Source organism: Triticum aestivum, chromosome 2D (genome assembly GCF_018294505.1).
Source record: "Triticum aestivum cultivar Chinese Spring chromosome 2D, IWGSC CS RefSeq v2.1, whole genome shotgun sequence".
NCBI classification, from domain to species: Eukaryota; Viridiplantae; Streptophyta; class Magnoliopsida; order Poales; family Poaceae; genus Triticum; species Triticum aestivum.
Window position 1 is genome coordinate 211,629,651 of NC_057799.1, and position 72,089 is coordinate 211,701,739.

The 72,089-nt window shown below is 45.5% G+C and overlaps 2 protein-coding genes across 2 annotated transcripts; one reads left to right on the forward strand and one right to left on the reverse strand.

Annotated features, from left to right (window-relative positions):
• The first annotated feature begins 21,552 nt into the window (after positions 1-21,552).
• LOC123052602 (LRR receptor-like serine/threonine-protein kinase GSO1) lies at positions 21,553-26,147 on the forward strand. The gene is made up of 2 exons (XM_044475851.1): positions 21,553-25,421; positions 25,548-26,147. The coding sequence occupies exons 1-2, from the start codon at positions 21,980-21,982 to the stop codon at positions 25,901-25,903; spliced, it is 3,798 nt and encodes a 1,265-aa protein (XP_044331786.1). The 5' UTR covers positions 21,553-21,979; the 3' UTR covers positions 25,904-26,147.
• A 142-nt stretch (positions 26,148-26,289) lies between these two features.
• On the reverse strand, positions 26,290-29,601 carry LOC123052603 (uncharacterized). Its single transcript, XM_044475852.1, has 3 exons — positions 29,339-29,601; positions 28,721-28,858; positions 26,290-26,481 (listed from the first exon to the last, which is right to left on the reverse strand). The coding sequence occupies exons 1-3, from the start codon at positions 29,427-29,429 to the stop codon at positions 26,465-26,467; spliced, it is 246 nt and encodes an 81-aa protein (XP_044331787.1). The 5' UTR covers positions 29,430-29,601; the 3' UTR covers positions 26,290-26,464.
• Positions 29,602-72,089: the final 42,488 nt, after the last annotated feature.

The following is a 72,089-nucleotide window of genomic DNA, read 5'->3' on the forward strand; positions in this document are numbered from 1 at the left end:
TTAGACCAAAACATTACGAAGGGAAACAGAGAGTTTGCAATCCCATCTCGGTGAGACCGAGATCCCTATCAGTGAGACCGAACTGATTTGGGTTTCTGGCTATGGCTATGTCAAATGAACTCAGTGGCGCCGGATAGAACAAATCAGTGGGGCGGAGTTTGACTTTAGGTTTAGGACATATGTGGAAATGAGAAAGTGGTTGAGGGCTTTTGGAGCATATCACTAAGCATTTTGAGAAAGCAAGCCATTAAGCAACACCTCATCCCCTTTTAATAGTATTGGCTTTTCCTATGGACTCAATGTGATCTTGGATCACTAAAATGAAAATGTAGAGTCTTGAGCTTTTGCCAATATGTGTCCTTAGCATTTTGAGGGGTCCACATCTCTAGTCCATGCCATGCTAATCATTGAAATTTCTGAAATGATCATTTTGAAAGAGTATTAGTTCAATGAGCTATATGTTGTTAAGAATTACCAAAACCACACAGGGATTAGTTGCACTTTCACCCTTGCGCTTCACGTCCTTGACCTTGGCCTTCTTATCTTCTAGATCTGTCCCCGGGAGCTCCAGGAGGGAGAGGCGACCCTCCTCAGCTCTCGCGCACTTGGTTGCCATGTTGAACATATCCAGAGCCATGCATAGGTCCTTGTGTATGGCGAGCTCTTCCTTCGTCTTGACGTCACGGACGTCATCAGAAAACGCTGAGATGATGGCCTCGTTTGAAACCTTGGGGATCTTGAGGCGAACACTATTAAAGCGTTGGATGTACTTCTGCAAGGTTTCCCCTGGCTGCTGCTTGATGCGTCGCAGGTCACTCGCAGCCGGTGGGCGGTCGCGACTTCCCTAGAAGTTGGCGACGAAACACTCGCGTATCTCGCCCCCCAGGAAGAGATCGATCCCACGGGCAGGTTCAGGAGACACGAGCGCGCGCCATCTTTGAGGGCCATGGGAAACCAGTTTGCCATGACCTTCTCGCCGCCGTTGGCCGCCTTGATGCTCAACTTGTAGAGCTGTAGGAACTTAGCAGGGTCGGGGGTGCCGTCGTAGCGTGGAGGCAGGTCAGGCTTGAACTACCCCGGCCAGACGACGTTGTGAAGCTCCAGAGTGAAGGCTCAGCAGCCCACGGTAGTCACGGGAGCCCGCCGTGGAGGTGGAGCCTGATCTTGGCGCTCACGCGCCACAACCACAGGCGGTGCGCGGTCTTGACGTGGTGGTGCAGGGAGCGTAGGAGCATCTTCTTGTGGCCGCTGTACCTCCTGATAGCTTTCTTCTTCACGCGTGGGCGCCCTGCGCGGCAGGTCACGCCGCAGGGCCGCGCGCCTTGGTCCGAGGGCGACATCTTGACGGGGAGGTGGAGGAGGTGCTCTGTGAGCTACGTCGCCCACTGCAGACGGCGGGCGAGGCAGCAAGAGAGACACTGCAGGAGAGCCCCCAGCGGCGCCGACAAGCTCGGCGATGAGGTCCAGCCAGTCTTCGTAGAAGTCGTCGACGGGGCGGTAGTGCAAGAGCTCGCGCGCCATGAGCAGCGCAGCCTGCGCGTCCGCCAGCCCGCGGCGAGGGTGAGATGACGAACCAGCCGGAGTCGGCGATGGGGTGGCCGTGCGTCCATCACGCCGCACGGTGGGGTGCAGCGACGAAGCTTGCTGCTCGTGCCCCGCTGGGCCGGTGGCAGCGTTGGCGGCAGGCGATGGAGAACGATAGGGAGGCCCACCCACAGGCGCCGTATGGGCGACGCGAGCGGCGAGGGCGGCCCGACACTCAGCATGGGCTCGACGGGCGTCAGCCATGGAAGCGGTGGAGCGGTGGCGGGTCGACCGGCGGAAGAGAGGCTCCAACGCACCCCTAACTGGCGTGCCAAATGTCGGATTTCGGGTTCTGCGGACCCTTGAGAGGTTCGAACTCTGGGGTGCGTGTGAAGAACTCGTCCTCCCTATTCTGCCCGCTCGCTAATCCCACGGCCTAGCTCGACGAACCGAATGGACAAGGGATACAGCAGTTTACCCAGGTTCGGGCCACCTTGCGGTGTAAAACCCTACTCCTGCTTTGTGGTGGATTGGCCTCGAGGGGCTGAGGATGAACTAGTACAGTGGAGAACAGGCTCAGGAGGAGAGGTGTTCTTGAGCTCGACGAGCTGGTGGGTGTGTGGATGATCTAAATGATCTGTCCCCCGCTATGGTGGTGGCTAAGTCCTATTTATAGTGGCATTGGTCCTCTTCCCAAATGTAAGGCGGGAAGGGATCCCACAACGGCCAAATTTGAAGGGAGACAACTAGTACATGCTATCCAGACAAAAGTAGTCTTCGCCTGCCAAAAGCTTCTGGTTGTGACGCCGTGGTGGGCTCGATGATGACCTCCGCTCTGCCGTCCTGGCGGTCTTGGTCTTGTTGCACCGGAATGGAAACCTTTGCTTGATTCCTCGGGACTCCGCGCCTGTGCTTGCCTCCTTAGGGCCAAAGAGGAAACTGGTACACTGCGCCCACTGGCGCTCGCCTGGCTTTGGTCGTCACGGCTCACGTCATCTGAACCTCGCGAGGTGCACCTTGCATAGATATCTCCGCTCCTCGGGGGCCAGCCTAGGGAGGCCGCCCTTCGAGGAGGTCTTGGTGTCGTCCGCCTCGCGAGGCTTGGCCCCTCGCGAGGGTCTTGAGCTGTTGATGTTGAAGCTGGGCTGTACCAGGCCGTTGATGGAGCCACGCCATGGGCCGCAGGCAGGCAATTCTGGGTACCCCCAGTCCCAGGACACCGGCACAACCCAACAAACACCTTCGGAGATACTTGTAGAGCATCTTTATAATCACCCAGTTGAGTTGTGACATTTGATAGCACACAAGGTATTCCTCCGGTATTCCGGAGTTGCAAAATCTCATAGTCACAGGAATATGTATATGACATGAAGAAAGCAATAGCAATAAAATTTATCGATCATCATGCTAAGCTAACGGATGGGTCTAGTCCATCACATCATTCTCCTAATGATGTGATCCCATTCATCAAATGACAACATATGTCTATGGTTAGGAAACTTAACCATCTTTGATCAACGAGCTAGTCTAGTAGAGGCTTACTAGGGACACTGTGTTTTGTCTATGTATCCACACATGTATCAGGTTTCCGGTTAATACAATTCTAGCATGAATAATAAACATTTATCATGATATAAGGAAATATAAATAACAACTTTATTATTGCCTCTAGGGCATATTTCCTTCAGTAACAAGTGTAGAAAAGGTGCAGCAAGGTGGCCTAATCCTTTTTATAGCAAAGGATAAGCTTGGACGAAGTCTTGTATAAAGCAAAGCGCTCCCAAGGACACATGGGAATTACTCTCAAGTTAGTTTTCATCATGCTCATATGATTCGCGTTCGTTACTTTGATAATTTGATATGTGGGTGGACAAGTGCTTGTGTGATGTCCTTACTTGGACAAACCTCCCACTTATGATTAACTCCTCTCGCAAGCATCCACAACTACGAAAGAAGAATTAAGATAAATCTAACCATAGCATGAAACATGTGGATCCAAATCATCCCCTTACGAAGCAACGCATAAACTAGGGTTTAAGCTTCTTTCACTCTAGCAACATATCATCTACTTATTACTTCCCAATGCCTTCCCCTAGGCCCAAATCATGGTGCAGTGTCATGTAGTCGATGTTCACACAACACCACTAGAGGAAAGACAACATACATCTCATCAAAATATCGAGCGAATACCAAATTCACATAATTACTTATAACAAGACTTCTGCCATGTCCTCAGGAACAAACGTAACTACTCACAAAGCATGTTCATGTTCAAGATCAGAGGGGTATTGAATATCATTAAGGATGTGGACATATGATCTTCCACCAAATAAACCAACTAGCATCAACTATGAGGAGTAATCAACACTACTAGCAACCCACAGGTACCAATCTGAGGTTCTGAGGCAAAGATTGAATACAAGAGATGAACTAGGGTTTGAGAGGAGATGGTGCTGGTGAAGATGTTGATGAAGATTGACCCTCCCTCGATGAGAGGATCGTTGGTGATGACGATGGCTTCGATTTCCCCCTCCCAGAGGGAAGTTTCCCCGGCAGAACAGCTTCACCGGAGCCTTAGATTGCTTCTGCCCAGGTTCCGCCTCGAGACGGCGGCGCTTCGTCCCAAAATCTTCCTTATGATTTTTTTCTAGGTCAAAACTTTTCATATAGCAGGAGATGGGCACGAGACGATGGTCAGGGGGCCCAAAAGCCCTAGGGGCGCACCCTGTAGGCCACGCCCCCCAGGCTTGTGGACACCTGGTGGGTCCCCTTCTTTAAGTTCTTCGCCCAATATTTTTTATATATTCCAAAATAATTCTCCGTAAAGTTTCAGGAAATTTGGAGTTGTGCATAATAGGTATCTCAGATTTGCTCCTTTCTGGTCCAGAATCCAGCTGCCGGCATTCTCCCTCTTCATGTAAATCTTGTAAAATAAGAGAGAAAAGGCATAAGTATTGTACCATAATGTGAAATAACAATCCATAATGCAATAAATATCAACATAAAAGCATGATGCAAAATGGACATATCAAGGGGGTAGCTAGAAGGAGATGGTTAAGTGTGAGTGTGTGTTTTAAAGAAACCCATCCAGATGGAGGTCATGTGCACACAAGAGGAGAAAGATTCGATGTGGGGTGAGGGTTGAAGGTAATTAACTACATATGGAGACATATGAGACCTTTGAACGTGCATGTGCGAGAGATATACATACATGGGGTGTGTGTGTGTGCATGCATGATAGAGATAACAGAAAGGAGACATAAGTCATAAGATCAACGGGATGGGAGATATGGATCGGTATGAGTATGACAATATGCATTCATGTGAGAGTGGAGGGAAGAAGGCCCGGTGATTGAGCATGTGTTTTTTCTTTAAGAGAGAGTGTCGTGGGCTAGAGCATGCATCTATGGCGAGGAGAGAGAGCGAAACACAACGTGTGTGCAAAACAGATTGACATATAGATGCATGTATAGAGAAACACATATAGTGTGCGTGATAGGAAGCAAGAGTGCGTGCGAGAAAGAAAGGTTGACAGAGAAACATATAGATAGAGAGATAGAGATGCTAGCTAGAGGGATATCGGCTAGTTTGTGTGTTAGAGATAACAGTCGAGTGGTTCAAAGGGGTGAGTTATGTGTGTGAGAGAGAAAGATAAAAAGAGGGTGCATGAATGCATGTAGAGAGAAACAGATATAGTGTGTGTGATAGGAAGCAAGAGTGCGGGCGAGAAAGAAGGTTCGTGGAGAAACAGATAAATAGAAAGATAGAGATGCTAGCTAGAGGGAGATCGGATAGTGTGTGTGTAACGCCCCGGATTCGATGCACCAGGTGTCTTCCAGTTATTCCCCATCGTTGCCATGTTGTGTGCTTGCGTGTTGCATTTTGCCATGTCATCATCTGCATTGCATCCTCAAGTTTTCGAAACTTGCATCCGGTCCTTTTCCCCGTTGTCCGTTTCGCGATCCGACACCCCCACACGCGCCTGTCGCCCCTCTCCGACCTTGTTTCGTGAGCGGGAGAAAAACGTTCTCGGAATGGGCCGAGATTTTCCGAGTGGCCTTGGTATAGAACCGACAGACCGCCCGTCAAATTTCGTTCCATTTGGAGGTCGTTTGATGCCCCAACGGTTAACCGGGTAACCGTAAAACCCCTCTCTTTGCAGCCCAGCTCCCCTCCACCATAGCCCATGAGCCCATACAAACCCCCTCCATGCTCTCGGCGTTCGATCATGATCATGTGGCCGAAAACCGCACCTCATTTGGACACTCCTAGCTCCCTCTACCTATAAATATGCCATTCTCCCCCGAAATTGCGGATGAAACCCTAGCCCATCTTCTCCAATCGCGCCGGACATGTCCGCCGCCCACCGGACACATCGCCGCCGCCGCCCGCAACCAACGGGGGCTTGCCACGTGGCACGCCCGCCGCCCCCGCGCCGCCGGCCTGCCAGGCCCGGTGCGGGCCCCCGAAGCCCGCAGCGCCCCACGCCACCCATCGCCTCCCCCGCCGCCCGTAACCGCCGCGGCGCCTCGCCGCCGGTCGCCGCCTTGCCTCTCCGCCGGACCTCGCCGCCGCCCCGAGCCAGCGCGCCTCGTCGCCGCTGCGGCCCCGCCGCCGGCCGGCGCGCCTCCAGCGCCAACCCCGCCGCCTCGGACCTCGCCACCCTTCGTCGGCCCCGCCCCCGACCTCCGCCGTCGCCACCGCCCACCGGAGCCTCGCCGCCCCTGCCCTAGCTCGCCGGCCCGATCTGGATCCAGATCCAGATCCGCAGGTCGCCCCCCCCCCCCCGAATTTTCCCCAAGTCCTTTTTTTAACCTTCTGGTGCATTATTCATCATGCTATAACTCCATGTGTGCTGCTTCTTTTCATGCATATAATATGTAAAAATATTCATCATGAGATACTCTTCATTTTGTTCCATTGTGTCATGTTCATTTGAGTCCATCTTGATGCCCAAATCATCATTGCAAGAGTGCTATATGATGTTATCTACTGCCTGTTAACAGAACTTGATGATTTGTCTTTTTCATTGCATTTTGTGTGTGCATCCTATGAGCATGAGCTCTACATGTGTTTTGTACGACATCATGTCATCTTTACAGAGGTTCTTATCTTGTATTTTTGTGATCTATATGGTGACTAGCACAAGCATGCAAAGTAGCCTCCATGATGTTGTTGTTTTCTGTGACTAGGTAATTTCTGCTAAGTCTGTCTGTTATATTTTGTTGTCATGTAAACCTGCTGCTACCATGCGTTCTATGCATAATATGGAGATGTTCACTAAGGTTGTTTTGTTATAATTGTTATGATATATCCATCCATGCCTTGGTTTGCATTTATAGCCTGCTGTAGCTTGTTGTTATCATGCTCTAAACTTGCTAAATAATGTTGCTGTCAGCCTGTTAACATGAAGTTCAGTATTGCCATGTCTTTTGCTAGTGATACATGCACCCTATAACTATGCTATTGCCATTCTTAGCTTCATATTTATTCCATCTTACTGTTGGTCACCTTGTCATTCCTTGTATTTCTCTGTGGTGGGTGGTTTAAGCTCACTTACATGCCTACTTATCGTTGTTTCTGCCATGTACTGTTATTTTCACTGTCTGAATCTGTCATATTACTTGCCATGGTTGCATGGATGCTACCATATTTTCTGTTGATCTTTAGAATTATATCAGTAAGTGAGTTTTGTTATCTGTCTGTAGTACTAGCATGCCATGCTTAAGTTTGCCATGATAGCTTGCTGTAACATGTTGTTTGATAGCTCTAAACATTGCAACCTGATGTTATTTCTGTCATGTCCAGACATTTTCTGCCAAGTCTGTGAACTGTTATTATTTGTAAGCTTGCCATGTCCTTTTGAGCATGTTCTAGTGATTTCTGGAGATAGCTCAGTGTTCATGTTTTGTCATGCTTTACCTGTACCTCATGTCCATGCCTTTTGTTATCATGTTGGGGTGTTGTAGCATATTGTTTTGATGCTTTCAAGATGCCTAGTTGCTGTTTTGGACAGATTGTTGTTATGTCTTGTTTGGAGTGTATGTGTTGCACCGTTGCACCGTTTTGAGCATGCTATATATGGAACTTGCTTAGAATTGCATGCAGCTTCCTATTATCATGTTGCATCCTTGCTTTGAGGTGTTTGCTTGATGTTTGGATGCATTTTGCATCAATGCCATGTTTAACTTGTTTTGCTCATATCTTCTAGGCCGTAGCTCCGAACTAAATGAGCTTTATATGTAACTTGACTAGAATTTCGTGTAGATCATCTTGGTGCAACTTAACTTGCTGTTTAACAACTTGAACATAAGGTTTATTCAGATCTGAACCAAATTCTAAATTTGCATATGGGGTCTTTCCGGATTTGTTATATGTTGTTTCCGGCCTCATTTAAACTTGCTTTGATGTGTTGCTCTTGTATGCATCATCTCTTGCCATGAGTAGCTTCATGTAGCCTTGTCATGCATCATACTTGGTTGAGCATCATTCCTTGTTCATGTGTGGTGTGTTTACCATGTGGTGTGATTCTTCTCGATAGTTCCCGTTTCGTTGCGATCGTGAGGATTCGTTCGTCTACGCTTGGTTCGTCTTCGTGGCTTCATCTTCTTCATGTACTCGTTCTTCTTCCTAGCGGGATTTCAGGCAAGATGACCGTCACCTTGGATCTCATTACTATCATTGCTATGCTAGTTGCTTCGTTCTATCGCTATGAAGCGTTACCTATCACTTGCTTATCAAGCCTCCCAAATTGCCATGTCAACCTCTAACCTTTTCACCCTTCCTAGCAAACCGTTGTTTGGCTATGTTACCGCTTTGCTTAGCCCCTCTTATAGCGTTGCTAGTTGCAGGTGAAGATGAAGTTTGTTCCATGTTGGAACATGGATATCATGAACTTTGTTGGGATATCACAATATCTCTTATTTAATTAATGCATCTATATACTTGGTAAAGGGTGGATGGCTCGGCCTTATGCCTGGTGTTTTGTTCCACTCTTGCCGCCCTAGTTTCCATCATACCGGTGTTATGTTCCTTGATTTTGCGTCTCTTACGCGGTTGGGTGATTTATGGGACCCCCTTGACAGTTCGCTTTGAATAAAAAATTTCCAGCAAGGCCCAACCTTGGTTTTACATTTGCCTCACCTAGCCTTTTTTCCCTTGAGAGTCGCGCATCCCGAGGGTCATCTTTATTTTAACCCCCCCCCCCCGGGGCCAGCGCTTCTCTAAGTGTTGGCCCGAACCGGGCAGCCTGCGGGGCCACCTCGGGGCAACTTGAGGGCTGGTTTTACTCGTAGCTTGACCTATTCGGTGTTGCCCTGAGAACGAGATATGTGCAGCTCCTATCGGGATTGTCGGCGCATCGGGCGGCTTTGCTGGTCTTGTTTTACAATTGTCGAAATGTCTTGTAAACCGGGATTCCGAGACTGATCGGGTCTTCCCGGGAGAAGGAATATCCTTCGTTGACCGTGAGAGCTTATAATGGGCTAAGTTGGGACACCCCTGTAGGGTATTATCTTTCGAAAGTCGTGCCCGCGGTTATGTGGCAGATGGGAATTTGTTAATGTCCGGTTGTAGAGAACTTGACACTTGACTTAATTAAAACGCATCAACCGCGTGTGTAACCGTGATGGTCTCTTTTCGGCGGAGTCCGGGAAGTGAACACGGTTTGTGGGTTATGTTTGACGTAAGTAGAAGTTCAGGATCACTTCTTGATCATTACTAGTTGACGACCGTTCCGTTGCTTCTCTTCTCACTCTTATTTGCGTATGTTAGCCACCATACATGCTTAGTCGCTGCTGCAACCTCACCACTTTGCCCCTTCCTTACCCATTAAGCTTTGCTAGTCTTGATACCCATGATAATGGGATTGCTGAGTCCTCGTGGCTTACAGATTACTACAACAACAGTTGCAGGTACAGGTTATGCGATGATCATGACGCGAGAGCGATTTTGCTTGTTTTGGAGTTCTTCTTTTGCTTCTTCTTCGATCAGGGGATAGGTTCCAGGTCGGCAGCCTGGGCTAGCAGGGTGGATGTCGTTTGAGCTTCTGTTTGTGTTCCATCCGTAGTCGGATGTTGATCTTATGTATGAAGTATTGATGTATTCTTGCGGCATTTGTATGCCTTATGTATGTATCCCCATCTATTATGTAATGTTGATGTAATGATATCCACCTTGCAAAAGCGTTTCAATATGCGGGTCTTTCCTTGGTGGGACCTTCGAGTTCCTCTCGGATAGGGTCGCATATTGGGCGTGACAGTGTGTGTTAGAGATAAGAGTCGAGTGGATCAGAAGGCTGAGTTATGTGTGTGGGTGTGAGAGAGACAGAGAGAGGGTGCATGTGAGTGACATACAAACGAATATTAGAGAGAAATGAGATCCCGAGAGACGGGGTTTGTGTTTGCGAGAGAAAGATATTTAAGAGGGAGAGTTGTAGCTACTGAGACATAGGTGGCGGAGACATCTATGTGTGAGAGGGTGTGTGTGAGCGGCATACATGGGAATAGTAGAGTGAAATGAGACCCGGGAGACAAAGTTTGTGTTTGTGTGAGAGAAAGAGATTTCACAAGGAGAATCATAGTTAGAGACACATAGCAGTGAGCGAGATATACTTCAAGAGAGATATAGTGAAGGTCGAGGGAGAGAGTACGGTCAGTGTGTTACGAAGATAAAAGACTGTTGTCGACATACAAGTAGCACGAGAGATACCCGAGAGATGGTGAAGGTGTATAGGTCTAGAAAGATATATAAGCATGAGTGATAGCTATATGAGACGAATATCTGGATTAAAGGGGATTCAAATATTTAAACTAGAGATCAGGACATCGATAATATCATAACGAAAATTGGTCTATCAAGCATGCATATTCATTTGAGTTTGGGGACACATGTAATGTTATTTAGTTTATCAATATTAGTGATTCATAGATTTTTTTAATTAGAGGCAATTGCATGGTTTATAAGCAATTAATGTCTAAACGGGATCACACTATATGTTGCGTGTGTCAAACACATTATATGTGTTTGAGAAGTAAAAAAACCGCATGAAACACACATTAATTGGAGACAGTTAGCGAGGATTTCAACATAAAGTGGTTTCAAATATTTGAAAAGTCAAATTAAGATGGATTCGGCCTTATGAATCTGAGATCATGCCATTTGTAAATCATATTTATGTATAAAAGGTGTTGTGCTTTTGAAAGTATACATAAAAAATGATGTATATAGATTTGTATTCGAATACAAAATGGATCCTGCCCGGAAAACAAAAGAATACACAATGGATTCGAATTGAGTAGGACAGTAAATGTGCAATCTTTTTCTGCAAAAATTTGAACGAAGCGGGGAAACTCGTAGTAACCGCCCGAAACAAAAATCCGCGAGATGGAAATTACTACCTATCCCTAACATGCAAAGCCTGTCGGCTCGATTTCTAGAGGTTTCAAAAGGGGTAGGCTTGTAATTTCACTCAAACATGACATAACCGCCTCTGCCTCTCACCTCCCCGGATTCATACACGGTGGGCGTCAAAACACAGTTTCTCCTCGGCCGAAATCACCTCTCACCCCGATTCATACACGGTGGGCGCCAAAATAAACTCTCCTCGGCCGAATCTCCATCGGCAAATATTCGGTGTATGCGAGATTACCGTCCTATCCCCAACCGACTAATATTGCTGTGATGTAGGAAATTTTAAAAGGGGGGCTAAATTTGTAAATTTCCTCGCATTTGAGACAAGCGCGTCCTCAAGACATGGTTCCCCTACCTCTCTTCCTCTGTTTCCCCATTCGTACTCTATGGGCGCCAAAACACCCCCTCCAACCTAGTCTCCTCCGTCTGCCACCCCATCCACCACCGTCCTCCTCCACCATGCCGGAGCTGATACCCCGACGCCGTCGTCCATTACAAGAGATCGACCTCTCTCATCCACGGCTTCAGACCAGGATCCTTGCATCACGTCTTCTTGCTTCATCTGCGCCGTCGTCCACCTTGCCGAAGCCGCTCCTACGAACATCTCGTCCACCGCGCCGGGATATTTCCCTCGCTGCCACCATCTGCCCTCCTAGATCTGCTTCCACGCCACCGATGGCCATCTTTACCGCGGCACCCTCAACGTCTCAGCAGATGCTTACACGGCGCCACACCAGAGGCGGTACTCTTTCGTGTCTGCTCAAGTTACTTATCTCAGCAAGAAATTAGATCGTCGCTGCTTTACTGTGATTTCTTGTCCATCACTTAGAATCTTACTTGTTAGTTGAAACCAAACATTGGTTGCGAAGTTGTCTTTGTCCGGTTTGCACCTTCAGATCCGCCATGGCACGCTCACCACTATGCTCGCAATGCTTATGGTTTTCCCCTTTTATATTCCGCATTAGCTTAAATGACAGTTGGCTGAATTTCAATTTGGGTTAGTCCATTTTTGGGAGTTCGCCGGAGGGAAGGAAGGGGCTCGCCAGAGGGCTGCCCCGTTATCTATCTTAGCGTTTCGGGTGGGGACAGTGGTTGTGGGGGGCGGTCGTCGGGCTATGGTGGGGCCTCGCCGGAGGCAAAACTCGACGCGGGTGGGCGGGTAGGGGTGGGGTTGGCTAGAGGGATGGCCGAGGGTGCCGGAAGACCGGAGGTGGTGGGCGGTTCAGCAGAGGGCGGGGGTCGGTGGTTCCGCCGGCGGCCCGTACGGTGGTCTGTAGGGGAAGAATAAGAGGCGAGGAAGAAGAAGTATTAGGAGAGATAGGATCTTCATCCCACCGCCTGAAATGGTCGACTGACCAAAATGACGAAAGTCAGGCGACTTGCATGTAGCCATTCCCATATATTCAGTACCATCATCGTAGGTGCTTCAAGATGTGCAAGCAGTGCTCCTCAACCCATCAAGCTAAACAATATGCCACTCATAATTCCAAACTTAGTTGCTCAAATACGAATCTGATGTGGTCCTGACATGTACTAAAACAGAGAATGTTTAATTGGTCAGCTAATGTTCCTACTTTACTTCCAAAAAGCATGTGCGCCACATATCGAGGGACAACAGGGAGTAGCATTCTTTATGCACTCTGGTTCATCATGTGTGGGCAACGAGCATTTCATTATCCAAATCTGCTTGCTCTTCTTTAGCATGCTCCTCTTCTGCTCTTCTTTAATAAGTACTCTCTCCATTCCTAAATATAAGTCTTTGTAGAGATTCCTCCATGGACTACATACGGAGCAAAATGAGTGAATCTACTCTCTAAAATGCATCTATATACATCCGTATGTGATCCATAGTGGAATCTCTACAAAGACTTGTATTTAGGAGTATAACAGTAGTATAGTATGTTCCTTGTAGTGAGAGGAGCAGGGACATTTGAAGTGTATAGGTATATTCGGTCGCTTGTCATGGACGCTTTCAACTCTTCGTGTTGGTCTGCCGTAATATCCAGTAAATGCTGGTAGTTGCATCGCCTTTGAGAGTTAGACTGATAGTAACAGTAATGTGCCTTCAGTTGTAGAGCGCTGGTATCCGAAGCCTTTTTCTAGCCGTTCTGCCAATACTAGCACATATTTTCGAGCAAGTTACACTTTCCTGATTTTACTCGTGATGCTTAGGGTTTTCCCATTATATATACACTATGATCTGTGTAGGTGCTTTGTGTCGTACTAGAAGCAGTCCACTCTTGAAGCTAAACAACACACCAATCATACGCCCAAAGCATACTTCTTCAAATATGAATGTGATATGATACTGACATTAGTTAACAGACACACATTTAATTGGTCAGCTAATGCTCTCACTTGAGTTTCCAAATGCATGTGGCCACATATAGAGAGACATCATGGAATGGCATTTATTTGGGCGCTCTAATTCATCATGGGTGAGCAACCAACATCGTAGAGAAAGAAGCGGAATCTCAATAATATACTTCCCCTTCTATTTGTTAACATGTTCCTCTTCTGTTCTTCTTTAGTAAGTACAATATGTTCTTTGTGAAGAAGGGGAGCAGGGACATCTGCAGTCGACAGCTCTATTGGGCCGCTTGTGCTACATGATTTCAGCACTTCTAGTTGGTCTGCCATAATATCTAGGAAATGGTGGGAGATGTGCAGTCTTTGATAGACTAGACTGATAGTAACAGCAGTGCGCCTTCAGATGAATAGAGCTGGCATGTAGGTGATCGATAGGCTTTATATTAGTAGCGGTAATACAACCCCGTATTTTCCAGCCAGTTCTGCTTTCCTGATTTATTTATGATTGTTATGGTGTACCCCTTTTATCTACACTCCAATCTGCATAGTGGCTGTGCGCACTCGTTATCATGGTTTGGCAATAAACTTTCTATACAGTATATTACGAACCTATCATCTTCCAACTATCCTTACATCTTCAGCTCCCAACAGGGAGCCTATTTTTTGTGTAGTTGTGCCAGATTATATTAATCTACGCACCATATTACAACACACATGGGCTATCTCATCAGAATCCAGTGATAGCACAAAGGGTTTACAGGGAGCCCCTGTTATATTAGAATATCCTATGCATTACAAAGATAATCTCACTACTATTTATGTTTTCATGCTTCTCAGATATTGTATGTAATCACAATGAATATAAGAATGTGCACATCAGAAGAATATTGCAGACCAGTTCAATGGCTAACAAACTTGGCATCAAAGGTTTGAGGTCCAATCTGGATGCAATGAAACCCACATGCTCCCGACCTAAGGATTTGTATTCAGCATATGATCCTAATGACTATTCTGATCTCAAGGAGTCAAAGGCATATGGCATATCATGTTCACCCAATAAGGTGCATGTTCTAATCTGGCAAGGTTTTATTGGTTGCACGTATCTTGCATAAGGTGTTTTACATTTCTTCTATTTTATTGCACCGCCATCTGCTTGGTTTACTCATGATATATGTGAAGATGCCATGTCCATCCATTATGAATACCTATTCCATTTGTCATCATAATTTTTTCATTCAAATGTTGTTCTTGTGTTTCAGACATCCAAAGGAAGAGGGTGATTGCAAAACCTAAGGGAGTACAAGAAAAGTCCTTGAAAATGGTGGTGGTATCGGAGAAATCAGATAGCACCCCACTTATGGTGATAGAACCAGCGTCGCAAAACCTAGGATATCGCAACTATGTTGCTCGCTGCTTTGCTCTTGTTAGTACATGTTGTCCTATCGTTGTACTTACATTCATACCTGGTGGATTATGTGACATCATTGTGCATTATAGCTTGCTTATCCGCTGTTCGCTCCAAATTATCAGATCTATATTAATGCTTACATTAATGTAGAATAAACCCAATGCTTATGAAGAAGTTTGGCTCTGCATTGTTCTTGTAAGTATCTTTTTTCCTTCATCACTATACTTATATTGTCAGCTAGTTGCTCGTGTACACTTTGCAGCTTATTCCCTTGCCCTCCATTTTCTACACATCACATCTATATTTACTATTGCCAAAATATTGAATAAAACCAATGCTACTGAAGAAGTTTAGCTCTGCATTGCTCTTGTTAGTGCCTTTTGCATGTATGTTGTACTTACATTTATAGTCCGCATCTTAGCTTTAATAATCGCCATTTGTTCCTATATTATCACATCTATATTTACTCTTACCAAAATGTAGAATAAAGGCAATGCTCTTGAAGAAGAGTATGTGGTAAAGTTCTTAAATTGCCCCCCCCCCATCAATATGGACAAGGGCTTTATAGAGCCGATCTTCACTATTAACGTAAGTTTGTCCTCCTCGAGCCTTCAAACTTTGTTGTGTATAATTTGATAGCTATGACTATGAATACTGTTTATTTTTGTCATATGCATCAAATTGCATGTTCAAAGTTTATTACGAAGAAGTACATAAACATAAGTTTGTCCTTCTCAATTTCAGTTTTTAGTTGCACAACCTAGTTCATTATTCATACCATGTAAATTAAACTAAACATAGCAAGTTATCTTCTTTAGCACTACAAGTATGCTTGTGTTCTTGACTGTAAGCTAGTGGTGTGGTGGAACTACCAACTCTAGCACAATGTCATATCCCGCTATGTCTTAACTATGAACAATGCCATATTATGTTAATGTTATTTAAATCATGTCTCTTTATTTACCAATCTGAAATGGTATAAATTGATAGTACACTCACCATTCATGCTTATACGTTGTTTAGCACTACATGTATGCCTGCGTTCTTGATCTGTAATCCAGTGGTGTGGTGAAGCTGGCCGCTCATGCACAATGTCATTTTCTGCCGTCTTAACTATGAACAATGCCTATTATGTTAATGCTATTTTAAACCGTGTCTCTTTATTTCTAACTAACAAATGAGATGAATTGACAGCACTGATGCTTATACATGCAAAACATGTTATCTACCTAGTTGTTTCTCTTTCAGGGTGACATCACTGGTGCTAGGAAGAATTGCACAATGATAGCTTGTCCCTCCAACATATATTCCAGAGAAGAAGGCAACACATCTTGAGGATAGCGATACAACCCCAAAGTCATGTCTTGATGTAGTGTCGAACTTACTCGCTAATAGCAGCGACACAAGGTCGATGAAGTCGCCACCTGAATCTGTTCGACTTCTTCAATCTGAAATTCAAGCAGAAAGACATGCTTCCGCTCAAATCCGACTGGAACTCCAATCTCTATGCAAGATTAACCATAAGTATATGACGTCTATTGATGTTATGCAGCTTGAGTTGGTGGATATAAGCATCAAACAAGGGCAGTCTCAACAGGTTGCTAAGCTAATTGCGCTGCAGCTCCTGAGTAGGGCTAACCTTTCTTGACTGTGTTGCAGTGTTATCAGTTATGTCTATTATTTTGTCGATGTGTTTACTTCCACTGGTGGCAACCCGCCCAGTGTATGGAATATGCTGTCTTGTTGCCTTTTATTATCACTGGCGGCGAACTTTGATGCCCAGGGGATGTAATATGCTGTAATTTCTTTGTTGTATAGTCTAGGTTTATTCTCCGTCACGATGTTGTAATTTATTTGTTGTATATGTTGTCTTCACTCTGAGAAAAAGGCGTAATCTTTGAACGAAGCTCAATTAGCCAATACGTTAGGTTTATATAAAAAATTGGTACTAAAACTAGCCGGCCGCCAATCGCTATGAATGGGCCGAACCGTTGGCCTACAATCATCTTGGGCCTTTAGTTGGCCTAGACTTAATCTGGCCCATTATTAATTTTGGGCTTTAAAATGTCGAGTAAACCGCTTGCCTTAATTGGGCCAGAAAATAAAATGGGCTTTTAACAGGCTGAGATGTAGATTGAGCATGAATTGTGTTGAACAAATCACGGGCCGACAACAGGCTGGAATATACATCGGCCCATTATTGGCCCAGTGATATGACGGGCCATTAACAGGCCAAAATGTTGTTTGGCCTTGGTGGGGCCAATTTCAAGATGGGTTGGAACCAGGCCGAATGCATAGCGGGCTGAAATTAGGCCCAACACTATCAAGGGCCTTTAACGGGCCGACAGTCAGTTTGGGCTAAAATGTATCCATGAAGGCTACGGGCCATTCAGAGGCCGAAAGTCACTACGGACCAGAATTAGGCCCAGATGCAGCTCGGGCCTTTAAATTGTCGAAAGTGAAACCGGGCCGAAAGAGTTCCATATGTACACAGGGCCGCTGACAGGCCGAAACTAATATTGGGCCAAACTGTTAAACGGGCCATTAAGAGGTCGAAGAGCAAAGCAACCCCCCAACGGGCCCAAAGGCAGAGTAGCTGTTAAAGGGGCGTATCTGTTATGGGCCATAATTTGGCCCAAGATATGGAAGTTAGTTAACAGATCAAATCAAATACGGGTCGTAATTTGTCCCAAACTATTGCAGGTTGTTAACGGGCCGGACCTGATATGGACTGTAAACTGGCCCAGAATATTGCAGGCTTTTAATGGGCTGCATCTGATGTGGGCCATAATTTGGTCCAGAAAATGAATGGGCCGGCTCATTAGATTTGACAAAATCTTGTGGGCCTTTTCCTGGACCGGCTTTTAAACCTATATGGGCCTCTATTGGGTCGTCCCATGTGTCAACGTTTCATTGTCGACTCCTGTCCAGAGGACGGTTGACATCTGTCACAACGAGGAGCTGACATGTGGATCCTCCGGTGAATGAGAATTTTACACATGGAAAATCCCCATTGGTCAGGGCTGTTAACGGGTTATCGAATCCAAACTGGAACCCGATAGCTTAAGGGAGACCCGCTATAGTGGATGCCACCTGTCGGTTATCCTTCACGAAAACACTTCCATGACGCGCAATTTATCGTCATGGAAGTGGACACTTCTACCACAACGCAGGTATAACTATCTTAATTCTGTCATAAAATCGTCATGGATGTACATGCATGACAGAAAATGTGACCTACTATGACAAACACGTATCATCACGGAAGTGTTTTTTGTAGTGTTATTTGTGTGCAGGTACTGTTTACATAGTATTGCTTGGTTCTCCTACTGGATTGATAACCATGGTTTCATAACTGAGGAAAATACTTACCGTTGTTGTGCTGCATCATCCTCTCCTCTTTGAGGAAATACCAACGCAGATACAAGCAATCAACTATTTCTTTATGTTAAGATTTATGGATGCATTTATGTTTGGTGTATAGATGCACATTTGTCTCTAGTTGCTTGTTTACTTTTGGTCACTTTAGATCAGTAGCTAGTAGAGGGAAGGTGTGTGTTAGTCCTATTCAATATTACAGGTAAATTAGCACAGTGAAAGAAAGTGAAAAAAATGCAATGTATTGTTGCCATTAAGTATTAATGTTTATAGGAGGAATAAAATGAGTCATATAGACAATAGTATGCCATCATGATCAATGAAATTATCTGTGTTTAAACTCCATGTCTGGACAGAGAAAATCTTGACCTACAAATGGATTATTAGCCATAAGATGCAGAGGGTATCTCGGTCTATTGAATTTGTACATACTACCTATAAAGACAAAAACACATCTCATATGTTTGGCATGAGCATGAAATATTCCATTGTGCACTTTTTCACATGACTTTGTTACTTACCGCACTTCCATGTACTGGAGAGTTACACTTGGTGAAACTATGAACCCTAGTCTAGTTTTTAGCATAAGAATGACCTTATAGCAACTTTTACACACACTTTTATTTTTAGTTTGTTTTATTCCTAGAATACAAAAATATACCACTTTATCTTTCAATTATCTTGTGCAACTAGCAACACTTGCAGGGTTAACACACTTGTCAGAACTATTGGGAATACAGGTGAAGTTTTATTTATGTTGTAGACGTTACCAGTATTGCAGGGTACATCAGCACCACGGATTGATAACTTAGTTTCTCACTGAGAGAAAAACTGGTTGCTTGCTACAAACTCTTACACTGGGGAGAGACCCAGAAGCTTTTTCTGTAGGCTCTAGGCGCCCCCTTGGGAGCCCTGGGCCTTGGGGTGCCCCAAGGGGTTCCTAGTGCCCATTGGCACCTCCAGGATAACTGCATGACACACCTATTCAACAGATGATATGCAGTACCTCTTGATAGTAAGATATAAGTGAAGACCACAAAATAAGTAGAGACACTGACTAGGAATAAACTCCAATTAGGATACTCCGAAGCTTCTCTATGCAACTTTCCTTTGAATTGTTTTTATCATTTTTTGATAGTTTTTCATGATACCTATCGCCTTAACTTCAAACTAAAAAATAATCACTCAAGTTTGTGTTCGGATGAGGGGTAAATAATCTCGGTCTGAAAAACTATGAAGAACGGTGTTCTAGAACTTCGAAGGTCAAAATATCCCACTTAGAGGACGATTTTAAGGGTCCAGATTTGTTTCAACACTTGCTTTACTATTTTTAGATGTGGCTCATCGATAGCTTTGAATTTAGTGGTTGAACAACCAAAACATACTTCACATGAAGAAGTTAAAAAATGTAAACTCGTTGATGGGTTCTAGTCTAGTCGAATCCAAAAAAATATGCTTATTTTCCTTTTTCGAATCAAAACCATTCAAAATCGGATGGGTTGAGGGAAGATGCAAGCAACTTCAAATATCATAATTATAGAGGGAGGTGGTGGCGATGCGGTGGAAATTGATGGATGTTGGTTGTCGACAGCGGATTGGATGATGGTGCAGAGATGTAGCGTGAACAGAACTCAGAACTCTAAAGGATTATACTCTAGAACCATCAATTCGACATGATGATGCAGACGTAAAGTCAACGGTGCAATGCACCACAAAGAAAAATTGCGATGATTTAGACTGGCTTGGACAGGATGATCTATTCCTATTTGTTTTGGCTTTTTCGTGGACTATATGTTTGAAGAACAGATGCAATCAATACTAGGGAAACTGAAAAAATTATCAAGGAACCGGGAACCTTATACCACGTGATAGGTACAGGTGGCATGGTGTTTTGATGAGTTAATATCAATTTTTAAGAAACTTTGATGATCCGACTACATCAGACACTCGACGACGCGCTAAAAGAACTCAAATATGGTTATTGACGGTGTTCGAAACACGGTCAACCTTATCATGAAGATCTACTCCTACATGCAACTGAAGAACATGCAAGAATTTAAGATATGCAATCTGAGTTCCAGATATAAGATGAAATATTTGATTAACACAGTGAGGTTTCAATCACACATGGTACATGACTTGTGACGTGTCACCAACTCGTGTCTACAACAAAAAGTAGCAAACGCTAAAATTGAATGAAAAAACACAAGCCCTAATTCCGCCGGTATTTATTGACGGACGAAGAGTAATTCCGCCGGCCTTGGGAGGGGATCATAAATCAATCATAAGTTTGATTCCTCTGCTAATACAGGCTCTAAAAACTACCTATTGACTTGTATTTCAAAAAATACATGGGTCGGGACAAAAGTGAGGTGGTGCAACAACTATAGATGGTCATGGACGAAATTGTGAAGTGTTATCTTGTATATTTGGTCCATGCCTTCATGCGTCATTATGGCAGCCTAACTCCGATTGAAACACCATCTTTGTTCCATGTATGATTGTTGCCATCTCCATGCTTGCTTGTGCATGTCCCTCTTATCCATGCTAGGTCATTCACTCCTCATAATACAAATATATTTGATTTAGGCACCATCATATTCTCATAAATATTAAAGCAAGATCATAAAACCGAGTTACCTGTTTTTTTAGTTGATGTGCACGAACTCTGGTGATTGTTCCTTATCTTTCTGTTATTTGAACATGTGTGGCTCTAGGCACCGTGGATGTAACTGAATTATGGATGTTCACCCCCGAACCTTCATATAATTCATATGTCATCTTAGTCATTGGTCATGTGAGCCGCATGCCGTATCAACTTTGCTAGAGATACCCCTAAAAAACCAAGCAGAAGAGCGGTGGGAGTGGAGGATGTTAAAACATGGCATATCATGTTAATTCGGTGTTTAAATTGGGTACATTGATGAGAAAACCTCTAAATTTGGTATGTTTTCATTCATGCCATCCTTGACTAGGTGGAAATGAAATTCGTTCTATATTTATGGCCTAAAATCCTGCAATATATTGCAGGATTCAAAGTTTATAAATACATTTAGTATTCACCTGTGTAATTCTTTGGTAGTACTAAATATATATGAATTAAAACCGTACGATGTATTTATCGGAAAGAAAAAATAAGTCCTTGAGCCTTCACCTTGTCGCACGACGCACGGTCCATGTTCCATATAGCGTAGCGCAACATGAAGAATGTTAAAAGGAGACAAGATAACGTACACTAGAGGCGCTCAGTCTTGGCAATGGCTGCGCGACAGCGCCGTTGCAAGCGTGCGTAGCGTAGGCCTACCAGTCGGGAGGCGCTCGCTGCTAACTCCATCCGCTGCACGTCAACCTTAACCATTCCATTGAAGCCCCGACAGGCGAGCAACAAAACCTTTCGACCCAAGCCACCCCACCCCGCCCCACCTCGGCCCGAGCCAGTTTTGCTTTCGTACCAACAAGTAAAAATCCACGGCCATGGCGGATCCTGAACCGCATCGCCCATAAAAGGGACGCCAACCACTCTCTTTCTACGAACTCCATCCTCCTCTCTCTCTCTCTGCCTTTCCTTGGCCTGGCCCAGCCTACTCTGCTCTACTCACTCCGGTCCCAACTGCCAAATCCCCTCGCCCCTCTCTCTCTCTCCAACCAAATTGCAATTGGAGAGCTCTGATCTCCTCCATTAGTCCATTTCCCGAGCAGAGCAGAGCAAGCGCAACAACTCCTTCTAGAGGTGGACGCGGTCGGCGCCATTCAATGCCATGCACTGACACGGCACAGATTACCGCCACCTCTTAACTCCCCTCTTTCTCCCTCCACTTCCCAAGCACAGAGGCGCGCGAGAACCCATGCATGCGCCCATGCACATATCCACCGCCGCCGCCCGGATGCATACGTGCTCTCTTCCTGCGCTCCCCACAACTTGACGCCTAGTAGCGGCAAGAAGCGCAGATGACGGGCGCACGAGTAATGGCGCGGGCCGTGCGGCGCTTCTCGGTGATTCCGGCCGCGTGGCTGCTGCTGCTGGTTCTGGTTTCACGTGTGGCGCCGGCGGCGGGTGATGATGGCGACGTGCTGTTGGAGGTGAAGAGCGCGTTCGCGGAAGACCCGGAGGGAGTTTTGGAGGGCTGGTCCGCCGATGGCGGCGGCTCGTCCGACTTCTGTTCCTGGGCCGGCGTCACGTGCGACCCGGCGGGGCTCAGGGTGGCCGGCCTCAACCTGTCCGGCGCGGGGTTTGCCGGGCCGGTGCCCGGGACGCTCGCGCGGCTCGACGCGCTCGAGGTCATCGACCTGTCGTCCAATCGCCTCACGGGCCCCATCCCGGCGGCTCTCGGGCGCCTCAGAAGGCTCCAGCTTCTCATGCTCTACTCCAACCAGCTCGCCGGCGGGATCCCGGCGTCGCTGGGCAGACTCGCCGCGCTCCAGGTGCTGCGCCTCGGCGACAACCTCGGCTTGTCGGGGTCAATCCCCAAAGCGCTCGGGGAGCTGCGGAACCTCACCGTCATCGGGCTCGCGTCGTGCAACCTCACCGGAGCGATACCGGGGGGGCTTGGGAGGCTCGCTGCGCTCACGGCCTTGAACCTGCAAGAGAACTCCCTGTCCGGGCCGATACCAGCGGACATCGGCGCCATGGCAAGCCTCGAGGCGCTTGCTCTCGCTGGGAATCAACTCACCGGCGAGATACCGCCGGAGCTTGGGAAGCTCTCCTATCTCCAGAAGCTCAACCTCGGGAACAATTCATTGGAGGGCGCCATACCGCCGGAGCTCGGAGCTCTGGGCGAGCTCCTGTACCTCAACCTCATGAACAACCGCCTCTCTGGGCGCGTGCCGCGCGCTCTCGCCGCGCTCTCTCGCGTGCACACGATTGACCTGTCCGGTAACATGCTCACTGGTGGGCTCCCCGCCGAGCTCGGCCGGCTGCCGCAGCTCAACTTCCTTGTGCTCGCCGACAACCACCTCAGCGGCCGGCTTCCGGGCAACCTGTGCAGCGGCAGCAATGAAGCAGAGTCATCAAGTAGCCTCGAGCACCTCCTGCTCTCCACCAACAACTTCACCGGGGAGATACCGGACGGGCTGTCGCGGTGCCGTGCGCTGACGCAGCTCGACCTGGCGAACAACAGTCTCTCTGGCGCCATCCCGCCGGGCCTCGGCGAGCTCGGGAACCTGACGGGTCTGCTGCTCAACAACAACAGCCTCTCTGGCGAGCTGCCGCCGGAGATCTTTAACCTCACTGAGCTCACTAGCCTTGCATTGTACCACAATCAGCTCACTGGCCAGCTGCCGGACGCCATCGGCAATCTTAAGAACCTCCAGGAACTGTACTTGTACGAGAACCAGTTCTCCGGCGAGATACCGGAGAGCATCGGGGAGTGCTCGAGCTTGCAGATGATCGACTTCTTTGGGAACCAGTTCAACGGGAGCATACCGGCGTCCATCGGGAATCTGTCCGAGCTGATCTTTCTTCACCTCCGGCAGAACGAGCTGTCGGGCCTGATTCCGCCGGAGCTCGGCGATTGCCATCAGCTCCAGGTTCTTGACTTGGCGGACAATGCTCTATCCGGTGAAATCCCGGCGACGTTTGAGAAGCTCGAAGCGCTCCAGCAGTTTATGCTGTACAACAACTCGCTGTCCGGCGCAGTCCCGGATGGCATGTTCGAGTGCCGGAACATCACGAGGGTGAACATCGCGCACAACCGGCTCGGCGGCAGCCTCCTGCCGCTCTGCGGGACGGCGAGCCTGCTCTCGTTCGACGCCACCAACAACTCGTTCGAGGGCGGGATCCCGGCGCAGCTCGGGCGGTCCTCGTCGCTCCAGCGCGTTCGCCTCGGGAGCAACGCCCTCTCCGGGCCGATCCCGCCGTCGCTGGGCGGCATCGCCGCGCTGACGCTGCTGGATGTGTCGAACAATGCGCTCACCGGCGTCATCCCGGACGCGCTCTCGCGGTGCACGCAGCTCAGCCACATCGTCCTCAACCACAACCGGCTGTCAGGCCCCGTGCCGGCCTGGCTGGGCACGCTGCCGCAGCTGGGCGAGCTGACGCTCTCCGCCAACGAATTCACCGGCGCATTGCCGGTCCAGCTCACCAAGTGCTCCAAGCTCCTGAAGCTGTCGATCGACGGCAACCAGATCAATGGAACGGTGCCGCCTGAAATCGGTAGGTTGGCTTCTCTCAACGTGCTGAATCTGGCGCAGAACCAGCTCTCAGGTCCGGTACCGGCGACCGTGGCAAGACTGAGCAACCTGTATGAGCTGAATTTGTCGCAGAATCAGCTGTCGGGCGCGATTCCACCTGACATCGGCAAGATGCAAGAGTTGCAGAGCTTGCTGGATTTGAGCAGCAACAATCTGGTGGGCATAATCCCTGCATCAATTGGGTCTCTCTCCAAGCTGGAAGATTTGAACCTCTCTCACAATGCTCTGGTGGGAACAGTGCCGTCGCAGCTCGCCAGGATGAGCAGTTTGGTGGAGCTGGACTTGTCTAGCAATCGGCTGGATGGTAGGCTGGGGGACGAGTTCTCCCGGTGGCCGCAGGACGCCTTCTCCGGCAATGCTGCGCTCTGCGGCAGCCATCTGAGAGGCTGCGGCAGCGGCGGGCGTGGCCGGTCCACGATGCACTCCGCGTCGATCGCGCTGGTGTCCGCGGCGGTGACACTGACGATTGTGCTCCTGGTGATTGTGCTTGTGCTGCTGGCAGTGCGGCGGCGCGGGCGGCACTCCGGGGAGGTGAACTGCACGGTGTTCTCGTCGAGCCAGGGCAACACGAACCGGCAGCTGATTATCAAGGGCTCGGCGCGGCGGGAGTTCCGGTGGGATGCGATCATGGAGGCGACGGCGAACTTGAGCGACCAGTTCGCCGTCGGCTCCGGGGGCTCGGGGACGGTGTACAGGGCAGAGCTGCCCACCGGCGAGACGGTGGCCGTGAAGAGGTTCGTGCACATGGACAGCGACATGCTGCTGCAGGACAAGAGCTTCGCGAGGGAGGTGAAGATCCTGGGCCGGGTCCGGCACCGCCACCTGGTGAAGCTCCTCGGGTTCGTCGGCCAAGGCGAGCATGGCGGCAGCATGCTCATCTACGAGTACATGGAGAACGGCAGCCTGTACGACTGGCTTCACGGCGGCGCCGGCGAGGGCAAGAAGCGGGTGCTGAGCTGGGACGCGCGGCTCAAGGTGGCGGCGGGCCTGGTGCAGGGCGTGGAGTACCTCCACCACGACTGCGTGCCGCGGGTGGTGCACAGGGACATCAAATCCAGCAACGTTCTCCTGGACGGCGACATGGAGGCGCACCTCGGCGACTTCGGCCTGGCCAAGGCCATCGCCGAGAACCGCAACGGCGGCAAGGAGTGCACCGAGTCAGCCTCTCTCTTCGCTGGATCATACGGCTACATGGCACCAGGTACCTGACACTCAAATGGTTGACTTGCACGCACCTTATATTTTGGAACACTGACACTCAAATAGGTCTGCACATAGGCCCCAGTCATATATCAACTGCTGACCATCTGCCTGCATGTTCGTGCAGAGTGTGCTTACAGCCTCAAGGCGACGGAGAAGAGCGACGTCTACAGCACGGGCATCGTGCTCATGGAGCTCGTCACCGGCCTCCTGCCCACCGACAAGACCTTCCGCGGCGACATGGACATGGTGCGATGGGTGCAGTCCCGGGTTGACGCACCGTCGCCGGGCAGGGACCAGGTGTTCGACCCGGCGCTCAAGCCGCTGGCGCCGCGCGAGGAGTCGTCGATGGCGGAGGTCCTCTTGGTGGCGCTCCGGTGCACCAGGCCGGCGCCAGGGGAGAGGCCGACGGCGCGCCAGATCTCTGATCTGCTGCTCCACGTTACGCTCGACTACTACCGAGCCGGCGAGCAGAAGCGCTAGGAACTTCTTTTATCAACTGTTTCTTGTTTCATCTAATTTGGGTTGGTTTTCTGGCATGAAAAGAGGCAACAAAAGTTGGCGTTTATTATATTAGGAATATGGTCACTGGATCAGGGGAAGAAGAATCCCCTTGGATCGGATTGGATTGTTTAACTTTCAATTTGACTGGGCTTGGAGATTGTTTGTACAAGCGATGCAAATTTCTAAGAAATAAAAATAGTTCGAAAACAAAAAATTTCAGTCATCATTCAGACCCCTGAGGAGCATCCTGCAGATTAAGTTCTGTCAGCGACCCCCAGAAGGAAGGATGAGGTAGATAAGTTGATCATTTGCTTTGCACAATCAACAGGTACTATAAGTCATCATTTGAACTTGAATAACGATGATTCAGAGAAGGTAATCAATCAGATTCAAGTACCATAAAAAGGTCTCCCGTACAAGTACAACCCAAGTACTGTGAAACATCAGTTTATTACACTACCGCAGATGAAATGCGGAGCCAGTTTTTCTGACCAAAGCAAACTGCAAAAACCCTGGTAGCCGCCAAACAAATTTGAATAGCTAATCGTCGTCTTCGTCTGTAGAAAATTTGAACAAAAGTCTATGAGCACAAGAATATCAAATAGAGTATCATATAAGTAGCTTTTGATGTGCACAAAATTCTCAAATTACATAGCATATGTTAGATTACTTGCGCGCACTATAAACCATCGTACAAACATTTATTCAATATTCAGCATTATAACTGTTGGTATCAAACATATTGAACTGCTCTGGTCATTTCTACAGGAAGAGTTCATACAGTCAGGCAGTTTTAAGAAGAAGAAAAACCAAATCTCTTCATACTGATCTTCCAGGCCTACACTAAAAGTCAGATGTCATGGTTATAACATATAATTTTGTGTTTAATTCCCGCCTTACCAGCACTAGAAGATAAAGAAAGGCAAGAGTGGAGACAAGCAAATGGAGATGCCCTACACATATGTCATGTGTAGTTCAGTAAAACTACAACTGGAGATTGGTCATATCACGTGCAGCCATCTCTCTCTCTCTTTCTCCCTCTTTGCTTTAGCACCAAGTCACTAAACAGTGTATAACTTGATAAAAAGGCAGTCACAAAATCAATCAAGTTTTGATCTGATATGTTCACAGATTTCTGTTTTATTATTACACCCTAACATTTCCAGCATATTGCCTTGTTTCCGCATAATCTCCGTTTCTCGATCCATGATTTTTCCCTCCATATCTGAAATGATAGGAGGGAAACTACCACCTATCTGGTTGTTTTACCTCCAAAAAAGGTAATGGCAATATTGATTCTTGTTACGGTATTCGCTTTGTGGGTACATATGATAGGTATTTCTTATGTGCCGTGAGCCTCATTACAGAGCAACGGCGGCACACGGCATATGGTGATTCATAGTAAATTATGCTCTAAAAAATGTGATGACTATTAGTTCTTTAATTGAAGTTTTAAAGTAGTCAATAATTTAATAAAGACTGCAAAAAACAATAGTCCAGTAAGAATTAAAATGCATGCAAGGAGCAGAAATATTAAGCTTGAGAGTAGAAATTAAGGACTATCACAGGTGATGGCAGATATAATCAAGTTTTACGGCTTGATTAAACATAAGAAAAAAAGAAAACTGGAAATAAAATGGCTAACATATCAATGAAGCAAAATCTTCACCAATACACAATCAGGAGACAAGTTTAGTTCAAACTTGAAACTTGCATATATGCATGCTAACGCACTAGATTAGAATGAAAATCGAGATGGAAGGTAGCAGAGAGCAAAATCCACACCTCTGCAAGGTACTAATAGCCAGGGGAATAGTAGTAAGGGTTATGTTTGTGCGTGTTTTGGGGGGGGGGGGGGGGGGGGGGGGGGGGGGCTGATTTATTTGCTAGAAGCTTCTTAATATGAAATAACGACTATGCGCAGCATGTCCTATACAAGGACGAACATAGGTATATCCCCATCAGAAGAAATGAATTTAGGACTTAAAGTAATGCACCGGGCTCCATCTGGATAAGTTTCCAAAAACCCTCGCCCTCTGTGGTTCGCGGCTATCTACTAAATTCAGGTGAAAACAGTGTAGCAGGTTGGGTGAAATTGGATTTCGACAGAGGAGGCCTATAGTTTCAGGGAAAGTGATCTGGATGTTTCTCAGAAAGCTAGTTCAACCTACATCCCGGATGTCATATGAAAAAATCCCAGAGTTTTGAAACCCTTCGAATTCATATACCATTCACAGTTTAAACAAGGGCAAGAGTGAATTTTGCGAATCTACCTCATAAGCTACCAACTTTCATTCGAAAAATCAACACAAAATGAAGAAAAGACCTCCATGTTTAATTAGTGATATGTGTATGCCGCTCAGTCATTCTGCAAATCTAGTACCATTACTGTGAGCAACACTGGTTGAATCAATAGTGCACAGTTTACCAAGCTGATTGGTAAAAAGATCACTAGTTCACCACAATAGATTTCATGAAGGCATATAAAAGCTATTACTGTGATAACGTAACAATTCTTCAAACAGCACTAATCATCCTAAGAGCCCCTTGACCAACAACAATACTACTAGTATAAGGTTTCCGTGACAGAAAAGTGATGCCATGGATCCGTATTGAAGAATGTTTCGTAATGGCATAACTTTTGTGCAGATAAACCAAATATCATTTGCGCAAACATTGGTCAAAGTTTACCATAAAATTGTGCGCGCGCCTCGGGACTTATAAACAATTAAACATGGAAGGAGGGAGTAGCATATAATCAGGATTCCAAAATGTTGGGAGCAAATAAGCACAAACCAAAGTAGCGCTGCTCATTGGCGTGTTTCGCACGCTCAAGCATCTTGTCAAGGTCCACCTTGACCTTCTCATCAAACTTCACCAGTTGGTTTACAAACACAACACCCAGACCCATTCCCAGCACATGCTCCCAGGGATCTGAAACAAAAAGGGGAATCACATGAGAAGGAATCAAACCTGCAACTAGAATGTTACAAAGCCAGATAATAAAAGCAAGGAAATGAGGGGATCAGAACAAAAGGAACTAATATTTGGACAGTATGTGTTCAGAAATCAAGTCAAACAGTAAACACTGTAATACTGCAACCGAAAATTACGGGAACTTTCTACAGAAAATCCAACCATTCGGTCTTGCCAAGGCCAAGGTAGTGACTGAATCCCAATCTATGAACCCACTAAACATAAATCAAGAACCACATCCTAAATCTACCGCTCTTACGGCCAACAAAGGCGCCCAAACCAACACATACTTGCAGGCATATAAAGGGTTACAGATCAGACGAAATAAGGAACCGGGAGTGCGGATGGATGGCAGGATGCATCGTGAGGACAGATCAAGAAATCAACAAAGGAAAGGGGAAGGCGGAAAGGGAGGGATGGATGGGAAAGGGGCTATACGGCGCATGTAGGGGAGCTTCCGGAGGGCGTTGGAGTACATCTGGGTGCCCAGCCCCAGCAGGGCACCGATGATGGTCGGCGTCGCCGGCATGTCGCTGCGCTCTCCTCTCGGGGTGGACCGGACGGCGTGGTTCGGGTTCGGCGATGCTGGAACAAGAGGAGATGTGTACCTATTACTGACTGAATCTTGGTGGCTGGGGCAAAAGAGTGTGAGCGGAAAGAGAAGCCCATGGGCCGCCTCAATCCAGCAAGTTCGTGCACAAGAGGACACCTCTTTTCCTTCTACCCCTAAAACAAACCTCTTTCCCTTCTTTTTACCGGTATAAGAGCATCTCTAGCACATCCCGCAACCCGCCGTCTCGCAAAAAATCATTTAAGGCATCCCGAAAATGATTTTTGTAGGACGCCGGACGCGCATCCAAAACAGATCCTGCAACTAATATCGCATATTCAAACTTAGTTCGTACGGAAACATAGATCACTGGAGTTCATCAAACATAGCATAAGACAGTTCATCTACTAGATAGCATAGGGGAGGTCAATACAAACCAAAATTAAAACATCTACCGAAACTAAACGGAAAGCATACTACATCTACATCCACATTTGGCAAATCCGCCCCCCCTAAAAATCCGTGAACGCGTCCGAACACAACCACGGACAGCGTAAAATACCGTTGGACAGCTACGCTCCTCGTATCTAAACCCTTAAATCCACGCATGTCCATCATATAGCTCAAATTTATCACAATTCAACAATGCAACAAAGCAAACTAAATCACAATTCAACAATCCAGACATGCCATAATGAAATTAAATGTCCGGACCACGGCTGGCCGACGTGATGAATCACTTGTCGGACGCTATCCGTGTCGCATGCTCTATCATGGCTACCATCCTTGTCTTGTCCGCTGCTTCGATGGCCGCTCTCGTCGTCCCGTACTCATTACGCGAGTTGATCTCCTTCTTCTTTCCCTCAAGCCACTTCTTACCTTCCGCATCCAAGAGACTTGCATCCACCAACATTATTCTTGACTCGTCGATGTCTCGAGCAAGTTGCAACCTCTCCTTCTCAAAATCTATTGATCCAAAAATCCGGGCCTTCTCGATCTCCCATTTGACACACGTCTATTCCTTCTCCAGCTCTATCTTCTCCCTCTTAATTTGCAACTTGTGGTTCGCCCTCTCTCGGTCCCAATCCATTCTCTCTTTTTCGCATTCAACATGACTTTGTACATCTCCTCTTTCTTCTCCTCCCTTGTAACGCCCACGATGCGGCTATATCTCCCACGTGTCGAGGCACGACTTAGAGGCATAACCGCATTGTGGTATTGTCGCAAGAAGGGTTATCTTCACACAATCCCATGTAATGAAACAAGGATGGGATAACGAGAGTTGGCTTACAATCGCCACTTCACACAATACATAAATATAATTCATACATCATCCAAAATCCACACATAGACCGACTACGGTCAAAATCCAAATGAAAATAGGATAACCCCAAATGCTAGATCCCCGATCGTCCCAACTGGGCTCCACTACTGAACATCAGGAAAAGAAACATAGTAACGACCACGTTCCTCGTCGAACTCCCACTTGAGCTCGGTTGCGTCATCTGCACTGGCATCGTCGGCACCTGCAACTGTTTTGGTAGAATCTGTGAGTCACGAGGACTCAGCAATCTCACACCCGCGAGATCAAGACTATTTAAGCTTATATGAAAGGATGGTGTAATGAGGTGGAGCTGCAGCAGGCACTAAGCATATATGGTGGCTAACATACGCAAATGAGAGCGAGAAGAGAAGCAACGCAACGGTCGCGAAGCTAGAAATGATCAAGAAGTGATCCTGAAACTACTTACGTTCATGCATAACTCAAACCGTGTTCAGTTCCCGGACTCCGCCGAGAAGAGACCATCACGGCTACACACGCGGTTGATGTATTTTTAATTAAGTCAAGTGACAAGTTCTCTACAACCGGACATTAACAAATTCCCATCTGTCTCATAACCGCGGGCACGGCTTTCGAAAGATAATACCCTGCAGGGGTGTCCCAACTTAGCCCATTATAATCTCTCACGGTCAACGAAGGATAAAACTTCTCCCAGGCAGACCCAATCAGTCTCGGAATCCCGGTTTACAAGACATTTCGACAATGGTAAAACAAGACCAGCAAAGCCACCCGAATGTGCCGACAAATCCCGATAGGAGCTGCACATATCTCGTTCTCAGGGCACACCGGATAAGTCAAGCTACGAGTAAAACCACACCTCGAGTTTCCCCGAGGTGGCCCCGCAGGCTGCTCGGTTCGGACCAACACTCGAAGGAGCACTGGCCCGGGGGGGTTAAAATAAAGATGACCCTCGGGCTCGCGAAAACCCAAGGGAAAAGGCTTAGGTGGCAAATGGTAAAACCAAGGTTGGGCCTTGCTGGAGGAGTTTTATTCAAGGCGAACTGTCAAGGGGGTCCCATAAATCACCCAACCGCATAAGGAACGCAAACTCAAGGAACATAATACCGGTATGACGGAAACTAGGGCGGCAAGAGTGAAAAAAAACACCAGGCATAAGGCCGAGCCTTCCACCCTTTACCAAATATATAGATGCATTAATTAAATAAGAGATATTGTGATATTCCAAAATATCCATGTTCCAACATGGAACCAACTTCAACTTCACCTGCAACTAGCAACGCTATAAGAAGGGCTGGGAAAAAGCGGTAACTTAGCCAAACAATGGTTTGCTAGGAAAGGATGGTTAGAGGCTTGACATGGCAATTACGGGAGGCATGATATAGCAAGTGGTAGGTAGCGCAGCATGGCAACAGAACGAATAACTAGCAAAGCAAAGATAGAAGTGATTTCGAGGGTATGGTCATCTTGCCTGCAAGGTTCTCAGAGTTGTCGAAAGCTTGATCCTCGTAAGCGTACTCAACAGGTTCCTCGTTCACGAACTCGTCTCCCGGCTCTACCCACAGCAAGAACACAAGCAATGGAACCACAATCAATCACGGGAAATGCACAAGCAACATGATGCAAAACATGTATGATATGCGAGATGTGGTATGCGATGCGTATGCGTGCTCTGGAGGAAAAAGAATGAACAAGGCAGTAACTTGGCAAACCAAGCATGCCACTGGAAAGATGAGATGATTTCGGTCAAAATCAATATAAAGATCACTGGAAACGGATGCACGGTTTGCAAATGGCAAGCAAAACAAGAATGACACGAATCTGTGATTAACAGCATGATAGCACTTAGAATACATCAAGTAACTATGCCAAAGCACTCCAACATAGAAACAAAGCATATGGCGGTAATCTAAAGAGAATGCTTGACAAAAGATGAACACTGAGCTACGGCTAGATCACAACATAACAGGTTCAAACAAGCATGGCAAAAGTGCAAAAGATATCAGGATCACAGACTTAGTGAAATTACTGGACATGACTGAAACAGCATCAGGTAGCAATGTTCAGAGCAAGAAATCAACATGCTACAGGAACTTAACATGGCAAAACAAGGCATGGCATGCATCTGCTAAATGCAAAGAACAAAAGTCCCTTCCTGACCATAAGACAAAAAGGACCAGAAGATATGATGGCACCCATATAAACATAGCAAGTTTCGTTAACAGGTTCCAGACTTGGCAGAAAACAGAGCATGGCAGAAACAGTATTATGAAGGCATCTTTGTGAGCTTGATTCACTCACCACAAAGCAATGCATGACAAAACAAGCATACCTACAGCAAGATGTCATGTTTATGAAGCTATCCATGGAAAGAGAAAGTACATAGCATGTATGTAACAACTACGACAACCTTGGCAAAATTGAATATCATGTTAACAATCTGCCAGAAATATTTTATAGCAAAAATAGAGCAAGATTAGGACATGCTACGGCCCACCATAATCTCAAAAAGTGGCATGGATGGATAGAGCACAACTGTATCTATAAAACATCCTTACTGATCATCACCAAAAGGAGCACGGATTTCTCTGTACCCACATGGATACGTAGCAACAAAATAACAGCAGTCACAGACAGTAAAATTACTAAGTCCCTGAAATCAGAAACATCACGAAGCCTAGGTTGCATGCTTGTGCTAGTCACCACAGAGATCACAAAAATATATGGCATACACCTCTGTAAATATGGCATGGCATACATCAAAACACATGTAGAGCTCATGCCCATACGATGCACACATCAAATGCAACAAAAATAACAAATCCTCAAGTTCTGATAAGTAACAGCAGGTAACAGCATATATCACTCTTACACCAGAGATTTGGGCGTGAAGATGGACTCAAATGAACATGGCACAATGGAACAAAATGAAGATCATCTCGAGGCGAACATTTCGATATATTACACGCACGAAACGGACCTATATGCAGAGAGTTATGATGCAATGAACGGGAGCATATAATGTAAAAATCCACGGGACTTGGCAGAAAAACAAGGGGATCTCGGGGTCAACCTCCAGATCCGATCTGGCGCGTCCTTCGAGGTTCACCGGGGCGGCTCGCCGGAGCTCGGGGGGAGGACGAGGCCGGAGACGGAGAAGCTCGGGGAGGACGCCCGCGACCGGAGCTTGGGCGGAGGGCGTGGCGTCGGGGCACTCCGGCGCGGGGCGCGCGGTTCCCGGCGACCGGGGCGGCGAGGCGCGGCACGGTCGAGGTGGCGGCGGTCAGCGGCGGACGGCGGAAGGCGGCGGCGGCCGCCGCGGAGGAGCGGAGACGGCGGCGACCGCGGGAGGGCTCGGGCGCCCGCGGGGCAGCGGCGGCGGCATCCCGGGCCGGGGAGGGCCCCGCACGGGCCGAGCGGGCCGGCGGCGGCGCGGGGGCCACGTGGCGGCCTCCCGTTGGACGTGGCGGCGGCGGGGATTTCGTCCGGCCGGACCGGACGTGTCTGGCGGCGCGGGATGGAAGAAGACTAGGGTTAGGGTGGAATTGATCCGGAATTTCGGAGGGGGAGGTGTTTTTATAGGTAGAGGGAGCTAGGAGACTCCAAATGGAGCACGTTTTTCGCCCACACGATCGTGATCGAACGACCTAGAGCATGGAAGTGACTTAGATGGGTTTTGGGCTGTTTAGAGGGGGGTTTTTGCTGCAACACACAAAAGGACTTTGCGGTTACCCGGTTAACCGTTGGAGCATCAAACGACCTCCAAATGGAATGAAACTTGACAGGTGGTCTACCGGTGGTATACCAAGGCCACTTGGCAAGCCTCGGTCCATTCCAAGAATGTTTAACACCCGCTCACGAAAATAAATAAGAGGGGTGCGCCGGTGCATGTGGGAGTGCCGGATTGCACAACGGACAACGGGGAAAATGCTCGGATGCATGAGACGAACACGTATGCAAATGAGATGCACATGATGACATGATATGAGATGCATGACATGAACAAAATGCAAAACAAAAAAAAACCCGACCACGAATGGAATATTATAACACATAGCCGAAAATGGCAAGAGTCGGAGTTACAAATATGGAAAGTTACAACCGGGGTGTTACATCCCTCGTGAAAAAATGCTTGTCCATGTGGTGCACATTTTTGTCGCCGCAGCATCACGGGTGACTCTGCCCTTCTCCCACTTGTTTCACATCACTTGCCAGTTATTCATTGACACGGTAGCTCATCCATTCTCCCCAACAACTTCTTCCTCTTCGTCATCCAATACAATGGATTGATTTGGAGCTTGAGCCATCAATTTCCTTCAACATCTCGTTGCCGATTTTGAGATCCTTCATAAGTTGTATCCACTTTAGTTTGCCATTCAATTTATCCAACGATCGCGAAAAACCAAATGGCTTATTTTCAGTTTGTTGGTACAAAGTGGCCACCACCACCATCAATCAAACAATAAAGTAATCATGAGAATGTAACATAAAAAACTAGGAAAGAAAATTATGGCAAAATGAAGCAATTCAACTTACAGGGCTTTTGACTACAATCCCACATTGATTCTGTTATAGCACGGAAGCATAGTGGCCAACAAACATATTTACATTGTTTTGGATGGTGGACCATCTATGTTGGAGAGAGGTCACGTTCCGGGGTGGTATTGATAGGATGCGGCTCCACATATTCCTTGTGTTCATGATAGTGCTTGTCGATATTCTCCCAATACATGTTGCCCTTTTGCTCTGTGACACATATAGGGTCCATGCTTGTGGCCAACCAAGATTCAACCAATAAAATATCCTCAAATGTTGTGAATGTCAGACATCTTGCCGTGGGTATCTTTGCCTTCTTTTTCTTGGTAGTGCCTGATGTTCCCCCAACATCAAACATAGGACAATTTGGACCCCCAAGTCATATTCCATAGGGTTCATAAGCTCTTGACCCTCATTGATCATGCCCAACATCATATTGTCATAAAATGATTATGATTCCAAATAAACCAACGACATATGCAACTAATTGGTGTAATGACATATGCAACTAATTGATCTAATGACATATGCAACTAATTGATAAAATGACATAGTGAATAATGAATGAAGCGATACGAAATGGATCAAAAAAGTATTGTGTCCTGCTGCGACATTTTGTGGAACAAGACCTGGACAGAGCGGGTGCCGGTGCTGCCCACTTGCCTGCACCCATTTCAGTTGCGACGAGTCGCATACCATCTCTGCCACCTCCATTTGTGTAAATCTATCCGAAATCGCCCATCCGGACGCCAGATCATCGTCGATTGCGAGCGGAGCGGGTGGCGGCTTTCCCCGTTGGTGGCAGGCCAGATGCGCGCGGGGCGACCGGGCGCAACAGAGGGGACACATCCTCCTCGATGTCCACAACCTCCTTAGCTGAAACTTCCTTCACCGCTGGCCCACTCGTGTTGCTTCCTTCTCTGCTCCCTCCGGGCAACGTTCTTCGCCTTACACCTCACCCCCACGGACGACACCAATGCATCATCCATGCTGGCAGTGGGGGACGGGGTACCCGATGTTGACATCTAGGGGGCGGCATGGATGGGGGAGGAAGGGTGGAGGATGGCGACGGCTCGGACAGGGGAAATGAAGGATGAACGCATGAGGAGGGAGGTGGATGTGGTGGACTTGGTCAATTTGGTGGAATCTGAGGTGGTCCTGTTCTATCTGATTTGACATGGCGGATGCATCGGGGTGTGTCCAGGCCGGCCCATATCTGTCGAAGATATGAGGGGTGTCGGTCTGTCCAAACGTACATGGCCGATTTTGAGGAGCCTATCTAGGTCGCGATTTTGTGACCGGTCACTGGCCTGACCGTCCGATCGGACGTATAGAGGGCATTTGCGGAGCCCGACTGTGGCTACTCTAAGAGCATCTTCAGTCAGACCCATTTCCAATACAAAGAAGCTATTGAACACATTGACCATGATTGTGTACTTAGCAAACATCCATAACTACTAAGAATAACTAGATGATGCCCCATGTGTTGATGCGGGAATCATGTTAAAACAAATGCATTAATAAGTGCTTAAAACAACTAAACTACACAAATGTAAAATTGCACTTAGTTTACATTTTTTTAAACAATAAAACATGCAATGTATGTGATATAATGATGTATAAAAAGAGAAAACATTTTGAATTAAACATAATGTAACACCATCTTTTAACAAAAATGTGGAACACGAACTATATACTTTTGCTCCAAGCGTCCAACACATATACCGTACATGTCCACATCTCTACTATTAAAGGGTGATCGAACGTCGTGATGGTTCGACCTCGTTCGATCCCCACCTCCCTTCTACGACAACCATTTGTGGGATGGGCCACGCCCGCAGAAAAAAATCGATGATAGAAAAACCTCGCGATCTATAGAAGCGAAAACCAGAAGAAAAAACCCCGCACGTCCTCCACTTCTCCCACGATCTCCATCCACAGATCTCTCTCCTGAGTCCCGAACCACCCAGCCGGCAACCCTGCACTCTCCCTCTCATGCGTCGCGTATCTCATCTAGGCCTTGATCTCAACCTGCCCTCTCCATTGTTGGTGGCTCGTGTGGATGGTTGCGGGCGTCATGCGAGCGGAAGAGCGCCCTTCGAGGTGGTGGCAGTATCGGCCTTGTCCTGGGAGGATAGGTCTTTCTTGGAAGATGACCTCGATGACGGCCCAGCACGTGGTGTCGTGATCTCGCAGGAGTGTGTGTCAATAGCATCAGCGGCTCGGGGGTAGCTGGACCGCGCAGCAGTCGATCAGGGCGGCGATGATGGCCTCGTCCTGGGACATCGACCGATCTGGCAGTGGGATCATGGGCCATCTGTGACACCCAAAATTTTATTTGGCTTTTTCAAAACTTTTTCTTGTTTTGAGGGAAGTGATTTGAATTTTTCTTATAAAAGAACTTTCCCTCTCAACATATTTTCTTTTGTGACTAGTACTTCATTTTTGGTTTCACTCAAAACTTGATTTTGGTCTTGAGGGTTTTATTTATTTTGGACTCAAACCAAAATGTTTTTCTCTTGGAAAAATGCCTTTTGAAAATTTCTTTGAAAAAGGCCCTAGAGCTTTTGGAAAGATCCTTTGCCACTTTCAAAAATTCCTCTTGCCATGGCCCAAGGGTAAATTCCCTCCCTTAAACCTCTCCTCACCTTTGGATCATGACTTACTTCAAATCCAGCAAGTTGAACCTCCCCATGTGATTATTTTCCATTTAAATCTTATCAAAACAATTTCTGTCTCCTATTCTAGCCCTTGGAGATTTACAAAGGAGCTACCTTTTCTGTTTTGATTTTTGCCCCCAAACCTTTTTCCCTTCCTAGTCCTTTGAACCCTCAACCAAGATCCATGAAGATCCACTGGTCTTCGGTTCAAATTTTTCAAACTATACTTGCTGCAAGTTTGGACCAGATTTGTCAAATTTGGTGAAATTCATTCAAATCCTTCTCCATAAATTCTGAGAAAAATCAGGCAGCCTCTGGGTGCATTGAGAGGTCACCTCACCAAGTCCCAGCTCCAGGAAAATTTTTCTGCATGCCAAATCATTCTGTCGAACACCTGCAGGGCATTGTCAATGTCAAGTTCAGTAAATTCAGAGTGCAGTTCAGAAGCTGCTGTCGTTTTCTTCAGAACATCTCCTCGATCTCGCCAGTAAGCGCGTTGGCACCTTGCTCCCCGTCCCCTCCCCCTTGTCCCTGCACCGCACGAACGCCTGGACGCTTGCGGGCGTCGGCGATGAGTTGGAGGAGGTGCGCCGCCCCGTGACCGACGCCAGCGGCGGCTTTGCGGCCGCCAGAGAGAGGCGCGGCGCAGACGGCGCCACCCAGCGCCGCCCAAGTCACCGGAGATCGTCGCGTGGCCGCCCACTCCCCAGAACGCGCTGCCACTCTCCTCGTGAACCGCTGGGCGCGGAGCGCGCTCTCTGCCGCCGTCGAGCCCGTGCGGCCACCCACCATGGACCAGCGCCATTACGCCAAGACCGACCAGGATTAGCGGGGGAACGGCACCAGTACACCTCACTGATGCTGCCTGGCCACTCAAACCCCCTGCTCAACCACTGCCTCGCCGTAATCGCTCGCCGGAGCAACCCCGTTCACGGCCACCCCTCAATCCACCTATAAATAGAGGCCCCGAGCTTCAACTCGAACCCACACCATCTCTGCACTCCACCTAGACCGCGCCAAGCCACTGGAAGAGCCCCGAGGGAGCTTTCTTCCCCAGCTCCGGCCACCGCGACCCGCCATGGGATCCAGCTCGATTCGCTCCCGTGCGTGCACCTCTGCCTCCCATCTCTTGCCAGTAGCTCTCTAGTGCATCCCTCTTCTGACCCGCGCTTCAATTCGAGGTTTGCAGCACCCACCGGAGTTCTCCACCATCGCCCGAGCCGCCGTCCGCCGGAGAAAGTGTCACCGTCGACGTGGTGCTCTCCGTCGGTCGAGTCCACCACCCACCGACGCGGAAGGACACGCTGAAGCTCTTGGTACACTCCGATCTCCCTGTCTCGCCGTGGTTCGACGCCGGCGACCACCGCAGTCTTCGGGCGCCGGCGAGCTTTTTAAACCTGACATGTGGACCCCCCCTGTCAGCCTCTATTCTCCTCTCCCTCGAAACGTTTTCTGTTGGCGCCTTCGGGCAAATACGTCTTCCCTTTGAGCTGGCGCGTTTCTTTCCGAAGCGTTTTCTGTTTTCTCAGTTAAACCCCTGGAACTTTTCTGTTTCATTACAGATGAGTCCCTGGACAGAAACCTTTATAACTTTTTAATAAAAAGTGATTTTTGAGTGATTCTTTTTTTGTCAGTCTTGTATTTTTGTCTAGTTTTTTATAGTATTTATTTGGAAAAAAATTGGAGAAGTTTTTATGCACGCGTTGGTTTTCACGTTAGTGCCCGTTTTCGTTATGCCGTAGGTTCCGGAAGAGGTGACGGAGCCGCGAACTTCGCCGAGCTAGACTCCGACTTCTCCGAACCAGGCAAGCATGTTTGAACCTTTGATATGATAGGTGTTTTGCATGTTTGCGTGAGAGGTTGTGCGTGGCATATGAGTGTCGGTGAGTACCTCGTTGCTTGTGAGGCAACTACCCGCATGTTCCAAAGTTGCGATGATCTCTGGTGAGAGATGGCCTAATCATGTGGTGACATGAAGGGCAGCAAGGTGGTACTGTTGTAGCATACCAGCCTTGCGTCATCCGACAAATTCCGACGTTAACGTGGACGGAGTCACGTTATCGTTCTTCCCCTTCCGTGCTACCACATGTTTTCTGCCAGAATGCGGTTTAGTAAGTTGGTAACCTCTTTCCGTGTACACACCAAACAGAGGGGCCGGGATGATGGTTCCATGGCCCTGGATTAAAGCCAGTCATCCGGTCAGGGGGCATGGGTGTTTCCGGTTGGGACCGAGAGGGGGGCACCCCTTAGAGCGCGCGTATAGAAATTTGATCCCATGCTACGCGAGGTTGTAGCCTCCCCGTCTCAAGGTTTTTCTTGAACGTTGCCGAGGGTGATCCCTGGCTTCGGAATGTTGAATGGGTGTGTACTGGTTAGACGTGTTTCTTCCAAAACACCGTAAACGGAACTAGTCCCCGTGACTACTGAAATCCGTTGGCTGTGGTTAAAGTACAAACTCTGCAGAGTCAAATCCTTCCGAGTCATCGTATCCATAGTCAAGTATCGTGATCAGCGTATCCATGTCTATGTCGTAACCTCGTGGTATATCCTTCGTTCCGGTAAGTAAGCTTGAGTAGTAGACTTGGCTGAACGTTACTCCTGTGGATGGACTAACCCTGTTGTTTATCTCATGTCTGATTATTCTCGTAAAAAAAAAAAAAAATTCATGAGCTACTAAGTTACGAAAATAAGCCCTTTATGTGATGTCGCTCAGACGTCCGACTGTGGCATGTTTGTCTCTTACTTTCAATATAAGCCCTGTATGTGATGTCGCTCAGACGTCCGACTGTGGCACGCACTGCCTTCATTTTCTGTTATAAGCCCTTTATGTGGTGTCGCCCCGACGCCCGACTGTGGCATTATTATCCTTGCAGTTTCCTCTCGAGGAGTCATTCAGACCCTCGTTTGGCACCAGTATTACTATTCTTGCAGTTTCCTCTCGAGGAGTCATTCAGACCCTCGTTTGGCACCCAGTATTTACTTTGGGATTTCGGGAGGACTACCGCCCGACTTCTCTGTTATTTTCCCATGCATTATTGTCTCTATGTCTGAACGCACTTGTTATTCCATCCTTACGCTTCATGTTTACATTTGTTATATCTTATGTCCGAACTGTCTTGCGAGTACTTTCATAGTACTCACCTGGCTTGTTGATTTGGCCAGATGTTGACGAAGGCGATCTCTTGGATGAAGAGTTTGATAGTGCGTCCGACGCCTAGAGGAGTCCCAGTCAGTCCTGTGCGATCCCGGATATTGGTCACTTGTATTATATACGCTTCCGCCACCCGCAATAAGTCTCCTCGAGCCTCACTCCGACGCTCGAAGAGCTGTAGTTTTCAGGAGTCATATCACCCACTTCGCGGTGATATTTCCACCATCGTTGTTATCGTGAGTTAGTAGTTATGCCACCCTATCCGCCGTTATGTTTTATCGGCATTCATGTAATAAATTGTTGAGCAGTCCCCGCTCAACCTTGTATTATATTCAGTACTCCTGGTATTTTTCTTCTGTGACCAAGATATTGTCTACCAGTGAGAAGGAATTCTTCTTTACTGGTCCGTAAAAGGGATTGGTCTCTCAATAAATATTTTATTGAAAAACCGGTCGTGACAAGCTTGGTATCAGAGCCAGGCTGACTGTAGGAAGCCACTAGGTGCGATCGCTAATCGGTTATTAGCGTCTTTTGTGCTTTTTCAGCATTTTGCAATTGTAGCTATTTTCTGTTGGTCATCATAAATTTATGACATGACTACTCAGAATTTTTGCCTACTTTTGTAGATGGCTGGCAGCAGCTGCGAGACTCGAGTGTTCACGAACGTGCCCGAGGGGTTTGTCAAACTCCTCGTCTCCATCACCAAGCTCGCGATCGGGCCAGCGACTCGCCCGGAGTTCACGCTTTACCAGCACAAGCTCAGCGACGACGTGTCTATGCACCAAGCTGTGGTGCAATTCAAGGGAGGACGTTCTGCAGCTCGCCACTTCCGTTTTGTGGGAAGGGCCATGCCTACGGAGAGGCATGCCATGCAGATGGCTGCCCGTGAGGCGATAGCTCGTCTTCGGGACATCCTTCCTATGATGAAGACTCGCCGCTACCGCTACCTCCCATGCCACGTGCCATATACCAGTCACTATGCATTCGCCTGCCATCGGGGAGAACGAGATGAAGCCATCGAGATGGTTGTGGAGTATCTCAAGGCTCTGGAGGAGTCTTTCGACAACCTCGTGGACGATCTTGTGGCTGCCCGCATGGACTTAGTCCGGGGCGGTCCTGCCAGCAGGAAGGAGCTTCTTCACACAGCACCGCCTCTGACATTCGTTTCGTCCTCAGCATCTTATGCACCGGCCGTTTTGGCCACTGCTCGCCGTCTGCCTACCACTGAGGAGTTCGACAGAGTCATCGCTCCTATTCCAGTCAGAGCTGCACCGCCTACCACTCCCGCACTACCGCCAGTCGCCCCCGCGCCATCACCGCAGCGCAGCGTTACGCGCCAGGAGCCTGCTAGAGAGGAGGTGGAGGTTGAATCTCCTGGACCGCTGAGTCTTGCCCTCGGCAAGGGGAAGGACATCGTCACCATCTCCGACTGAGAGCGCCGAGTAGCCGCGCGTTATGTCTGCTTGTATGATGTGTTTTATCTGTACGCTAGTTTATTAGTGTGTTCGCTGCTTTCCGGAGGAGTACGCTAGTCTAAATAACATGTCAGGATTGTGTACGCACATCCTGAGTGCTGTATCGTGTGTTTGCTTTTCGCGTGTAAGATATATGCTAAGCAGTTCTTCTCCGTGCAAAATCGTTTATGTTTTCTTAAAAACCTTGAGGTCTTTTAAATTGTTGCCTTTGCAAGATTTTCCTTGTGCTACACAGTTCTTCTCATGGGTTTTGCAAAATACTACCCCAGACTGGAAAAATGTCTCGCCCGTGGACTCGCTCCATGCCCAATCAGCCAGAAGAAGTTTATGGGACACAGACTAGCAACAACTTCACTCAGGGACAGTCCAGTCAACAAGACAGCGAAGCAGCCTTGTCTCAAGTATGCCGTCTCTTCGAACAAAGCCAGCAACAGCACCAAGAGATGATGAATCACGTCATCAATATGGGAAACCACCGTGAACCCTATCAACCTCATTCCAAGTTATCTGAGTTACAGAAGACTCGCCCTTCAACGTTTGCTCACACTGATAAGCCGCTGGAAGCCGATGATTGGCTTCGTGACATCGAAAGGAAGCTGATTATTGCTCAGTGTTCAGATCATGAGAAGGTGCTTTATGCACCACACTACCTTACTGGAGCAGCTGCAGCATGGTGGGAAAACTTCCTACACATGCATCCCAGTGAACACAACATCACCTGGGAAGAGTTCAAGGAAGGCTTTCGTGGGGCACATATCCCCAGGAGCATCATAAAAATCAAGAAGAGAGAATTTGACGACCTCAAGCAAAGAGGCATGTCAGTGACAGAATACAACGGTCAGTTTACCCAGCTATCTCGTTATGCCTACGACGAACATATGACAGAGAGCAAGAAGATGGAAAAATTCCTGGACGGCCTGGCACCGGCACTGAAATGCCAACTGGTTGTACACACTTTCCCGGATTTTAAAACTCTGGTTGACAAGGCCATTACCTTGGAGAATGAGCGCCGTAGTCTGGAAGATATCCGTAAGCGAAAGAGGGACAAGACGGCTCTTGCTCGCAACAACCGAAGCAAGACTGAGGTTCCAAGGACAGAAGCAAGGAAATCCACGACTACTGATCTAAGGCCCGCCAGACAGTTTCATGCCAGGGACAAGGAGTTCACGTACCGTCCAGGGGTCACCTGCTATGCTTGTGGTGAAGAAGGGCACTATGCTAAACAATGCCCAAAGCCGAGGAACTCGGCCCCCAAGCCAAACAATGGTGGAAACAATCCAGCCCCCAAGCGCAACAATTTCAATCCCAACAACAACCACAGGAAGGGTCACCTGAACCATGTGACCAGGGAAGAAGCGCAGAATGCCCCAGACATCGTGCTCGGTACGTTCCCTGTCAACACAGTACCTGCCACGGTTTTGTTTGATTCTGGAGCTTCCCATTCGTTCGTTTCGAAGAGTTTTGTTTTGCAACATGGTTTTCCGATACTTCCCTTGGAAAAATCTATGATCATCAAGTCCCCCGGAAATAAGCAAATCGCTCAGAGCTACTGCCAAGGAGTAATCATTGAGTTCGAAGGACTACAGTTCCAAGCAAATCTCATCGTGTTGGAAAATAAAGGACTGGATGTCATTTTAGGGATGGACTGGTTGACCACCAACAAAGGATTCATTGACTGTTTCAATCGGACCGTGATTCTCACTCACCATCATGGCAAGAAAATTAAGGTTACAGCTCAAGAAAGGCCACGGTCACGGCAACCAAAACTGAACAAAGTGGACATTTCAGAACTGAGAAAAGTTCCAGTGGTATGCGAATTTCCTGATGTGTTCCCTGAAGAACTGCCAGGCATGCCACCAGACCGAGAGATAGAATTCAGCATCGAACTAGCACCTGGCACCGCTCCCATCTATAAGAAACCTTATAGAATGGCACCCTCAGAATTGGTGGAGTTGAAGAAGCAGATAAAGGAATTATTGGACAAAGGATTTATTCGAGCCAGCTCCTCACCATGGGGTTCGCCAGTTTTATTCGCCAAGAAAAAGGATGGGACACTGAGACTGTGTATAGACTATCGAGCCCTCAATATGGTCACCATCAAAAACAAATATCCGATGCCACGGATAAATGATTTGTTTGACCAGCTCGCACAAGCCAAGGTGTTCTCAAAAATTGATTTGAGATCGGGATATCATCAATTGAAAGTACGGACAGAGGATATCCCTAAAACAGCATTCACCTCCAGATACGGACTATATGAATTCACAGTGATGCCTTTTGGTCTAACAAACGCCCCCGCATATTTCGTCCACCTCATGAACAAAGTGTTCATGAAATTCATGGACAAATTTGTTGTGGTGTTCATCGACGATATTCTGGTATACTCGAGGACACCGGAAGAGCATGCTGAGCATCTCAGAATTGTTTTGGGAGAATTAAGGAAACATCAGTTGTACGCCAAGTTTAGCAAGTGTGAATTTTGGCTAAGGCAGGTTGGTTTCCTAGGCCATATATTGAACCAAGAAGGCGTGGCCGTAGACCCGGAAAAAGTCAAAGCCATACTTGACTGGAAGCCACCCGCCAACGTTACAGATGTGCGAAGTTTCCTGGGAATGGCCGGATATTACAGAAGATTTATTGAAGGATTCTCCACTGTGGCAAAACCAATAACACAGTTGCTCAAGAAAGACAAGAAATTTGTATGGACGGAAGCGTGCGAGAAAAGCTTCCAAGAACTCAAGAAGAAGTTAACAACCGCACCAGTATTAACCGTGCCAGACATACACAAGAGTTTTGAAGTATATTGTGACGCGTCCCGAAAAGGCCTCGGATGTGTACTAATGCAGGATGGCAAAGTTGTCGCGTATGCCTCCAGGCAGCTGCGAAAACATGAGGAAAATTACCCAACACATGACTTGGAGCTAGCAGCAGTCATACATGCACTCAAGGGGTGGAGGCACTTTCTGTTGGGAAATCGCTGTGAAATATATACGGACCATAAGAGCCTCAAATATATTTTCACACAGCCAGAGCTAAATTTACGCCAACGACGCTGGTTGGAATTGGTCAAGGACTATGATGTCGGCATTCACTACCATCCAGGGAAAGCAAATGTAGTGGCTGATGCCCTTAGTCGAAACCCCAGCCCGGACAACGACGGTCCGCAAAACTTGAGGCCTGAGTTTCAGCAAGAGTTCGCTAGGCTCAACATGATGTTAGTCTCTGAGGGCACCGTATCAAATCTGGAGATACAACCCACCCTAGTGGAACAAATTAAGAAGGCTCAACAGGGACATCCCAGCATCGAAGGTATAAAGAAGAAAATGAACCTTGGTAAGGCTTCAGAGTTCGTCACAGACAGTGAAGGAATATTATGGTACGGAGACAGACTTTGCGTACCTAACATTGAGGAACTCAAGCAACAAATCCTAACCGAAAGCCACACCGCTTCATACTCGATCCATCCTGGAGGAACCAAAATGTACAAAGACATTCAGGAAAGATTTTGGTGGCACGGTATGAAAAGGGATATAGCCGCATTTATTGCTTGTTGCGATTCATGTCAGCGCATCAAGGCCGAGCATCAAAAGCCAGCAGGGCTACTCCAGCCAAACAGGATACCGGAGTGGAAATGGGATGAAATAGGAATGGACTTCATCGTCGGACTACCACGATCACAACGCGGAAATGACGCCATATGGGTCATCACAGACCGACTAACCAAGGTTGCTCATTTCATTCCCGTGAAGACTACCTACTCCACACAGAGACTGGCCAAACTTTATCTCTCCCGTATAGTTTGTTTGCATGGAGTCCCAAAGACTATAATATCCGACCGAGGCACACAATTTGTCTCCAAATTTTGGGATCACCTACAACAAGCTCTGGGCACGCAGCTAGCTTTCAGTACAGCGTACCACCCTCAGACTGATGGACAAACGGAACGTGTAAACCAAATCCTAGAGGATATGCTGAGGGCCTGTGTGCTCACCTATGGATCCAGTTGGGAAGAGAGTTTGCCGTATGCCGAGTTTGCTTACAACAACAGTTACCAAGCCAGCTTGCAAATGGCACCCTTTGAAGCATTGTACGGACGGAGGTGTCGTACCCCGCTGAATTGGTCGGAAACAGGTGACAGCCGTATCTTCGGCCCAGACATGCTTAAAGAGGCCGAGGAGAAAGTTAAGCAGATCAGGGACAGACTCAAGACAGCGCAGAGCCGACAAAAGAGCTACTACGATCAAAAACATCGTGAAGTCAGCTTTGAACCCGGTGATTCCGTATACCTACGAGTGTCTCCTATGAGGGGCATGCAACGGTTCAAAATTAAGGGGAAGCTAGCCCCGAGATTTATTGGACCATTCCGTATAGTCGCACGAAGAGGCACAGTAGCCTACAAACTAGACCTACCCAAGGAGCTGTCAGACGTCCATGACGTGTTCCACGTCTCTCAACTGAGAAAATGTGTAAGTAACCCGGAGATGCATGTACCTCATGAAAACATTGATGTGCAACCAGACCTCACCTACAGGGAGAGGCCAGTAAGGATTTTGGAAGAGTCTGAAAGGAGGACCCGTCAGAAAACAACAAAAATTTCAGGGTTCAGTGGAGCAACCACACTGAGGATGAAGCTACATGGGAAAGGGAAGATTTCCTTCAGGCAGAATATCCATACCTATTTGAGGATCAGCTGAAATCTCGAGGACGAGATTTTTCCTAAGGGGGTAGGTGTTGTGACACCCAAAATTTTATTTGGCTTTTTCAAAACTTTTTCTTGTTTTGAGGGAAGTGATTTGAATTTTTCTTCTAAAAGAACTTTCCCTCTCAACATATTTTCTTTTATGACTAGTACTTCATTTTTGGTTTCACTCAAAACTTGATTTTGGTCTTGAGGGTTTTCCACTTTATTTTGGACTCAAACCAAAATGTTTTTCTCTTGGAAAAATGCCTTTTGAAAATTTCTTTGAAAAAGGCCCTAGAGCTTTTGGAAAGATCCTTTGCCACTTTCAAAAATTCCTCTTGCCATGGCCCAAGGGTAAATTCCCTCCCTTAAACCTCTCCTCACCTTTGGATCATGACTTACTTCAAATCCAGCAAGTTGAACCTCCCCATGTGATTATTTTCCATTTAAATCTTATCAAAACAATTTCTGTCTCCTATTCTAGCCCTTGGAGATTTACAAAGGAGCTACCTTTTCTGTTTTGATTTTTGCCCCCAAACCTTTTTCCCTTCCTAGTCCTTTGAACCCTCAACCAAGATCCATGAAGATCCACTGGTCTTCAGTTCAAATTTTTCAAACTATACTTGCTGCAAGTTTGGACCAGATTTGTCAAATTTGGTGAAATTCATTCAAATCCTTCTCCATAAATTCTGAGAAAAATCAGGCAGCCTCTGGGTTCATTGAGAGGTCACCTCACCAAGTCCCAGCTCCAGGAAAAATTTTCTGCTTGCCAAATCATTCTATCGAACACCTGCAGGGCATTGTCAATGTCAAGTTCAGTAAATTCAGAGTGCAGTTCAGAAGCTGCTGTCATTTTCTTCAGAACATCTCCTCGATCTCGCCAGTAACCGCGTTGGCACCTTGCTTCCCGTCCCCTCCCCCTTGTCCCTGCACCGCACGAACGCCTGGGCGCTTGCGGGTGTCGGCGACGAGCTGGAGGAGGTGCGCCGCCCCGTGACCGACGCCAGCGGCGGCTTTGCGGCCGCCAAAGAGAGGCGCGGCGCAGACGGCACCACCCAGCACCGCCCAAGCCACCGAAGATCGCCGCGTGGCCGCCCACTCCCCAGAACGCGCTGCCACTCTCGTCGTGAACCGCTGGGCGCGGAGCGCGCTCTCTGCCGCCGTCGAGCCCGTGCGGCCACCCCACCATGGACCAGCGCCATTACGCCAAGACCGACCAGGATTAGCGGGAGAGCGACACCAGTACACCTCACTGATGCTGCCTGGCCACTCAAACCCCCTGCTCAACCACTGCCTCGCCGTAATCGCTCGCCGGAGCAACCCCGTTCACGGCCACCCCCTCGATCCGCCTATAAATAGAGGCCCCGAGCTTCAACTCGAACACACACCATCTCTGCACTCCACCTAGACCGCGCCAAGCCACTGGAAGAGCCCCGAGGGAGCTTTCTTCCCCAGCTCCGGCCGCCGCGACCCGCCACGGGATCCAGCTCGATTCGCTCCCGTGCGTGCACCTCTGCCTCCCATCTCTTGCCAGTAGCTCTCTAGTGCATCCCTCTTCCTGACCCGCGCTTCAATTCGAGGTTTGCAGCACCCACCGGAGTTCTCCACCATCGCCCGAGCCGCCGTCCGCCGGAGAAAGTGTCGCCGTCGACGTGGTGCTCTCCGACGGTCGAGACCACCACCCACCGACGCGGAAGGACACGCTGAAGCTCTTGGTACACTCCGATCTCCCTATCTCGCCGTGGTTCGACGCCGGCGACCACCGCAGTCTTCGGGCGCCGGCGAGCTTTTTAAACCTGACATGTGGACCCCCCCTGTCAGCCTCTATTCTCCTCTCCCTCGAAACGTTTTCTGTTGGCGCCTTCGGGCAAATACGTCTTCCTTTTGAGCTGGCGCGTTTCTTTCCGAAGCGTTTTCTGTTTTCTCAGTTAAACCCCTGGAACTTTTCTGTTTCATTACAGATGAGTCCCTGGACAGAAACCTTTATAACTTTTTAATAAAAAGTGATTTTTGAGTGATTCTTTTTTTGTCAGTCTTGTATTTTTGTCTAGTTTTTTATAGTATTTATTTGGAAAAAATTTGGAGAAGTTTTTATGCACGCGTTGGTTTTCACGTTAGTGCCCGTTTTCGTTATGCCGTAGGTTCCGGAAGAGGTGACGGAGCCGCGAACTTCGCCGAGCTAGACTCCGACTTCTCCGAACCAGGCAAGCATGTTTGAACCTTTGATATGATAGGTGTTTTTGCATGTTTGCGTGAGAGGTTGTGCGTGGCATATGAGTATCGGTGAGTACCTCGTTGCTTGTGAAGCAACTACCCGCATGTTCCAAAGTTGCGATGATCTCTGGTGAGAGATGGCCTAATCATGTGGTGACATGAAGGGCAGCAAGGTGGTACTGTTGTAGCATACCAGCCTTGCGTCATCCGACAAATTCCGACGTTAACGTGGACGGAGTCACGTTATCGTTCTTCCACCTTCCGTGCTACCACATGTTTTCTGCCAGAATGCGGTTTAGTAAGTTGGTAACCTCTTTCCGTGTACACACCAAACAGAGGGGCCGGGATGATGGTTCCATGGCCCTGGATTAAAGCCAGTCATCCGGTCAGGGGGCATGGGTGTTTCCGGTTGGGACCGAGAGGGGGGCACCCCTTAGAGCGCGCGTATAGAAATTTGATCCCATGCTACGCGAGGTTGTAGCCTCCCCGTCTCAAGGTTTTTCTTGAACGTTGCCGAGGGTGATCCCTGGCTTCGGAATGTTGAATGGGTGTGTACTGGTTAGACGTGTTTCTTCCAAAACACCGTAAACGGAACTAGTCCCCGTGACTACTGAAATCCGTTGGCTGTGGTTAAAGTACAAACTCTGCAGAGTCAAATCCTTCCGAGTCATCGTATCCATAGTCAAGTATCGTGATCAGCGTATCCATGTCTATGTCGTAACCTCGTGGTATATCCTTCGTTCCGGTAAGTAAGCTTGAGTAGTAGACTTGGCGGAACGTTACTCCTGTGGATGGACTAACCCTGTTGTTTATCTCATGTCTGATTATTCTCGTGATATGATTTAAAAATTCATGAGCTACTAAGTTACGAAAATAAGCCCTTTATGTGATGTCGCTCAGACGTCCGACTGTGGCACGTTTGTCTCTTACTTTCAATATAAGCCCTGTATGTGATGTCGCTCAGACGTCCGACTATGGCACGCACTGCCTTTATTTTCTGTTATAAGCCCTTTATGTGGTGTCGCCCCGACGCCCGACTGTGGCATTATTATCCTTGCAGTTTCCTCTCGAGGAGTCATTCAGGCCCTCGTTTGGCACCAGTATTACTATTCTTGCAGTTTCCTCTCGAGGAGTCATTCAGACCCTCGTTTGGCACCCAGTATTTACTTTCGGATTTCGGGAGGACTACCGCCCGACTTCTCTGTTATTTTCCCATGCATTATTGTCTCTATGTCTGAACGCACTTGTTATTCCATCCTTACGCTTCATGTTTACATTTGTTATATCTTATGTCCGAACTGTCTTGCGAGTACTTTCATAGTACTCACCTGGCTTGTTGATTTGGCCAGATGTTGACGAAGGCGATCTCTTGGATGAAGAATTTGATAGTGCGTCCGACGCCTAGAGGAGTCCCAGTCAGTCCTGTGCGATCCCGGATATTGGTCACTTGTATTATATACGCTTCCGCCACCCGCAATAAGTCTCCTCGAGCCTCGCTCCGACGCTCGAAGAGCTGTAGTTTTCAGGAGTCATATCACCCACTTCGCGGTGATATTTCCACCATCGTTGTTATCGTGAGTTAGTAGTTATGCCACCCTATCCGCTATTATGTTTTATCGGCATTCATGTAGTAAATTGTTGAGCAGTCCCCGCTCAACCTTGTATTATATTCAGTACTCCTGGTATTTTTCTTCTGTGACCAAGATATTGTCTACCAGTGAGAAGGAATTCTTCTTTACTGGTCCGTAAAAGGGATTGGTCTCTCAATAAATATTTTATTGAAAAACCGGTCGTGACACCATCGCTGGTGGTGAGGACAAGCTCAAAAGAACCACTGTGAGGACCTTGTTCAGCGGCACTCCTTCGGCAAGGGTAGGTTGGAGATATTTGAGATGTGTCTTCTCCGCCTCCAAGAAAGATTTTGTGATGTGCTTGGTGATTCCCTCTCTGCCTCCAAGAAAGATTTTGTGATGTGCTTCTTGGTGATTAAGTATGTGATTCTTTGTTTTGCAATATATTCAGCACTGTTATTTGTTCATGTTATTAGCTGCCAATCTGAGACATGGGCAAAAGAAACAGCGGCGATGCACACAACCCTACACAGCGCCACACGTTGTCGGTCAAGTATGCAACAGCGGCTGCTCCACCATGGAATCAAATGAGTGAGGTCTTTTTCCCCTTTCCAAATTCTGGAATCTTCCACTTCTATAGAATCCGACCAGCTGTTCTTACTTGTTAATAAAATGTTTGAATCAGTAAGGGTGCAGCAACTGTTCTATACATTAGTTCATCCATCTAATATAGAATCAATACTTTATACCCCCTTCTCATATCCCACTCTTTTCATCACACAATTCAGTAGAAATCCTCTTCGCGTGTATCTTGCCAAACTGGCCTCATAAATTCAAGCCAAAGACTGTACTGGCAACAATTGTAAATTCATAAAATGGGAAGAAAACAAACCTGCTGATACGACAATCAGAACAGAGAGTTATGCACATGTTTCTTTACTTTTCGAGTACTTTTGCACCATCAATTATCAGTTGTGATCACTCAGTTCTCTAATGAAGTTGCTTGTTGATTTTGGTCGTCCTTTCCAATTTGCCCTGTCATCTTGCTAATATTTTCCCTGTCATCTTGCTAATAATGCAGTCAACTTTATTTCGCTTTAAGCATCATCGATTATTCAATCCCGGGAGTGAACGGTATCACGATTTAAAATTGTAAACAAATTCAAAAAATTCCAATTTTTTTGTGATGAAATATACTTGAGTGTGTGATGTCCGTGCCAAATTTGGAGAAGTTTGAACATTCGAGGTGCTCATGCCAAAAAAATCAAACTTGGGGCTGAGAGAAACCTTTGGAAAACAACACTATTCATGCCTGGATTTGTCTTTTTTGCTGCGCGCTACTCGAATGCCCAAACATCACCAAATTTTGCATGAACATCACGCACATGCGCATCTTGCTTGCACAAAAAATTCGGATTTTTTGACACTTTTTTCTATTTTTAATCATGGTACTGTTCCCCGGGCTCATTTGAGCCCGGGGATCAAAGGGAATTTCCTGGACTTCATGCGCTAATGTGCTTCCTTTGTTTCCTGTGGGGTTCTAAGTCAAAACATGAGGCAAATGCTGATAAATAATAATGTTGGTGTAATGCCTTTCTCGGAAACATAAAAATGTACTTGTCAAGTTCTACAAACAATAAAGATTCTTATTTTTTGCTATACAAGCGCTTATGTGCCATATTCTTTTATTAGCATACAAGGGGAAAGCATAAGGGAGAAGGGGACTCCATAAAGAAAGAACAAGAAGGTGACCCTGAAAAATAAGCAGCTGGAGAACACCAAGCTTATTGTGGAATTTGTAAACAAAATGTTGTCAATACCTGAGAAAATTGCTGGAGCATACAAGGGGAAAGCATAAGGGAGAAGGGGACTCCATAAAGAAAGAACAAGAAGGTGACCCTGGAAAATAAGCAGCTGGAGAACACCAAGCTTATTGTGGAATTTGTAAACAAAATGTTGTCAGTACCTGAGAAAATTGCTGGTGAGAACATCACGCATGATCTCCTTATAGTTTTTAAATGAACTTGTATGTTTATCTTTTTTCACTAGAATACTAGATAATGGGGCATAGATATTTGAGAAGGCTTAGTGCAATTAATCTCTTTATCTTGTAGTACTTTACACATGGATTCCATTATCGGAACAGGAGATCCTAGCAATAGAAAATCATAGATGTGTACTATATTGTTGGCCAAAGGTTAACCATATGTACTATGCTGACTTCTTTATATTTATAGCATTTGAGATGGTTGTCTTGTCAATGCTACAAATTGGTATTTCTACTTCTAGAAAAATACATATTAGTTTTCCAAATAACTGCTATTGACCTTACATGATTCTTTGAGGTCTTACTAATTTATATTTGTTAGGACATACACTTGAACATTTATAGTAAGTATCTTACTTTGTTTGTTGGAAAGTGATACAAACCAACGTGGATAGTGCTATTGTTCCTATGCATAGGCCAAATTAGTCATGGCTATTATAGACTTCCAATTCTTATAGCACTACACTAAATGAATGGGGTTACTCACTGTTTCAGAGGAGTTTGTCAATAATTTGGCTATGTGGTGTCGAAGTATTCCCCCATGAGGCTACACCTTCAAGGGTGACACTAAGCAAGCATTCAGATGCACATATATAAGAGAAGCTCAATCAGTACGTAGAAGTTGTGTTGCAGACGACGAGGCCATGGGGTTAAATTTGTCTCCTCAAGTTGAGCAAGAAGCATGGTGTCATTAATGAGATGTTCACAACATTTCTTAAAAGTTTATTTGATGGTGTGGCATATTTGTTTCTTGGCAAGTTTTCTGTATATTTTTATAGTTATTTGTACAAAATGGAAGCTCCAGATGAACTCCATATACTCTTCCAACTTCATTCAATAAGATTAAAGTATGCAATATGTTTTTGAATAGTACATGTACTATATATTTTGAATAGTGTATATATATATATATATATTCAAATGGTATTAAAATTCTTTCCTTATAGAGGAATAAATTCATTTGCATGGTAAAAATATTCCAAAGCAATATCATTGTCATTGGATTCACTAAGTCATGCATTATCAACGGTGGCAGAGGCGGAGAAAATGTTGTTATGAGATTACAAGAGTTTAAGTTGTGCTAGCACTGCCTAAATTTGTGGTGTGGAGCCATGAGGTCTACATGACATCAGTAGGTTGCTAGCACTGCCTAAATTTGTTGTTCTGTGGCAACGCACGGGTATTCAGCTAGTAAAAATTAATGGCAAAATTTAAATTATAAGTGGCATGCATGACTTTATTCCCTAGGGAAAAATATATGCATGATGTAATGAGATGGCATGGTTTGCATGGATTGATTAATGCAAGGAGTGTAACTTATGAGTATATGCATGTCATCTAATGTCACACGATTTTGATTGGATGGCTATAAATAATTGAGGTGATGGAAGCATGCATGTTATTTAGATATAGTAGATTAAGACATAAAGTGCAATGATAGGCTTAACTTCCTCTAGGGTTCCTCTCGAATCCGTCGGTCATTTTTTGTCACTCCGGCCTCCCATCATTAACTTATTGTAACACAGTGCTTACTGCAGTATGATCCAACATATCATGAGAAGTAGTAGGAAAAATTAACTCCGATCATAAAATCAAGGGAGATTTTCTTCTAGCATTGTGGTAGGCGAAATCCCCGAATCCGATGCAGGTCGCTCATTGGGAATATATCATGGTGTGCTACCTTACCGCGTGACTCATCCTCAACCGGTCCCTTCAGCTCCCCATCCTGGTCATTCGGATCCTCCGTCGGCGCCTGCTCCCTTTACTTTGATGAGCCTCTGAGGGGGGGGGGGGTTGATCACCCAGGGCAACGACAAGGTCATGCGAAGCGCTGGTACCGCTCAGTGAAGTGGGCCTATCCTCCTTTTATGTTTTTTTTGTTTTGGGTTAGAGAAACCCCTGTAACGATCTTCATCTTCGAGATATGCGTACTTTTGTGTACTTGCATGTTTGCCCAAACGCTTGGCGCGAGGGCAGTTGCCATGTTTAATAGTTAATGAATGTTTCGAAATGACGTTGATGCATGCTTTTATAACAAAACTGTAGCATCCCAAAATTCTAAATTTTAGAATGTTACTTATTTAAATATGATTATTTAAAACTTGCTTGTGTTGCTTGAGTTTAGCTCATTTTGACTAGGATTCAAAACTTTTGAAGTTTAAATGAATATTAAATTGGGAAGAAATAAAAGGACTTTCTCGAATCTTCGTTCTTGATTTTTAACCGGAACTTTAAAATATTCAAAGCAACCATGACGAAAGATAATACGAGTTCTTCAAAATGATAGGTTAAAAATACTTTGAACATTATTTGGATATTTATTTGGAGTTCAAAAATATTTTGGAAATTATTTAGAAATTAGAACCCTAATTAATTTTTGGGGAATATTTATAAAGCCTAAAATAGAGTTTATAAAAATAGTATATGCATTTTACTTAATATGTGGTCATAAGTATTATTTTGAATCTCTAAATATTATATTGGAATTTTTTAGAATTTTCCAAATTGAAATGGTTTGATTTCAGAGTAAAAATTATTTCAAGGGTAGACACCAAAAAGAAAAAGGAAAAGGAAAATGTACAACTTCTCCTCCTTTAGGAGCTCGTGGAGGCGCTTGGGCCTGCAAGGGGATAGACATATTGAAGATTAGTCTTTTTTTCATTATTTCTTCAATTTTGGTTTACATGTGATGAATCCATGAAGTAGATGCTTATATAGTATAATTCATGGATGAATGTAGTAGTTCAGAAACTAGTACACAAAGTTCAGAAATTAAATTTAAGTACACCATGTTATTTTTCTTTTGGAATCTAGAGTTGAGTCAATGATATATCTGCTGCTTAGTATTAGTTTAGTTTTCTTTGTTGAATAAAAAACATATACTTGTGGTTCACCAAGTTCTTGCTTTTTTGCTGATGAAAATAACATAAGACCAAGTTCAAAAACTACTTTATTACATCAAGTTCAGAAACTACTTTTACTACATCAAGTCCAGAAGCTACACTAGTGCATCAAGATCAGAAACTACACTAGTAAATCAAGTTCAGAAATTAATCTGTTGCAGGAATTTCATATACTAATCTAATGCATCAGGTTCAACATCTAGTCTAGTGCATCTACTTGAGAAATTGCACTAGTACATCTAGTTCAGAAACTGCACTGGTAGATCTAATTCAGAAACTGCACTAGTACATCTAGTTTAGAAACTACAGTAGTACTAGTTTAATGAAATTTCAGGATGCAGTACTAATTAAATAGATGCATGAAGAGGTTCAATGAGTAGGATGGTTCACCATTCTTTGGCCGTGGTGATGTGGTATACCAGACGGATTTCCTCCACGCATAATTGCATAACTGCTGCCCTCTGCGGAGGTTTGTCTTCCCTTGTAAACTCCACATCAACGCCGATGAAGCTAGGATACAAGTCGCCGCCCCTCATCCTCAGCCTCCTGATCATATCGTCGGCTTCGTCTGGATTGCTAGTGCAGACGACCTCCAGCGTCTCCTTGCCGTGGAGCTCAACCCGTTTGAGCTTGGTGGTGTAGTTGTACTTCTCACCGGGGACCTGAACATTGTCGACCTTGCTGGTCTGGTCGGACGTCTCACCATGCTGACGCTTGGCAGACGGTTGCTCCACCATTGCCCTCCTCCAACAATGGCGGTGTTGAGATAGATGTTTTAGGGAGTTGCTAGTGCAGATGGAGCGGCAATGGTGGTTTTCGGAGTGAGGCAGAGATGGAGGCGGTGGGGGAGTTTTATGGCGTGGTTTGGGACGTGGGGGAGGCGGTTGGACACGAGCTAGCCGTGCTAGTGGGGGTAGTGGATGTGTGCTCTGTTTGTAGTGGCAACTGCCCAGTGGGTGGCGCTGGTGAGGGCCTCGAAAAACCAACCGTCCAAACCTCATTTTTTGCACGGGGAATTAACTGACAGCATTGACCCGTCGTGTCAAGGTGTACTTAGTTGCTTGTCCCACTTGCACATCGGAGAGTCATTAATGATGGAATTTTGTACCGCGCCATTGTAGATACTTGTACTGGTAATTGACGTGAAGCTGAACTTATCAACACATATTTTTTGTCAAATAATGGCAGTGTGGTGACGAGGTTTTTATTAGTCCCACCTCGCTAATTTAGTTTTTCCTCTTTTTTCTCCACTTATTTTAAAGTAGTACTGTACAACCAACATTTCTGGAACTTTTTTTACTTTAGTTTTAGTTGGACATTTGTTTTTTTTTTGAAATTACATTTCTATATATTTTTAAATTTTGACTCGTGTAACATGTAATAAATATTTTCTGTTTACTTGAGCTCATTCTTTCTGTACTGATGGGCGTTCTGCACTAGGACCAGAAACCAATCATAGTTTTTGAAAAAAATTATGAGGTGTTCACGAGTGTGCTTGGTTTCTCTGCCTTGGACTGACGTGACAGACTTTGTAGTGCTGATGTACTATGAGAGTTTCAATTTTTGTTTTAAAATTACTACATTACTAGTCGACAGTGGTGTTGATGATACAAAAATCCAGTTCATTTCAAATGTTTTTGTCAGTGCATTCAAAAGGTTTATGAAATGGTTTACATAATAATCACTGGTCCAGCAGGCGCAAAACACAAATGGTATCTTAACTATAGTACTAATCCAGAAATTGATATTAAAGCGAAATAAGTTTGGTAACGACAGTGTTTTTGATACGATTCTTCAGTGTGTACCGAGGGGATCGACACTATGGATTCTATGGATTCTTCAGCCTTGAGCTCCTTCTAACTGGCTGCAAATGCTATCCCTTGGCGACGTCCTTTCCTGTTTGAGCCTTGGTAGCTTCATCGTCAGTTTCAGGTTCCTTGTCCCCAATACTGTCATCTTCATTGTCTTTGTCTGATTGGTCGTCATTCTTGTCAAATTCTTCTTCATCATCATCTTCTTTTGATTTTGGAACTCTTGACCTTGCCCTATCTCTGTTCAGCGACATTGGCCTTGTCCAGTTTGCATGTGCGGGCATTATGTCCATTAGTCCCCCCACTTGACACAAATGCAGCTTTTACGTGTGTCGTTTGCAGTGGTAGAATCTTGGGTGGCTCCGACCTGCTTCTGTAGCTTTTGCTTGTCGACGATGGCATTTGTGCAGTGTGGGCATGTGTGTGCATTATGATTGGTCACCACATTGCAGACACCGCATGCCCTTATCCCGAGAGGTTTGCCGTCCGGGACGAATTCCACGCATTTAACGAGGCACGGTGGCTTGTTGGCTACTGCTTTTGCTGCTTGTGTCTTATTCTTCCCGCCCTTTGTGGATGAGAATATGGGCGGTTGAATTACCCTTTGCTGCTGGTGGTGGTAGGATCTCCTGTTGACATATTGTTCACCTACAACACCATCAAGCTCATGATCTTGCACGTGTCCATGCTGCTACTCTTGAGTCTGCACATGGCCAGGCTCTTGTTGTTGTTGCTGCTCCTCCTCCTCATCGTAACTGCTAATAGCTCCCAGATGGTTCATTTTAGATAATATTGTAGTGACATCGTGCTCAATATTTTCTGCTTTGTCGTCCGCATCATCTTCGTTCGTAGCAGATTGCATGGCATCCAGTTCTTATTCAAGACTTCCCATAACAAACCGTGACCTCGCCATTTGCTCTTGGCTTCTCAAGCTTTTTCTGTGTACCCTCATGTTCAGCTACAGCAGTGCGCTTTCAAGGCAGTAGTGGGAGGCCTTGTTCGACGCTACCATCCTTAAGTCATTTATGTTGAAGGTTGGCTGCGTGTTCGGGCGTTTGGTGTATCTCCCGAGGATGTATTTCTCCAGAATGCTGCCAGCCTTCTTTGTCTCCATCATGCACTGGACATGCAGGCAGAAAATACCCGTTTGTTGGAAGAGGTGCATGGTTTGTGTCATTTTAATCGAGCAAAAACTAACAATATAATTTACTATAGCTTGTAACATCTTTTTAGTCCTCACCTGTGTGGTCCCACAGCTTGCATTCAAAGTCGCATATTTCTCCCACGGGGTCTGCAACCACCTACAACACGTGTTGTGACCATGCAAACTGTTTCTCTGGGTTGTTGTAACGCACAAGGTACTTTGTATTCTCATCCGTCTCCGTCACCGTGAAGAGGGTGCTCAACTTTAGCCTCTTTCGGATCTCGCTGTACACACCTCGTGAGTAAGCCTTTTCCATCTAAGTGTCGAACCCATAGAGAGTCAGCATGTTTCGTTCTTTCAGCGCAAGCAAGAGTGATGAACAAAATATTAGTTTTCTTGAGGCAAAAACTTCACTAAGTAAGAAAGAATTACTTTAGTAAGCACATTCTGGTCTTACGACACATGATAGAGCTATACCCGGTTTCCCATTGTCTCCTCGTTCTCTTTCTACCTCCTGGTTTTGACGCAGGGGTTTACCTAGCTGACAAACTGGTGCAGGTTTTGTCTCCTTTATGAGTTCTTCTTGAGCACATAGTTCATGCTCTCACCGCGCCGTGTCATTGTCATTTTGGCATAGAAATTTTCTTTGAAGTAAGCTGATACCCATCTCTCCAGCTCGTTCAACAGTGACACCATCGTGGCATCATCATGAAGGTTGTATTTAACCATGAGTGCTTTCCAGGCAGCCTCAAACTCAGTTGGCGGGAGGGGCCAGTTGAGAATTGCTGTGAACTCACCCTTGAAGGTTGAGTGGAGGTTGTACAGGTACGCGAGGTGTTCCTTGTACTTCTTCATTATGTGCCAGTGACATAGCTTGTGTATTGTGTTTCTAAAAACATCTGGGATGGCCAAAGCCATTGTCGGGCACTGGTCTGGTAACAAGAAAGAGACATGGAGTAATCAGGGGATCCTAGTGCATGTATACAAACATAACTGACACAACAATTTTATTGTCTTTTTTCCTTTTTTGTGGTTGGTGGTGGTACCTGTGAGGATGCATGTTGGACCCTTCCCTCTCATGCACTTTAAAAATGTTCTGAATAGCCACCTAAATGAATCTGGATTCTCATCTCTTATCAGGGCGAAAGCAAAGAATGTGGTCTGCAAGTGGTTGTTATTACCCACAAACACCCCAAGTGCCATATGGTACTTGTTGGTCTTATACGTGGTGCCAAATGTCACGAAGTCACCAAAGTCTTGGTAGGCCCCTCGGCAGCTTGCGTTCGCCCAGAATATGTTTTTCACCCTTTCAGACTCGTCAAGCTGTATGTCGCAGAAGAATTCCTTGTTTATCGCTTTCATCTCCCTAAAGAAGTTTATAGTCTTGAGGACATCATCCACATCATCCATCCTTGAATTCTTTGCTTTCCTGCAGATTAAATATGAAAGGTCAGTGAAAATGCATGTTGAACTGGCATCAGGTCATGCCTTGCGTAATCGGTTTGAACTGACAAAGGAAAAAGAGGGGAGGTGGTCTAGGAGGAAAACAAGTCTGTACTAACGCAATAATCAAGTCTTGGGCATTCATTTCGAGGAAGTAGCCATCAAGGTCATCACCACTCAGTATGTCATGCTTTTCACGTGATCAATGCCTTTGAACTGCAGGAACTTAACATACTCCATGATTGTGGTGTCGAAGTTTTTGTGGGAGTGCAAGAAGATGAGCATTTGTGGGTTGACCACTAGCCCGTGGTTTGTGTTCCCAACATATCTCCTTTAAAACAAGTGTTCCATCCGTTTACTTCTTAAACCTCAATTTAACCTTGCAGTTAGTCCTGGCAGTGGTCTTGTTCCTCTGTCGATTGGCCTGAGAAACTGTTAACCCACAAGTATAGAGGATCACAATAGTTTTCGAGGGTAGAGCATTCAACCCAAATTTATTGATTCGACACAAGGGGAGCCAAAGAATATTTGTAAGTATTAGCAGCTGAGTTGTCAATTCAACCACAGCTGGAGATTAATTATCTGCAGCAAAGTGATCAGTAGCAAAGTAGTATGATAGTTTTGATAGTAGTAGCAACAACAATAGTAACAGTAATAGTGATAGCAGTGATTTTATAGCAAGTGCAACAGTAACAATAGCAGTAGTACTTTAGCACGAACAATATGTAGGAAAATCATAGGCATTGGATCGGCGATTTGTTGGATGATATTCATCATATGACAGTTACAACCTAGGGCGATACGACACTAGCTCTAGTTCATAAATCTAATGTAGGCATGTATTCCGTAAATAGTAATACGTGCTTATGGAAAGAACTTGCATGCCATCTTTTGTCCTACACGTCCATGGCAGCGGGGTCCTATTGGAAACTAAGGGATATTAAGGCCTCCTTTTAATAGAGAACCGGAACAAAGCATTGACACACGGTGAATACATTAACTCCTCAAACTACGGTCATCACCAGGAAGTGTCCCGACTATTGTCACTCTAGGGTTGCCGGATCATAACATGTAGTAGGTGACTATAACTCGCAAGATCAAATCTAGAACATAGATATAATGGTGATAACATAAACGGTTCAGATCTGAAATCATGGCACCCGGGCCCAAAGTGACAAGCATTAAGCATGGCAAAGTCATAGCAACATCAATCTCAGAACATAATGGATACTAGGGATCAAGCCCTAACAAAACTAACTCGATTACATGATGAATCTCATCCAACTCCTCACCGACCAGCGAGCCTACGAAGGAATTACTCACTCCCGGTGGGGAGCATCATGGAATTGGCGATGGAGAAGGGTTGGTGATGACGAAGATCCAAGATCCCCCTCTCTGGAGCCCCAAACGGACTCTAGATCTAACCTCCCGATGAAGAATAGGAGGCGGCGGCGGCTCCGTCTCGTGAAACGCGATAATTCTTTCTCCCTGATTTTTTCTAGAAATATGTGATTTTATAGCGTCGGTTTCAGGGTCTGCAGGGCCACCAGGTGGGGACAACCCACCTGGACGCGCCTGGAGGGGGTGGTGCGCCATGGCGAGTTGTGCCCACCCAGGCGCCCCCTCCGGTGGTTCTTGGCTCCAGAAATTATCTTTATTCATATAAAATTCCTTGCAAAGTTTCGTTCCAACCCGATAACTTTTATTTCTGCACAAAAACAACACCATGGTTGTTCTGCTGAAAACAGCGTCAGTCCGGGTTAGTTTCATTCAAATCACGCAAATTAGAGTCCAAAACAAGAGGAAAAGCGTTAGGAAAAGTAGATACGACGGAGACGTATCAACTCCCCAAGCTTAAACCTTTGCTTGTCCTCAAGCAATTCAGTTGATAAACTGAAAGTGAAAAATAAAAACTTTTACGAACTCTTTTGCTCTTGTTTGCATAAATAAGCTTAAACAACACCCAGATTTTCAGCCAAGATTATAACTAACCATGTCGACAATAACTCTTAAAAATTATATTAACTCATATCAATGACATAATCAGCTAGCGAGCAATAATAAGATATCTCAAACAACAACACTTTATCAAAACAACCATGATATAATATGACAATAGTGGTATCTCGCTAGCCCTTTCTGAGACCGCAAAACAAAAATGCAGAGCACCTCCAAAGTTCAAGCATCGACTAAACATTGTAATTCATGGAAGAAAAGATCCGGTCATGATGCACCCAACATTAGCTACACAAAATGCATGAGCATGATAGTAGTGTTCTCAGGTTCTGGCGCTTATTTGAGAAGGTGATGACACAACATAAAAGTAAATAGATATTCCCTTCGCAGAGGGAAGCAGTGATTTGCAGCGGTGCCAGAGCTCAAGTTTTTAAAACAGAGGTAAATGAAATTTTGAGAAATGCACCCTTCTTGTTTACTTCGTGACCATCAGTTGTCGGTATCTTCCATGCTAAACACATTAGTGGTGGTTCCCAAGCGATAAAAGTAAAGGTTGACTCCCCCTCCACCAACAGTCACACTCCATGGCTTGTCCGAAACAACAGGTGCCGTCCATACCAACAATATTCCCGGGGGAGTTTTGTTTAATTATTTGCAATTTGAGTTCGGGACTGGGAATCCCTATTACCGCCCCTCTCGTGCAAGGTCGAGTGAATAAACACTCATCATGAGAATAGCCCGCTTAGCATGGAAGATACTGACTACCTCCTGTCACTCTGTAAACAATCCAAGCACACAAAAATGGATATTCATTTGAAGTTTTTAGAGGTGCCACATGCAAATTTGCTAAGGACGGCAGGGTAATACCGCATATAGGTAGGTATGGTGGACTCATCTAGAATAACTTGGGTTTAAGGTTTTTGATGCACAAGTAGAATTCCCACTTAGTACAGGTGAAGGCTAGCAAATAGGTTGAGAAGCGGCCAGCTAGAGAGCAACAACGGTCATGAACATGCATTATGCATAAGTAACATTGGATACTAGCATGAGTAGGATATGAACACCATGAAAATAAATATCATAGAGGCTATGTTGGTTTTGATTCAACTACATGTATGAACATATGCCAAGTCAAGCCACTCGAACATTCAGAGGAGGATACCATATCATCATACCACATCACAATCATTTTAACGCAATGTTGACATCCAAGATAAATCATTATCCACTCTTAGCTACTTATGCATGGCATGAGAAACTATAATATCTAATTGTCATTGAAAACATGTTTGATCATAATAGGCTGAATCATGGATACTAGGTTAAACATATTTACAAAAATAGAATAAGTCAAGTTCATACCCGTTTCTCTCTGCCACGACTAGTTCATTAAATATCGTCATTATTGCCTTTCACTTGCACGATGGAACGATATGAAAAAAAATAGTGCAAGAGTGCCGTGGACTAAGCTGGAATCTGCAAACATTTTATTCAAGAAGGAGAAGACAAGGTAATATGGGCTCTCTGTTAGATCAACAATAATGCATATGAGAGCCACTCAACATTTTCATCGTGGTCTTCTCCTCGGTATGACTCAATAAAAAGAAAAGAAATTCAGAGAAACACACTGAAATATTTTTTGGAGTTTTTGGTTTTCTGAAACAAGCAAATAAAAGGGAAAAGCAAAAATGAGAAAAACTATTTACACGGGAAAGCTCCCAACAAGCAAAAGAAGAACAAAGAAATCTTTTTGGGTTTTCTTTTTTAGTACTACAACAATTTAAACTAGGAAGAAAAACCGAAAAGAAGCAGGAAATATATTTTTGGATTTTCTCAAAGTTTTTCAAACACACAAGAAGAAAACAAGAAAATAAATTTAGCATGGATAATACAATCAAAGAGTGTGCACACCGACAACTGAAATGAAATGTGTAAACATGAATGTAATGTCGGTGGCAATACGTACTCCCCCAAGCTTAGGCTTTTGGACTAACTTGGTATTCACCAGTCGAAGAAACCATGGGGTCCTATGTTGAAATGCTGAGGAGCGGGCACCTCAAGATCCCACTGCTGAGGCTCCGCCTGTGCTGCAGTTAGGTTGCTTCGGTAGGCGACGATGTCCTCAGGCATAATCCTGTATCCACCCCTAGCAATAGGATCAAACAAAGAAGGTGCATGCAATGGAATAACATCACGAGTGTCCACACGAAAAACTAAGTTATAAGGAACATCCATAGTGGTGTTCTCGCTATCAATAAAGTGGTGGTCTGCCATAGCCGCGCAATCTAGGTAAACCTTGGGCAAAGGATAATCATGTTGGCGTATCTGAATGTTAAAGTGAGTCGCCAAGCGGGTAGCCTAAATACCACCATGTATTTTTCCCTTGGATCTGTTAATGTGGAGGCGACGTGCCACAATAGCTCCCAAGGTATAAGTGATGTCGCCGTAAAGTGCACGGCATAAAACAACAAAATCTAGAGCACTGAGTGCACCTACCTTTTCTCTAGCAAGTAAACACTTCACAATAAATAGAGCAAAATAATGCACAACAGGAAAGTGCAAGCTAGTGGCGGTGACACCTGATACCCCTCTGTCAGAGTACGATAAAAACCATCAAACTCCGTGGGCCTAGGCTCTACTAAACTCCCGTCAGAAGGGATCATGCATATGTCACAAAACTCAGTAAGTGGTATCTGATGGGTTTCAACATATAAATTAAACTGCACCAAAGGAGGATTATTCCTAGGAAGGAAATGAAAACATTGCACAAAGGAGTTTGTGAGGAGATGACACTATTCACATTAAGTTGCGATGAAGTCGGTGAGGCCGACATTAGCAGCATATTGTGCAAACTCTTGAAGGATTCCGGCCCCTTCCATGAACGGGTTATGCGGCCATTCGCACGGCCGTACCTTCGCCATTCTCCGGGTATGGAGATCACTGTCAGATGACTCCCCAATAACTCCCTTGGAGTTCTTCTTGGAAGCAAACTTCCTAAAGATACTCATCTTTTTCCTATGAACAAAATTCTGAAATTTTTAGTCCACAAAATTTTTCTCAACAAAACTTCACAAGATTGAAAGCAACTACTCATAGGGATGCATAGAGGCCATAGCAAGCATTCAAACTACTTAGAACTCTAAGAATTCAACACGCAAGCTCATCTACAGCAGCACCAAGAGTAACTAATTAATCAAAATATAAACCACTAAAGAAAAAAACTAATTGGACCACCGGAGGAGTCACATACCAAGCAACAATCCCCCGAAACAGTTTCAGAAACGGAGCTTCAAGCAAAGAGATCGAAATCCGCGGGTTTGAGAGCAAGAACACGAGAGAGAGCAATGGTGATTTTTCTGGAGGTAGGTGGTGATGTGGGATGAAGAGATAAGTGAGGGGCCCCACGTGGGGACCACAACCCACCAGGGCGTGCCTGGGGGTCCTGGCGCGCCCAGGTGGGTTGTGCCCACCTGGTGCACCTCCCTCTGATGTTATTTTCACCAAAAATTCTTAAATATTCAGAAAAAATCGTATTAAATTTTCAGAGCATTCTGAGAACTTTAATTTTTGGGTCATTTTTTATTGCACAGGAAATTCAGGAAGCAGAGGTAGTTGAAAACTTCCAATAGTGATTGTTGGAGATTTTTCAATAACATTAATACCATTCACTTGGAATTGTTTCTTCGGAAAGTGCACCGTATGCTCATTACCATTGATATGAAAAGTGACCTTGCTTTTATTGCAATCAATAACAGCCCCTGCAGTATTCAACAAGGGTTTACCAAGGATAATTGACATGTTGTCGTCCTCGGGCATCTCAAGTATAACAAAGTCAGTCAAAATAGTAACATTAGCAACAACAATGGGCACATCCTCACAAATACCGATAGGTATGGCATTTGATTTGTCAGCCATTTGTAAAGATATTTCAGCAGGTGTGAGTTTATTCAAATCAAGTCTTGTATATAAATAGAAAGGCATAACACTAACACTAACTCCCAAATCACATAAAGCAGTTTTCACATAATTTGTTTTGATGGAGCAAGGTATAGTTGGTATTCCCGGATCTCCAAGTTTTTTAGGTACTCCATCTTTAAAAGTATAATTAGCAAGCATGGTGGAGATTTCAGCTTCCGGTATTTTTCTCTTATTGGTGATGATGTCTTTCATGTACTTTGCATAAGGAGGCCTTTTTAGGATATCAGTCAAGCGAGTACGCATAAAGACTGGCCGAATCATTTCAGCAATGCATTCAAATTCTTCATCATCTTTCTTTTTATTTGACTTAGGTGGAAAGGGCATAGGTTTTTGAACCCATGGTTCTCTTTCCTCACCGCGTTGTCTAGCAACAAAGTCTCTTTTATCATATCTTTTATTCTTGGGTTGTGGGTTATCAAGATCAACTGCAGGTTCTATCTCAACATCATTGTCTGGCTCTTTATTATTTCTTTGAGTATCTTTATGGACCTCATCATTATCTTTTCATTATCAGAGGGTGAGTGTTCACTACCAGATTGAGTTTCAGCATCAGAGATAGAAACTCCATTATCATTATCAGGAGGTTTTACTACTTCAGGTTCACTAGAGGCATGCAAAGTCCTATCATTTTTCTTCTTCTTTTTCTTTTTAGAAGGACTATGTGCATCAGTGTTAACTCTTTGAGAGTCTTGTTCAATTCTTTTTGGGTGTCCCTCAGGATAAAGTGGTTCCTGAGTCATCCTACCTCCTCTAGTCCTTACTCTAACATCATGATCATTGATATTATTATTCATTTCGTCTAACAACTCTTTCTGAGATTTAGAAACTTGTTCTAACTGAGTTTGAACCATAGAAGCATGCTTCGCCACACCTCTCACATCATTTGAGATTATAAATAACAAGTCACTCAAGCGAGCAATCATATCAGAATTGTATTTCAATTGTTTCATAACATTTTGCATTGAAGTGATCTTGCTTTCTAATGTAATTTTCAAACTCATAAATGCATTGGCTAGGGTGCATATTATGAGGATTGTCATTATCATTGAATTTCATTAGAGAATTGACCTCTACCACCTTAGGTGGTGGTGGTGTTTCAAGCCCATGTATTTCTTCAATAGGAGGTAATTTTTTGACATCCTCAGATTTAATACCTTTTTCTCTCATAGATTTCTTTGCCTCTTGCATATCTTCGGGACTAAGATATAAGATACCCCTCTTCTTCAGAGTGGGTTTAGGCGGTGGTTCAGGAAGAGTACAATCATCATAATTTTTCAATATGTTATTCAATAATTCTTCAGCTTGCCCAATAGTTCGTTCCCTGAAAACTCAACCAGCACAACTATCTAGGAAATCCCTAGAAGCATCGGTTAGTCCATTATAGAAGATATCAAGTATTTCATTTTTCTTAAGAGGATGATCAGGCAAAGCATTAAGCAATTGGAGAAGCCTCCCCAAGCTTGTGGGAGACTCTCTTCTTCAATTTGCACAAAGTTAAATATTTCCTCTAAGGCAGCTTGTTTCTTATGAGCAGGAAAATATTTTTCAGAGAAGTAATAAATCATGTCCTGGGGACTACGCACACAACCAGGAGCAAGAGTATTGTACCAAGCTTTAGCATCACCCATTAATGAGAACGAAAATAATTTGAGAATATAATAATAGCAAATTTTCTCATCATGAGCAAAAAGGGTGGCTATGTCATTCAACTTAGTAGGATGTGTCGCAACAGTTTCAGTTTCATAACCATGGAAAGGATCAGATTCAACCAAAGTAATTAACTCTGGGTCGACAGAGAATTCATAATCCTTATCATTAAGTTGTCATATTTTGTTCTAAGTATTGAGTTGTAAGTAAATAAAAGTGTAATGATCATCATTATTAGAGCATTGTCCCAAGTGAGGAAAGGATGATGGAGACTATGATTCCCCCACAAGTCGGGATGAGACTCCGGACGAAAAGAAAAAAAAGAGGCCATAAAAAGAAGAAGAGAAAAAGGCCCAAACAAAAAAAAAGGAGAAATAAAAAAAATGAGAGAAAAAGAGAGAAGGGACAATGTTACTATCCTTTTGCCACACTTGTGCTTCAAAGTAGCACCATGATCTTCATGATAGAGAGTCTCTTATGTTGTCACTTTCATATACTAGTGGGAATTTTACGTTATAGAACTTGGCTTGTATATTCCAATGATGGGCTTCCTCAAAATACCCTAGGTCTTCGTGAGCAAGCGAGTTGGATGCACACCCACTTAGTTTCTTTTGTTGAGCTTTCATACACTTATAGCTCTAGTGCATCTGTTGCATGGCAATCCCTACTCACTCACATTGATATCTATTGATGGGCATCTCCATAGCCCGTTGATACACCTATTTGATGTGAGACTATCTTCTCCTTTTTGTCTTCTCCACAACCACCATTCTATTCCACATATAGTGCTAGGTCCATGGCTCACGCTCATGTATTGCGTGAAGATTGAAAAAGTTTGTGAACATCAAAAGTATGAAACAATTGCTTGGCTTGTCATCGGGGTTGTGCATGATTAAATACTTTGTGTGATGAAGATAGAGCATAGCTAGACTATATGATTTTGTTGGGATAACTTTCTTTGGCCATGTTATTTTGAGAAGACATGATTGCTTTGCTAGTATGCTTGAAGTATTATTATTTTCATGTCAATATTAAACTTTTGTCTTGAATCTTTCGGATCTAAACATTCATGCCACAATAAAGGAAATTACATTGAGAAATATGCTAGGTAGCATTTCACATCAAAAATTCTGTTTTTATCAGTTACCTTCTCGAGGACGAGCAGGAATTAAGCTTGGGGATGCTTGATACATCTCCAACGTATCTATAATTTTTGATTGTTCCATGCTATTATATTATCTGTTTTGGATGTTTAATGGGCTTTACTAAGCACTTTTATATTATTTTTGGGACCAACCTATTAACCGAAGGGCCAGTGCAAATTGCTGTTTTTTTGCCTATTTCAGTGTTTCGTAGAAAAGGAATATCAAACGGAGTCCAAACGGAATGAAACCTTCGGGAGAGTTATTTTTGGAACAAACGTGATCCAGAGGACTTGGAGAGGACGTCAAGAAAGAAGCGAGGAGGCCACGAGGCAGGGAGGCGCGCCTGCCCCACTAGGCGCGCCCCCACCCTCGTGGGCCCCTCGTAGCTCCACCGACCTACTTCTTCCTCCTATATATATCCATATAGCCCAAAAACATCCAGGAGCACCACGAAACCCTATTTCCACCGCCGCAACCTTCTGTACCTGTGAGATCCCATCTTGGGGCCTTTTCCGGTGCTCCGCCGGAGGGGGAATCGATCATGGAGGGCTTCTACATCAACACCATAGCCTCTCCGATGATGTGTGTGTAGTTTACCACAGACCTTCGGGTCCATAGTTATTAGCTAGATGGCTTCTTATCTCTCTTTGGATCTCAATACAAAGTTCTCCTCGATCTTCTTGGAGATCTATTCGATGTAATTCTTTTTGCGGTGTGTTTGTCGAGATCCGATGAATTGTGGGTTTATGATCAAGATTATCTATGAATAATATTTGAATATCCTCTGAATCCTTTTATGTATGATTTGTTATCTTTGCAAGTCTCTTCGAATTATCAGTTTGGTTTGGCCTACTAGATTGATCTTTCTTGCAATGGGAGAAGTGCTTAGCTTTGGGTTCAATCTTGCGGTGTCCTTTCCCAGTGACAGTAGGGGTAGCAAGGCACGTATTGTATTGTTGCCATCGAGGATAAAAAGATGGGGTTTATATCATATTGCTTGAGTTTATCCCTCTACATCATGTCATCTTGCCTAATGCGTTACTCTATTCTTATGAACTTAATACTCTCGATGCATGCTGGATAGCGGTCGATGTGTGGAGTAATAGTAGTAGATGCAGAATCATTTCGGTCTACTTGTCGCAGACGTGATGCCTATATACATGATCATGCCTAGATATCATAATTATGCACTTTTCTATCAATTGCTCGACAGTAATTTGTTCACCCACCGTAATACTTATGCTATCTTGAGAGAAGCCACTAGTGAAACCTATGGCCCCCGGGTCTATCTTCCATCATATTAATCTCTCGCCAACGTGCTATTTCCGTCGCTATTTATTTTTGCAATCTTTAATTTTCAATCTATATCATAAAAATACCAAAAATATTTATCTTATTATCTCTATCAGATATCACTTTTGCAAGTGGCCATGAAGGGATTGACAACCCCTTTATCGCGTTGGTTGCAAGGTTCTTATTTGGTTGTGTAGGTACGAGGCGACTTGTGTGTAGTCTCCTACTGGATTGATACCTTGGTTCTCAAAAACTGAGGGAAATACTTACGCTACTTTGCTGCATCACCCTTTCCTCTTCAAGGGAAAAACCAATGCAAGCTCAAGAGGTAGCAGTACCCAACAGTTTCTTTTGGGTATCCTTTGAAGACGCACTTCTCCGATCTGGGTTTGAGCTTATCAGGCTGAAGCTTTTTCACAGAAGCATCGCAACCCCAAACTTTAAGAAAGACATCTTAGGTTTCTTGCCAAATCATAGTTCATACGGTGTCGTCTCAACGGATTTAGATGGTGCCCTATTTAACGTCAATGCAGCTGTCTCTAATGCATAACCCCAAAAGTATAGTGGTAAATCGGTAAGAGACATCATAGATCGCACCATATCTAATAAAGTACGGTTACAATGTTCGAACACACTATTACGCTGTGGTGTTCCAGGTGGCGTGAGTTGTGAAACTATTCCACATTGTTTTAAATGACGGCCAAACTCGTAACTCAAATATTCGCCTCCGCGATCAGATCGTAGAAACTTCATTTTATTGTTACGATGATTCTCCACTTCACTCTGAAATTCTTTGAACTCTTCAAATGTTTCAGACTCGTGTTCCATTAAGTAGATATACCCATATCTGCTTAAATCATCTGTGAAGGTTAGAAAATAGCGATACCCGCCGCGAGCCTCAACACTCATCGGACCGCATACATCAGTATGTATTATTTTCAATAAGTCAGTGGCTCGCTCCATTGTTCCGGAGAACGGAGTCTTAGTCATCTTGCCACGAGGCATGGTTTTCAAGCATCAAATGATTCATAATCAAGTGATTCCAAAAGTCCATCCGCATGGAGTTTCTTCATGCGCTTTACACCAATATGACCTAAAGGCAGTGCCACAAATATGTTGCACTATCATTATCAACTTTGCATCTTTTGGCATCAATATTATGAATATGTGTATCATTACGATCGAGATTCAATAAACCATTCACATTGGGTGTATGACCATAGAAGGTTTTATTTATGTAAATAGAACGACAATTATTCTCCGACTTAAATGAATAACTGTATTGCAATAAACTTGATCAAATTATATTTATGCTCAACGCAAACACCAAATAACATTTATTTAGGTTCAACACTAATCCCGAAGGTAGAGGGAGTGTGCGATGGTGATCTTATCAACCTTGGAATCACCTCCAACACACATTGTCACCTCGTCCTTAACTAGTCTCTGTTTATTTTGCAACTCCTGTTTTGAGTTACTAATCCTAGCAACCGAACTGGTATCAAATACCCAGGGGTTACTATGAACACTAGTAAAGTACACATCAATAACATGTATATCAAATATACCTTTGTTCACTTTGCCATCCTTCTTATCCGCCAAGTATCTAGGGCAGTTCACTTCCAGTGACCATTTCCTTTGCAGTAGAAGCACTCAGTTTTAGGCTTGGGTCTAGCTTTGGGAT

Bases quoted from the DNA above. Each gene is read 5' to 3' on its own strand.
- LOC123052602 (XM_044475851.1), top strand. From the start codon at position 21,980: ATGACGGGCGCACGAGTAATGGCGCGGGCCGTGCGGCGCTTCTCGGTG. The intron at 25,422-25,547 runs GTACCTGACACT...ATGTTCGTGCAG, and splicing joins ATACGGCTACATGGCACCAG to AGTGTGCTTACAGCCTCAAG.
- LOC123052603 (XM_044475852.1), bottom strand. From the start codon at position 29,429: ATGCCGGCGACGCCGACCATCATCGGTGCCCTGCTGGGGCTGGGCACC. The intron at 28,859-29,338 runs GTATAGCCCCTT...TTTTTGTTTCAG, and splicing joins GAAGCTCCCCTACATGCGCC to ATCCCTGGGAGCATGTGCTG.